Source organism: Lissotriton vulgaris, chromosome 12 (assembly GCF_964263255.1).
Source record: "Lissotriton vulgaris chromosome 12, aLisVul1.2, whole genome shotgun sequence".
NCBI classification, from domain to species: Eukaryota; Metazoa; Chordata; class Amphibia; order Caudata; family Salamandridae; genus Lissotriton; species Lissotriton vulgaris.
Window position 1 is genome coordinate 722,321,759 of NC_141700.1, and position 72,089 is coordinate 722,393,847.

Here is a 72,089-nt window from a genome sequence, read left to right on the forward strand (position 1 = left end):
ACACCCCCTCTGTAATGCAGGAATACGTACAACTATTTTCAGATTTAAAAAGAGACATTTTGCGTTCTTGGAGTCACGTACGCTTAACCCTTTGCCTAAACTGTGTTTTGGAAGCTGGTTCGTTTTCAGATTGAATTTCTAGCCAGGGCATCAAGGTGCAGAAATTCCTGTTTTCCGAGAGCTGAAAACACAGGTACTCAGATCTCCTTTTCTTATCTGGAAAACACGCATGGAATCTGTCTTTGACAACGGAAGCAGATTCTGTTTGTGTACTTTGCAGATGTTGCTCTTCTCCTTCCTTGGATAAGAGCCCATCCATTGCCTGTCCTCCTCGGCAGCCCTTCCCCCTAATGGGTGTGCAGGGTGGGGACCCTGCAAAGCAATTCAGCCTCTATTGTCATGCCTGTGGCCGAGGAAGAGGTGTGAAGAAGAGCTCACAGTAGACCTTGACTTTCCCAGCGCGTCAGGCCTTTTTCAACCTGTGCCCCGTGTCTGCACGGGAAAAGCCTTCCGTATATTTCTGAATCATTTAACTGCCATCTTTGCTGTATAATTCCTTTTTTGATACAATAAACTAGGGTTTTCATTTTGTGCTATTCAGACTTCCTCCTAGTAGCCCCCTTTCCCTCGCATTGTCTCTTCTAAAAGTCCAGTTTGCTCAGGTTGTTTGAATGGGGTCTAAGATCTTTGTCTCATATATAAACTTTACACTTAGAAAAGCATGGTTTTGTAAAATCCCTTATATTTTAAACTCAGGGAGTGCGCAAAGCAGCTCCTACCAGAAGCACATGGTACTAAAGCTGATTAAATCATTCTTAATAATGCTTGTGAGATGGCACAGACTGCGGGTCTCGCAAAAGCCTTTCTAAATACATACACCAGAATTGTATTTTCGTAAATACTTTATTTTCCCATCTATTTCTCGTAAGTACCACTCTTTCTTGCATGATATTGCTCTTGTTTGACATAGTTGATAATTGTCTCAGTAGATTTTACTGGTTTCAGAAAAAATACAACATAAACTGCTCCAACAGTTTTAAGTTAGATGTGATGGATGCATGCAAGGTGCACTTGGACACTGAACAACTTGTTCGCAAATATAGCATTCACTAATTGATCTTTTTGGCATTAGAAAAGGGATAACATTTTCCCTGCATGGGTTAAAAGGCCTGTTTTAGCTTCATATGTCTGTGGAGCAGGGGCTTTATCATCAGCAGGAACAAACATGTACATGTTTACGACAATTTAAAATACAAAGTACTCTATTTCGTTTTCAAAAAATGTTTTGGAAAGCCTTTTTACATAGTAACAGTTCTGGGTTCAACCACAATAAAGGCAATACGGTGCAAAATGTGCTAAATCATTCCTTCTCAGGCACAGATTAGTATTCGATTATAGTTTGTCTAATTTTCACATCAGTAACCCATGGACACCATACTGCCCACGTTATTTGCCCCAACCCTCTACATTTTTTCTGTGTGCTTGCTCATAGCTCCTCCCTCACATCCTTTTTAGGTTTTGACTGGAGTCCGCTGAGCAGCACTGTTCGCGCAGGCGAAATCTTTTGAGAAGCAGTATGGGGCTTTGTCCCGCCTCTCTGTTCCATTGGCTAGCTCCATAAATGGAGGCTAGCCATTGGAACAGAGATGCGTCAGTCATTGCCCGAGCAGATTCGTGGGCGTTCCGGCAATTTTTTTGCTCTCCGCCCCTTTGTGAACGTTATTGCGGCGGTGGACGGTGGTTTATTATTTTTTTTTTAAGTTTTTTTTGGGTCATTCCTTCAGGCCGACCGCCGCAGGAAGAAGTCCAGGTGAGTGCTCCCCTCCCCTCCCGCTGTCCGTGTGCCCGTTCCTGCCCCCCCTCCCATTGTCCATGTGCCCGTTCCCGCCCCCCCTCCCGCTGTCCGTGTGCCCGTTCCTGCCCCCCCCTCCCGCTGTCCGTGTCTCCGGCCCCACTTGTAAATGCTTGTTTTATGCTGCAAGCAGACTTGTCCTCGGCCTACCCGGGCTTTCATTGGGTCACGTGTTCTTGATGAGAAGGTGACATCCTCATAGACTTTTCAACCCTCGAGACCGTCCCTCTCCAGCTGGATGCGAAAGTGAGACCTGTCGTGCAATGGATAAAGAAGAAAAGTACAAAGCATATTTCGCAAAAGACACAGTCTACATTTTATTCATCAATGCTTTCTTAATTTTCTTCTTACACTGGCAGCACTAAGTTAAAGGTTGAAGTAGGTGTTTAATTGACATCACTACCTGCAGCATTGGGGTTTGTTTGTGTTTTTGTGCGCACCTTTCACTTGATCTGCTGTACATTCAAAGATTGCAAAAAACACAGTTGATGGACAGAATGCAGAACAATTTCTTACATTCACCCCAGTACAAAGATCTGGGCCTAAATCCATCATTTTTTTGCACTCCACACCACCCTAGGTCAGACAATGGCTATATGCAAATCAGCCTTGACCCTGTGCCTCATGGGAACAGTCCAGCCCGAACTACCAATCCATGTCTTTCCTAGACCAGAATCAAGCATCCAAGGACCGGTTTCCGGCTATCAGCCTTCTTCAGCCTGGATAGCTTGACTCCAGTGATGTGGAGAATCTGGGACTCACGTCTGAGCATACCCAGCCCACTCGGGTGAAAAATGCAAAAAATACAGTTGATGGACAGAATGCAGAACAATGTCTTACATTCACCCCAGTACAAAGATTTGGGTCTAAATCCATCATTTTTCTGCACTCCACACCACCCTAGGTCAGACAATGGCTATATGCACATCAGCCTTGACCCTGTGCCTCATGGGAACAGTCCATTCAAAGATGGCCGCTTGATTCACGTGGTCCGCTTTCTCTCTCTACCGTTTGACCAGTGGCACTGTTTATGCCTCGGTCACGTGACCAGCATCCGATGGGGTGGCGGAGCATTTCGAACCAAGCTTGGGGTACCGGAGCTCTGCGGGCGAGAGAGGCCGGTTAAGAGCCTGAGTCTGTGGGAGAGAAGGGCTGGACAGGCCGGTGAATAGGGTGGAGGGGGAGCGCAGTGATGCACCGGAGGAGTGTAGGGGCTTTAAATCCATCTGCGGCTGAGCCCTGTGAGCCTTTCTCGCAGGACAGGGCCCTGCCTGCCGGTACCGGGCTCTGCACCCACCGACCATGGCCGTCCGGGTTGAGTAGCAGCTGCCCTGGGCCGGTAATGTGACCCCCTCTCACTCCCAACCAGAGCGGCAGTGAGGCGAGAGTGCTGAGAACAGAGTTGCGGAATCATGCTTATTACACCTGCTTTGTAAATGTGGACTCCACCTGGTGGCTTACAGACCTCAGACCCACCCAACCCGCAAGCAAGAAACCTCATCTCATCATAGACAACACTCTGGACATGTACACCCGAGAGGCTTTCAGGCAGCACCAGGAAAATGGGCACCCAAGCCCTCCTCACCAGCAGACCAGACTATGAGGCAGTCTGTCCTCAGGAATAACCAACCATTTCATAAGACTTCAGACCATAAAGACCTCAGCTGCCAGACCAATCCTTAATCTCCAATGCCGAGTCGATAACGCACTCCACTTTAAGCAGCTCTACTGACTCCTAATACACTTTGTGTGCTTCACACTTTAATCTCCTCACCCATGCCTACAAAGTGCTCCAAAACATAGGCCTTACCTATTTGAACAACTACATCCAATTCCACCTATCTCTCATACATGTGCTCTACCCACTCTCACTAGCACACACCCCATCATACACAAATGCAGATCAGGCTTTTCCTTCCCATACATGGCTCCTAAAGCATGTAACAACCTGTCACAACACATCAGAGCCTCCTTCTACCTTTTTCAGTTCCAATATGACCGCAAAATTGGTTCTTCAAGGAAGCCTACCAGGGTCAGACTCACTCATCTGCTACAGTGCCAAGTACTTTTCAGGGTGATTAACGTGCATTAAAAATGCAGCTGACATAATATCTGTTTATCAATCTCTCCATCCTCTTTGCTGCTCTTCTGCCACCCATTCATGCCTCCTTCCATCCATTCTTGATTCCATCCACCCATGAAGCCTTCTTTCACCCTTTCGTTCTGTCTTTCTTTCTCTCCATCCCACTATCTCTCATCATTACATTCATCATCCTTCTCTCCAGCCTACATTCCATGTTTCCTTCTCTCCATCATTCCATACACCTTTCATCTTTCCTTTCATCCACCCATCCTTCTCCCCCTCCTTTCTTTCACGCCTTCTTTTCAAATTTTTCTCCTACACACAGCTCCACCCGCTGTGCTTGCTCCCCTGCCCCCTCGCTGTGCTTGCTTCCCTGCCCCCTCACTGTGCTTGCTTCCCTGCCCCCTCACTGTGCTTGCTTCCCTGCCCCCTCGCTGTGCTTGCTCCTCTGCCCCCTCGCTGTGCTTGCTCCGCTGCCCTCTCGCTGGGCTTCCTTCCCTGCCCCCTCGCTGTGCTTGCTCCCCTGTCCCATCGCTGTGCTTGCTCCCCTGCCCCCTCGCTGTGCTTGCTCCCCTGCCCCCCCGCTGTGCTTGCTCCCCTGCCCTCTCGCTGTGCTTGCTCCGCTGCCCCCTCGCTGTGCTTCCTTCTCTGCCCCCTCGCTGTGCTTCCTTCCCTGCCCCCTCTCTGTGCTTCCTTCCCTGCCCCCTCGCTGTGCTTGCTCCCCTGCCCCCTCGCTGTGCTTGCTCCGCTGCCCTCTCGCTGTGCTTGCTTCTCTGCCCCCTCGCTGTGCTTCCTTCTCTGCCCCCTCGCTGTGCTTCCTTCCCTGCCCCCTCGCTGTGCTTCCTTCCCTGCCCCCTCGCTGTGCTTCCTTCCCTGCCCCCTCGCTGTGCTTGCTCCCCTGCCCCCTCGCTGTGCTTGCTCCCCTGCCCCCTCGCTGTGCTTCCTTCCCTGCCCCCTCGCTGTGCTTCCTTCCCTGCCCCCTCGCTGTGCTTCCTTCCCTGCCCCCTCGCTGTGCTTGCTCCCCTGCCCCCTCGCTGTACTTCCTCCCCTGCCCCCTCGCTGTGCTTCCTCCCCTGCCCCCTCGCTGTGCTTGCTCCCCTGCCTCCTCGCTGTGCTTCCTTCCCTGCCCCCTCGCTGTGCTTCCTCCCCTGCCCCCTCGCTGTGCTTGCTCCCCTGCCCCCTCGCTGTGCTTGCTCCCCTGCCTCCTCGCTGTGCTTCCTTCCCTGCCCCCTCGCTGTGCTTGCTCCCCTGCCCCCTCGCTGTGCTTGCTCCCCTGCCTCCTCGCTGTGCTTCCTTCCCTGCCCCCTCGCTGTGCTTCCTTCCCTGCCCCCTCGCTGTGCTTCCTCCCCTGCCCCCTCGCTGTGCTTGCTCCCCTGCCTTCTCGCTGTGCTTGCTCCCCTGCCCCCTCGCTGTGCTTGCTCCCCTGCCCCCTCGCTGTGCTTGCTCCCCTGCCCCCTCGCTGTGCTTGCTCCCCTGCCCCCTCGCTGTGCTTCCTTCCCTGCTGTGCTTCCTTCCCTGCCCCCTCGCTGTGCTTGTTCTATGTTCTTGACTCTGTTCAGCATCTCCTCCTTACTGCTTTGTTTGTCTTATCTTTCTCTTTCCTGAACCCCCTTTGGTTTCCTTTTCTCCTGGCATCTCCTGGTTTATCTAGTGGGCAATTGTGTGTTAAATGTAAGTCTACTTTCTACTAGTGCAGGTTTCCTCGTTGTGTGTTCCTTTGTCTCCTAGCTGCCAGACTTGTAAGAAGTAGTTGTGGCTTTTCTTGACTGCTCAGCCCTCTTGAGCTGGCAGAAGAAAGGTGTCAGCATGTTGGAAATAGATTAATTGAAAGGACATTGGAACCCCGATTTCCGTGTAGTCAGCAGGAGCTCTAACCAACTGAGCTAACCAGACAGAGGAGGGAGTTTCCTACTCACTGCCTCTTGTAGGCTGTTATTAAAGCAGGAACTGAAGGTCGGCTGCTCTTTTTATCGATACACTTTTAAGGCAGCAACAGCTGCCCGTACCACTCCTGTTAGGCACTGTGACTAATTAAATAAAGTTCTTAGGTTCCTCGCTGCAGATACTTTGTTTTTCCTCCTCTGAGACTGAAGACGAGATGAACAGAGCCAGAGAATTCGGTGCAGATTTAATGTTGTTTTCGCACCAAGACAAGACATGTGGAAGACATAAAGGCGAGTTTGATGGAAAACTGAAAGAAAAGAGAAGAGGACGTCAGAGAGAAGGAGAACAAAGGAAAGGAGGGCGGGGGTAGAAGGGTGGGGTGAATCCATAAAGGAGGTAAGTGACTGCTGGGTCTAATGCGATGAAATAAGGTCTCAGAAGAAGAGTTTGAAAGGCCGATGAAAGGATGGAAGACGAGTCCTTGAGTTGGAGTAAAACAGTGGACTGAGGTATGAGAAAAGAGATCAAAGTCCTGAAGATGCTGAGCAACACCCGGAGAATGTGCCAAAAGTCACACGTAGTCGGCAGGATTCGAACCTGCGCGGGGAGACCCCAATGGATTTCTAGTCCATCGCCTTAACCGCTCGGCCACGACTACCTGGTGTGAGGAGACACAATGTGCCCTTTGAACCCTCTCGATTGTGACGTGCAGTCCTGACAGGTTTTATGAATGTGATTTGATGCATAACTCAACTCTCTGAACACTCGGCATTTCTCGCTGTGAATATGTTCTAATGCTCCCATTCTTTCACAGGGCTCCTGGTGACTGCATCGCCCGCTATGCCCCGGATGGGCTCGGGTGAACGGCTCGACTCCCTTCAAAGACAGCAGCGCATTTCACTGATTCTCTTTCATTTCTACAACTCTTAAATCCCATACTCTGGTGTTACATTAAGAGGCGTGGCCAGTGTAATTGAGGGCGTGGCTTAAAACACATAAGCAAAAAATGTGCTTAGCAGAGTGTGCCGCCCGACTGGTATTTTGCGGTTTCTGTCATTGCATCCAGATATATGATACAACAAGTAACATCATACCTTCAAAAAGTCAGGAATATTGGTTTTGCCAATGGTTGTTAGTTGCATAAGACAAAAAAGTAGCAACTGTGGCTTGTATATAATATTGAACAAGCATTTACAATGTAACGGTTTCGCCTTTGGAAAAGTTTGAGCTATTGGCATTGTAAATAACAACATTTGTATTTATGTGTTGGTTTTGAAAACAGATAAATAAATGGCATTGTCATTTACATTGCCAATAGCTCTAACTTTTCCAAAGTCTTTTTTTTTTAAAGAAGGGAGGCACGTGCTCTGAGACAGTTCTGTTCCGTTTTGAAAAGTCACCTCCGCGTGAACAATCAGCATGGATATCCTCGCAAAGATTAGGAAAATAAATATTGCATTTGCTTTCACAAAGGGGAGCTGCTAAATAGATCCTGAATTAATATGCATGCGAAATTAATTAGACGCAATTCGTGACATCGAAAGCAGTACCTGGGACGGAGGACACCTTCTGGGCATGTAGAGCATATGTTGGAATGCTACTTAATTGACTCATTACATAAATTAAGCATTCGTTTTTAGAGCACACACAGCCGAAAATATATCTGAATTAACAGAGTATAAATTACGGGGGTGGGGGAGGAGTTGAGGACGGCATTGCCCCCCACCGCACCTCCCCGTGAGCCAAAATGAGAGGACAGGAAAGGGAAAGAACCCAAATACGACATTTCTTATTAATTTTACATAATAATAGTAACCGTAATAATAACGCTATTATGGTTTACTATTGTTGTTATTTCCATTGTTATTGGCATCGTCGTCATCTATGCAATAAGTCACAAGAATTAGTGACCGCGGCGCTTTCTTCGGACTTGGTACTCCTTTTCTCTTCCTTGGTATATGAAAGAAACCCCCCCTTCCCCATATCTGCACGGAGAACTCGGTGAAGAAAATGTTGTTGCGGCAGAAACCTGTATTGCGTGCAGCCAGCGGGGCTGGGTGAGCTGACATCCTGCCGGCACTGCGGGCAGTGCACAGATTCAACCTGCATCTGCACGCTATGGAATAGTCTCTGCGCACCTCGAAGTGAAATACAGATGATCGGTTACAGATAATTAATCATGTGCTTCGTCTACCTCGCCCCTTCATTCCCATAGAAGGATAAATAATGAATCGCTCACCTTCCAGGTGGTGAAGTAGTGACAGGTAAATATCGCAAAAAAAACCCACAAAATATAAGAGCCCCTCCCCCAACCGCTTCCAGTCCACACACCTCTTAGTCTAATAATCTCATGTTGAAATGTACACAGGAACATTATAAGGTCGTTTTTACATCCCCTTTCTGTGTTTCGCCCTGTGCTCGTCGAACCCCTACAGTGAAATATTTTTTCCTGTGTTCGTTTTCATTCGTGATTTTGAACCTTTTATGCAAATCTGAGTTCCGTGCAGATTGTTCAGCTGCTGCCCGAAAACGAGCTCTTTTTTTGCTCCTGTGTGATCGCTTACCTAAATCGGTATTTAATCCTCTATTTATCTCTAATAACCCGTTCCGGCTGGCTTTTCGCGTGAGGTCTCTCTTCGCATCGATCATTGCGGGAGTTTACGCAGATTGTAGAATCGGCAGAGTGGAGTGCACGTGATGGACCTGAAACTGAAGGCTGATAGATGTTTTAAGTGAGAGTTCGATAGCGCTGTATTGCCACTCGCGACGCTTTGACGTCAGGCTACCTCCGACCTTTCCATCGCCGCATATGTCCGTTCGGTCCTTCTGAGTGTCGGAGCCCTAATCTTTGGAAGCAGAGGGAATCGGGTAAAAGGACGGCAGCGCGAGAGCCTCGGCTGGAGGGTTTTCTGCGACCACATGGCCTGGGAGGCTGCACTTCTGACAGGGCTACAGTGGGCACCAGTACCAGCCCCACAAGCATGTGGTGAGCGGCCTTCTGCACAAGAGTATAGACACGAAGGTTGGGGACCGCTTCGCGGGCACATTTCCCCTAAAATTGTAGAAGAATCCGCATAAGCGCATGGGTGCGCCTGTCACGGTACTGAAAGCGCCGCATTATGTTTTCCAGGGGGGACGGCTGCCTAGGTTATTGGAAAGTACCGCATTATTCCAAGGGTGCGCCTGCCACAATACCAGAGAGCACCGCTTTAGGCTCCGCCTGCCAGGCACCGGCAAGCACCGCATTATTCCAGGAATGTGCCCTTTCACCGTAGAGCATTGCATTAATGCAGGGGTGTCTCTGCCACGGTCCCAGAAAGCACCGGATTATTCCAGGGGTACCTCTGCCACGGTACCATGGCGCAGTGTGCCCCCCGGAGGAGCACGTGTGTGTGTGTGCTGGGCTGGCACACCCATCCCACTCTGCTCTCTGGCGGGAAGTGACCTGCCTTTGACTTCTGGACTCTATGCTGGTTGTTTCCGACTTGGAGTGAAAGCCGGACCCTTCGCGCACAACTGACAGGGTTACTCGCTATAGTTGGTTCATTTTTTACTGCTCCTTCATAGTGCTCTATGGCTCAAATATTCTTATACTTGCCTTAACTCTGAAATAGTGCCGCGGAGAAACGAGCACATTATTAGTGTTTCCGCTGAAGGACTTGGTTTAAAAAAGTATAAACAAAACAAGTCTTCATCAGAGATACGGACCGTCGCTTCACTGTCGTGGATTCCGTGGTCTGTCTCTTGCGGAAGAAGCCTTAGCGCCCCAGGCAGGCTCATGTACCAACACCGGGGAAGGAACTGTCGGCTGGAGAAGGCAAAGGGAGGAGGGACAGCTGGAAGACAAAGAACTGAGCGCTAGACGAACGGCAACAGACACGAAACATGGCAGTGGGGAACATAAAGTGGGCAAAACTAAAGAACAAAATCTAGCGAGAAAAACAAAGCAAAATCTGAAGGAAGGAAACGAAGAGCAGGCTCCTCCAGTCGAGCGGGCCAATCCAGACACGGCAGAACGGGCGAGCCTCCAAAGCACCCGGGAGTCAGCCTATGGCAGTGCGGCTCCCGGGTCAAGCCTGCGATGACGCTCCTCGCCCTAGCCAATCACCACATGGCAACAGTGGTGACGCTGCGCCGCACGGGCCAATCCCGTCGCGGCGTTTGTTGAGGGGGCTCGGCTCTCCCGTCCAATCGGAGAGCAGCGGGCTCGTTTTCGGTCGCGTTGGTACCAGCAAGGTACGGGGCCCTTCGTCGGGGGTTTACTGATCCCGGGTCGCGGTGGTGAAGCTGCACACAGGTTATTTTAGTGCGCTCTGCTCGGGGAAGAGGGAGGCGGGAAACGTGGGGACGGCGGGAGGAGGGACACAAGGCAGGACAGCAGCAAGCACGGCCCGGCCGGACCAGATTCGGGGGCGTTCCCGGCATCGCGTGACGTCGGCAAAAGCCAAAGAATCTCGGGAACGCCCCCGTGTCTGGTCCGGAATTGACGGACAGGCCCCTAGTCCAATGGCTAGGCTCCATTTATGGAGCTAGCCAATGAAACAGAGGGAGGGACTAAGAGTACACACTAAGAAACATAAGATTTCTCTGGAGGCGGAGCCTAACGGCTCCGTTCCCCAACGAAACCTAAAAAGCGTCCACTTAAAGACCTGGTGACATCAAGGCAATATTGCTGCTCCTGAGTTTCAAAAAGAGAAGGGAAATCCAGAGAGAAAATGACTCTTGAAAGGATTCCCCTTCCCCTACAACGCTCACCTGGCATGACGTCAAGCCGTCACTTCTCCACGAGTGAGAAGGGAGCAGTGTGAGCAAGCACACATGGATGTACCTGCTGTCACTGCAGTCCAGAAAAAAACAGACTGTCTTTGCCAGGGCACAAAACAGAGCCCGATGGAGACCCGTTTTGAGGCCCCCATATAAAACCTGCTGGTGCTCAGACCCGGTGAGACCCCGCCCACTTAAAGCCCTGATGTTAGGGGAGGTATGGGGGCCTCAACATGTAAGGAGGACGATTAAGAGAGACAAGGGGGTAACGATTTTCTATCCTACCCTGCTCCTGTTCTAATTAGTGTTAGGTTTCTCCTGGCTGTAGCACTGCGCAGCAGTGCTCGCGCAGGCGAAATCTTTTGATCTACAGTATGGGGCTTTGTCCCGCCTTTCTCTTCCATTGGCTAGCTCCATAAATGGAGGCTAGCCATTGGAAGAGATGGTTGTCAATTACTCTTTCCCCCATCACTACGCGATTCGGGGACGTTTCCGTGCCTTTTTTCAAGTCCTGCCCCTTTTGTAGTCATGCCTTTCTGGGCGTTTTTAGTTGCCGGATTGATTTTTTCTATTTGTATCTTTTATGTGATCCTAAGTACTTATGTATCGCAACTGGTTCTTTTGTAAAGCGCTCGGACACCTTCGGGTAATGTTCGCGCTATATAAAATCACATTAAATAAATAAAGTTAACTGGAGATCCTCTGTGAGGCGCTGTCCCGCCATCCCAACCCAGGGCCGCACTGCTATTGGCCGCAGCCGCGACCCCGGAAGTCAGGCAGGCTGGGGGCGGGATGACAAGACACCCGGAAGTGACCTCCCTTCCCCGGGGCAGACGAGAGGTGACCCCGGGGTGCAGTAGCAGAGTCCTCCAGCCGGCGTCTTCCATGGGGCTCCCAGGAGTGAGGGAGAGCCCCGCGCTGCAGAGAGGTGAGCCGGCGCCATTTCTGCTTCCCCCAGGAGGGAGGAAGCTGTCTCCAATCTCGCCGTCAGCCCTACCCGGCTCCAGTTCCAGGAGAGGACCGGACAAGAGGCCAGCACCAAGCGGCCAATCCCCCACCACCTTCCCTACCGCCACTGTATTTAGCTGCACATCATTGTATTGAATTTCTTGTGCCACATTGCCTGTGCTACCTTGATGAGCATTGCCATTTAAGTCATTCTGTTGCGTGGGTCAATGCAAAATCATAGCTCTGTGCCTGTGTTCAAAAGGTGCTATGTTTTTTGTTTAAAAAAACTGGTATCCATGAACACTCCAACCAGTCTTTATTATTTTTTGCATTCTCTGGCTTATATGTCCCATATATGCTGATGAAAATAATAAAGTTCCCAAATGCGCAGGATTAAAGTAGAATGAGATGTACTACTCTTTGAGAGCTCAATGTTTATGTACTAATATTCCCAATAATGACAAAGAAGACCCTTGCTAGAACTTACTGTGGAGACATCATGCAGCACGTAATGGAAAATTGTAAACAAAGTCAGATATTTTACCTATAAAGTCAAATAAGTGAACGCGCACCAGCAAAGACAAAGCATTTCACAGTCTGTGCCTTTAAAACACCCCCTCTGTAATGCAGGAATACGTACAACTATTTTCAGATTTAAAAAGAGACATTTTGCGTTCTTGGAGTCACGTACGCTTAACCCTTTGCCTAAACTGTGTTTTGGAAGCTGGTTCGTTTTCAGATTGAATTTCCAGCCAGGGCATCAAGGTGCAGAAATTCCTGTTTTCCGAGAGCTGAAAACACAGGTACTCAGATCTCCTTTTCTTATCTGGAAAACACGCATGGAATCTGTCTTTGACAACGGAAGCAGATTCTGTTTGTGTACTTAGCAGATGTTGCTCTTCTCCTTCCTTGGATAAGAGCCCATCCATTGCCTGTCCTCCTCGGCAGCCCTTCCCCCTAATGGGTGTGCAGGGTGGGGACCCTGCAAAGCAATTCAGCCTCTATTGTCATGCCTGTGGCCGAGGAAGAGGTGTGAAGAAGAGCTCACAGTAGACCTTGACTTTCCCAGCGCGTCAGGCCTTTTTCAACCTGTGCCCCGTGTCTGCACGGGAAAAGCCTTCCGTATATTTCTGAATCATTTAACTGCCATCTTTGCTGTATAATTCCTTTTTTGATACAATAAACTAGGGTTTTCATTTTGTGCTATTCAGACTTCCTCCTAGTAGCCCCCTTTCCCTCGCATTGTCTCTTCTAAAAGTCCAGTTTGCTCAGGTTGTTTGAATGGGGTCTAAGATCTTTGTCTCATATATAAACTTTACACTTAGAAAAGCATGGTTTTGTTAAATCCCTTATATTTTAAACTCAGGGAGTGCGCAAAGCAGCTCCTACCAGAAGCACATGGTACTAAAGCTGATTAAATCATTCTTAATAATGCTTGTGAGATGGCACAGACTGCGGGTCTCGCAAAAGCTTTTCTAAATACATACACCAGAATTGTATTTTCGTAAATACTTTATTTTCCCATCTATTTCTCGTAAGTACCACTCTTTCTTGCATGATATTGCTCTTGTTTGACATAGTTGATAATTGTCTCAGTAGATTTTACTGGTTTCAGAAAAAATACAACATAAACTGCTCCGACCATTTGAACCAAAAAACAGGACTGTTTGACTCAAACTAATAGTCAAACCTGTCCGTCAATTCTTTTTAACATCGTGCATGCTTCAACCTTTATTAAAATTGAGTTTAGGTTGGAATGCGCACTTTTTATTCTGACACTGCAAAATTCACTATCACTTTTTTGGCACTGTTTTAATTCTAGTAACCAGCTCCACTGCAGTTGCAGGTGTAGCAGCACACCAGGTATGCACTTGGCATACCTGGTGAACAACCCGATGATGAAGCATGTCACCCAATAGTTGGGTGAGTGAGGGTTTTATATAAAAATCACTGTGATTTATTTTCTTTTACACACCCACGTGCTTTTCCTACTTTTTATCCTGTTACTTGTAATTCTTGGAGTCACTCCTTTGTTGTTTAGATGATATTTTGACTGGGGTGTAGGAGTGTCCCTGAACCCTTCCTCTCCTGTTGTTTCAACATACATTCAGAAAAAATACAACATAAACTGCTCCAACAGTTTTAAGTTAGATGTGATGGATGCATGCAAGGTGCACTTGGACACTGAACAACTTGTTCGCAAATCTAGCATTCGCTAATTGATCTTTTTGGCATTACAAAAGGGGTAACATTTTCCCTGCATGGGTTAAAAGGCCTGTTTTAGCTTCATATGTCTGTGGAGCAGGGGCTTTATCATCAGCAGGAACAAACATGTACATGTTTACGACAATTTAAAATACAAAGTACTCTATTTCGTTTTCAAAAAATGTTTTGGAAAGCCTTTTTACATAGTAACAGTTCTGGGTTCAACCACAATAAAGGCAATACGGTGCAAAATGTGCTAAATCATTCCTTCTCAGGCACAGATTAGTATTCGATTATAGTTTGTCTAATTTTCACATCAGTAACCCATGGACACCATGCTGCCCACGTTATTTGCCCCAACCCTCTACATTTTTTCTGTGTGCTTACTCATAGCTCCTCCCTCACATCCTTTTTAGGTTTTGACTGGAGTCCGCTGAGCAGCACCGTTCGCGCAGGCGAAATCTTTTGAGAAGCAGTATGGGGCTTTGTCCCGCCTCTCTGTTCCATTGGCTAGCTCCATAAATGGAGGCTAGCCATTGGAACAGAGATGCGTCAGTCATTGCCCGAGCAGATTCGTGGGCGTTCCGGCAATTTTTTTGCTCTCCGCCCCTTTGTGAACGTCATTGCGGCGGTGGACGGTGGTTTATTATTTTTTTTTAAAGTTTTTTTTGGGTCATTCCTCCAGGCCGACCGCCGCAGGAAGAAGTCCAGGTGAGTGCTCCCCTCCCCTCCCGCTGTCCGTGTGCCCGTTCCTGCCCCCCCTCCCTTTGTCCGTGTGCCCGTTCCCGCCCCCCCTCCCGCTGTTCGTGTGCCCGTTCCTGCCCCCCCCCTCCCGCTGTCCGTGTCTCCGGCCCCACTTGTAAATGCTTGTTTTATGCTGCAAGCAGACTTGTCCTCGGCCTACCCGGGCTTTCATTGGGTCACGTGTTCTTGATGAGAAGGTGACATCCTCATAGACTTTTCAACCCTCGAGACCGTCCCTCTCCAGCTGGATGCGAAAGTGAGACCTGCCGTGCAATGGATAAAGAAGAAAAGTACAAAGCATATTTCGCAAAAGACACAGTCTACATTTTATTCATCAATGCTTTCTTAATTTTCTTCTTACACTGGCAGCACTAAGTTAAAGGTTGAAGTAGGTGTTTAATTGACATCACTACCTGCAGCATTGGGGGTTGTTTGTGTTTTTGTGCGCACCTTTCACTTGATCTGCTGTACATTCAAAGATTGCAAAAAACACAGTTGATGGACAGAATGCAGAACAATTTCTTACATTCACCCCAGTACAAAGATCTGGGCCTAAATCCATCATTTTTTTGCACTCCACACCACCCTAGGTCAGACAATGGCTATATGCAAATCAGCCTTGACCCTGTGCCTCATGGGAACAGTCCAGCCCGAACTACCAATCCATGTCTTTCCTAGACCAGAATCAAGCATCCAAGGACCAGTTTCCGGCTATCAGCCTTCTTCAGCCTGGATAGCTTGACTCCAGTGATGTGGAGAATCTGGGACTCACGTCTGAGCATACCCAGCCCACTCGGGGTGAAAAATGCAAAAAATACAGTTGATGGACAGAATGCAGAACAATGTCTTACATTCACCCCAGTACAAAGATTTGGGTCTAAATCCATCATTTTTCTGCACTCCACACCACCCTAGGTCAGACAATGGCTATATGCACATCAGCCTTGACCCTGTGCCTCATGGGAACAGTCCATTCAAAGATGGCCGCTTGATTCACGTGGTCCGCTTTCTCTCTCTACCGTTTGACCAGTGGCACTGTTTATGCCTCGGTCACGTGACCAGCATCCAATGGGGTGGCGGAGCGGAGCATTTCGAACCGAGCTTGGGGTACCGGAGCTCTGCGGGCGAGAGAGGCCGGTTAAGAGCCTGAGTCTGTGGGAGAGGAGGGCTGGACAGGCCGGTGAATAGGGTGGAGGGGGAGCGCAGTGATGCACCGGAGGAGTGTAGGGGCTTTAAATCCATCTGCGGCTGAGCCCTGTGAGCCTTTCTCGCAGGACAGGGCCCTGCCTGCTGGTACCGGGCTCTGCACCCACCGACCATGGCCGTCCGGGTTGAGTAGCAGCTGCCCTGGGCCGGTAATGTGACCCCCTCTCACTCCCAACCAGAGCGGCAGTGAGGCGAGAGTGCTGAGAACAGAGTTGCGGAATCATGCTTATTACACCTGCTTTGTAAATGTGGACTCCACCTGGTGGCTTACAGACCTCAGACTCACCCAACCCGCAAGCAAGAAACCTCATCTCATCATAGACAACACTCTGGACATGTACACCCGAGAGGCTTTCAGGCAGCACCAGGAAAATGGGCACCCAAGCCCTCCTCACCAGCAGACCAGACTATGAGGCAGTCAGTCCTCAGGAATAACCAACCATTTCATAAGACTTCAGACCATAAAGACCTCAGCTGCCAGACCAATCCTTAATCTCCAATGCCGAGTCGATAACGCACTCCACTTTAAGCAGCTCTACTGACTCCTAATACACTTTGTGTGCTTCACACTTTAATCTCCTCACCCATGCCTACAAAGTGCTCCAAAACATAGGCCTTACCTATTTGAACAACTACATCCAATTCCACCTATCTCTCATACATGTGCTCTACCCACTCTCACTAGCACACACCCCATCATACACAAATGCAGATCAGGCTTTTCCTTCCCATACATGGCTCCTAAAGCATGTAACAACCTGTCACAACACATCAGAGCCTCCTTCTACCTTTTTCAGTTCCAATATGAGCGCAAAATTGGTTCTTCAAGGAAGCCTACCAGGGTCAGACTCACTCATCTGCTACAGTGCCAGAGTACTTTTCAGGGTGATTAACATGCATTAAAAATGCAGCTGACATACTATCTGTTTATCAATCTCTCCATCCTCTTTGCTGCTCTTCTGCCACCCATTCATGCCTCCTTCCATCCATTCTTGATTCCATCCACCCATGAAGCCTTCTTTCACCCTTTCGTTCTGTCTTTCTTTCTCTCCATCCCACTATCTCTCATCATTACATTCATCATCCTTCTCTCAGCCTACATTCCATGTTTCCTTCTCTCCATCATTCCATACACCTTTCATCTTTCCTGTCATCCACCCATCCTTCTCCCCCTCCTTTCTTTCACGCCTTCTTTTCGAATTTTTCTCCTACACACAGCTCCACCCACTGTGCTTGCTTCCCTGCCCCCTCGCTGTGCTTGCTTCCCTGCCCCCTCACTGTGCTTGCTTCCCTGCCCCCTCACTGTGCTTGCTTCTCTGCCCCCTCGCTGTGCTTGCTCCTCTGCCCCCTCGCTGTGCTTGCTCCGCTGCCCTCTTGCTGGGCTTCCTTCCCTGCCCCCTCGCTGTGCTTGCTCCCCTGCCCCATCGCTGTGCTTGCTCCCCTGCCCCCTCGCTGTGCTTGCTCCCCTGCCCCCTCGTTGTGCTTGCTCCCCTGCCCCCTCGCTGTGCTTGCTCCCCTGCCCTCTCGCTGTGCTTGCTCCGCTGCCCCCTTGCTGTGCTTCCTTCTCTGCCCCCTCGCTGTGCTTCCTTCCCTGCCCCCTCGCTGTGCTTCCTTCCCTGCCCCCTCGCTGTGCTTCCTTCCCTGCCCCCTCACTGTGCTTGCTCCCCTGCCCCCTCGCTGTGCTTGCTCCCCTGCCCCCTCGCTGTGCTTGCTCCGCTGCCCTCTCGCTGTGCTTGCTTCTCTGCCCCCTCGCTGTGCTTCCTTCTCTGCCCCCTCGCTGTGCTTCCTTCCCTGCCCCCTCGCTGTGCTTGCTCCCCTGCCCCCTCGCTGTGCTTCCTTCTCTGCCCCCTCGCTGTGCTTCCTTCCCTGCCCCCTCGCTGTGCTTGCTCCCCTGCCCCCTCGCTGTGCTTGCTCCCCTGCCCCCTCGCTGTGCTTCCTTCCCTGCCCCCTCGCTGTGCTTGCTCCCCTGCCCCCTCGCTGTGCTTCCTCCCCTGCCCCCTCGCTGTGCTTGCTCCCCTGCCTCCTCGCTGTGCTTCCTTCCCTGCCCCCTCGCTGTGCTTCCTTCCCTGCCCCCTCGCTGTGTTTGCTCCCCTGCCCCCTTGCTGTGCTTGCTCCCCTGCCCCCTCGCTGTGCTTCCTTCCCTGCCCCCTCGCTGTGCTTGCTCCCCTGCCCCCTCGCTGTGCTTCCTTCCCTGCCCCCTCGCTGTGCTTGCTCCCCTGCCCCCTCGCTGTGCTTCCTCCCCTGCCCCCTCGCTGTGCTTCCTTCCCTGCCCCCTCGCTGTGCTTGCTCCCCTGCCCCCTCGCTGTGCTTCCTCCCCTGCCCCCTCGCTGTGCTTCCTTCCCTGCCCCCTCGCTGTGCTTCCTTCCCTGCCCCCTCGCTGTGCTTGTTCTATGTTCTTTACTCTGTTCAGCATCTCCTCCCTACTGCTTTGTTTGTCTTGTCTTTCTCTTTCCTGAACCCCCTTTTGTTTCCTTTTCTCCTGGCATCTCCTGGTTTATCTAGTGGGGAGTTGTGTGTTAAATGTAAGTCTACTTTCTACTAGTGCAGGTTTCCTCGTTGTGTGTTCCTCTTGTCTCCTAGCTGCCAGACTTGTAACAAGCATTAGAAATGCAATAGGTCTCGCAGCATTAGAGTTAGTGCTTTTAGAATTGTTAATGGTTTTTTTTGTAAATCTTTAGCATGAGGGTGAGGGTGAGTGAGGGTGAGTGAGGGTGAGGGTGAGTGAGGGTGGGTGAGTGTGAGTGAGGGTGAGTGGGGGTGAGTGTGGGTGAGTGTGGGTGAGTGTGAGGGATTGAGGGTGAGGGGTTGAGGGTGAGTGAGGGTGAGGGGTTGAGGGTGAGTGAGGGTGAGGGGTTGAGGGTGAGGGGTTGAGGGTGAGGGGTTGAGGGTGAGGGGTTGAGGGTGAGGGAGGGTGAGGGGTTGAGGGGTTGAGGGTGAGTGGGGGTGAGTGAGGGTGAGGGGTTGAAGGTGAGTGAGGGTGAAGGTGAGTGTGGGTGAGTGTGGGTGAGTGTGGGTGAGTGTGGGTGAGTGTGGGTGAGTGTGGGTGAGTGTGGGTGAGTGTGGGTGAGGGATTGAGGGTGAGGGGTTGAGGGTGAGGGGTTGAGGGGTTGAGGGTGAGTGAGGGTGAGTGAGGGTGAGGGGTTGAGGGTGAGGGGTTGAGGGTGAGTGGGGGTGAGTGAGGGTGAGGGGTTGAGGGTGAGTGAGGGTGAGGGGTTGAGGGTGAGTGAGGATGAGGGGTTGAGGGTGGGTGGGGGTGAGTGTGAGTGAGGGTGAGTGAGGGTGGGTGAGGGTGAGGGGTTGAGGGTGATTGAGGGTGAGGCGTTGAGGGTGAGTGAGGGTGAGGGGTTGAGGGTGAGTGAAGGTGAGGGTGAGGGGGAGTGAGGGTGAGGGGTTGAGGGTGAGTGAGGGTGAGGGGTTGAGGGTGAGTGAGGGGTTGAGGGTGAGTGAGGATGAGTGAGAGTGAGGGTGAGTGAGGGGTTGAGGGTGAGGGGTTGAGGGTGAGTGAGGGTGAGGGGTTGAGGGTGAGTGAGGGTGAGGTGTTGAGGGTGAGTGAGGGTGAGGGTGAGTGAGGGTGAGGATGAGGGGTTGAGGGTGAGTGAGGGTGAGGGTAGGTGAGGGGTTGAGGGTGAGTGAGGGTGAGTGAGGGGTTGAGGGTGAGTGAGGGTGAGGGTGAGTGTGGGTGAGGGTGAGTGTGGGTGAGGGTGAGTGTGGGTGAGGGTGAGTGAGGGTGAGGGTGAGTGAGGGTGAGTGAGGGTGAGGGTGAGGGATTGAGGGTGAGGGGTTGAGGGTGGGTGAGGGGTTGAGGGTGAGTGAGGGTGAGGGTGAGTGAGGGTGAGGGGTTGAGGGTGAGGGGGTAGGTATTTTGGGATGCGAGGTGACACCGCCACGAGACCTTGTCATAAATGCATAAAAACATATCCCTATAAAAAGAAAACAAAACACGAGATAAACAACATCCCTTAAGGAAAGTTACGTGCTGTGAGCCGCGGGGAGGGCTGTCGGAAACACCTACGGAACTGACATTTTAGAAACGCGTGGGCTGCAGGATTAGTGCCTAGCACCTCTGATCACGTCCCCTGAGCAAAGGCTCATACGTACACGCTCAGCCGAATCTGGCTAAATGGATTTAATTTAACCATGCCTGCCAACTAAGTCTTAAAAAAACCAACAACAAAAACACACACTTCATCACCACCTGCCCAAGATGCCCATTTGCTACAAATACGAGGATGCTTCAAGGCTTCGGGGGAAGTTTACTTCACTAGAACCAAGGATGAATGAGCAGTTACAGATCAAAACCATTAGCTCTTAACAACGATGGCCGAAGTACTGACCTGTAGGCCCTGGTCCAACGTTGCACGTAAAGGTCCTATTTGTTTACTTACTGAAACACCGGGAAGGACCAAACTGCCAACATGCAGCAGATACTCTATTAGAAAACAAGTAAACGAAATGACAAGGTAATTGTAGAAAAAGACACTCCAGATGTGTGGGTAAACAAAATAATGTTGAATCTGAAAGGGAGATCAATCAAAGGGATGAGAATACATTCAGCTGTATAAAACGTGAAAAGTCAATAGGGCTATGTGTGATATCACTAGTAGCGAAAGCTGATGTGCCGGGACGTGCTAAGATTGTTAAAGAAAAAGAATTATTGCGTGTAGTGCGCGCAAAATATTATGCCAAAACATTATTAATCTTACCAGTTGCCTCCACGGAGAAACGGTATAGACGGAGGGTCAGTAGTGATCAGGAAGACAACGTCCTAGGAACATAAAAAGGGGTCGAACGTCTAAGACACATACAATAACTTAATGGAGGCGGCATAAACAAAGGATGCAGAGTTACGGGTGGGCAAGGACTCCAACTTACTTAGAAAACAAGACGGACGGACGGAAGACAGGGGAGGGGGGAGGAGAAATGCGACACGGAGGGAAGGGGAGGGGGCGGAGCGGGGAGGGGGCGGAGAGGGGAGAGGTTATGCCAAAACATTATTAATCTTACCAGTTGCCAACGTGAGCAAATAAATCGTGAAATATGACGTAAGTGGAGTAAAGTGCGTGATAAAGTGTTGACTGCTCACATGTCTAAAAATGCAATAACATCCGGCAACGAAAATATAGCGCCTAATGTCTATTTGTTAATCAGAAAGAGTAGTTGTGCGTAAATCTGGGTGGAACGAAGGCCGGAGCGGTGATATGCCGTCAAAGTTGGCTAGGCGTGAGTGACACGTTCCAAAAGGTTCAATGGAGGTGAATCATGAAATATAATTTCAGGGGCACGTACTTACTCAAGGTAGAATAATTGCCTCCACGGAGAAACGGTATAGACGGAGGGTCAGTAGTGATCAGGAAGAAAACGTCCTAGGAACATAAAAAGGGGTCGAACGTCTAAGACACATACAATAACTTAATGGAGGCGGCATAAACAAAGGCTGCAGAGTTACGGGTGGGCAAGGACTCCAACTTACTTAGAAAACAAGACGGACGGACGGAAGACAGGGGAGGGGGGAGGAGAAATGCGACACGGAGGGAAGGGGAGGGGGCGGAGCGGGGAGGGGGCGGAGAGGGGAGAGGTTATGCCAAAACATTATTAATCTTACCAGTTGCCAACGTGAGCAAATAAATCGTGAAATATGACGTAAGTGGAGTAAAGTGCGTGATAAAGTGTTGACTGCTCACATGTCTAAAAATGCAATAACATCCGGCAACGAAAATATAGCGCCTAATGTCTATTTGTTAATCAGAAAGAGTAGTTGTGCGTAAATCTGGGTGGAACGAAGGCCGGAGCGGTGATATGCCGTCAAAGTTGGCTAGGCGTGAGTGACACGTTCCAAAAGGTTCAATGGAGGTGAATCATGAAATATAATTTCAGGGGCACGTACTTACTCAAGGTAGAATAATTGCCTCCACGGAGAAACGGTATAGACAGAGGGTCAGTAGTGATCAGGAAGAAAACGTCCTAGGAACATAAAAAGGGGTCGAACGTCTAAGACACATACAATAACTTAATGGAGGCGGCATAAACAAAGGCTGCAGAGTTACGGGTGGGCAAGGACTCCAACTTACTTAGAAAACAAGACGGACGGACGGAAGACAGGGGAGGGGGGAGGAGAAATGCGACACGGAGGGAAGGGGAGGGGGCGGAGCGGGGAGGGGGCGGAGACGGGAGAGGTGCGACACGGAAGAGAGGGGAGGGGGAGGAGAAATGCGACACGGCGGGAGGGGGCGGAGCGGGTAAACAAAGAAGGACGTGCTCGCGCACGCGCTTTTAAGGTCAATGCGCATGCGCATAAGCTCAATGCGCATGCGCATTGACCTTAAAAGTCACGGGCACTGCAAGGAATCGCCACGATTCCTTGCAGTGTAGATAAAGAGTGGATAACTCGCAATAGTCTCGCTTGCTCGATGCGCATGCGCATCGACAGGCGAGACCTAAAAAGTAGTTGTGGCTTTTCTTGAGTGCTCAGCCCTCTTGAGCTGGCAGAAGAAAGGTGTCAGCATGTTGGAAATAGATTCATTGAAAGGACATTGGAACCCCGATTTCCGTGTAGTCAGCAGGAGCTTTAACCAACTGAGCTAACCAGACAGAGGAGTGAGTTTCCTACTCACTGCCTCTTGTAGGCTGTTATTAAAGCAGTAACTGAAGGTCGGCTGCTCTTTTTATCGATACACTTTTAAGGCAGCAACAGCTGCCCGAACCTCTCCTGTTAGGCACTGTGACTAATTCAATAAAGTTCTTAGGTTCCTCGCTGCAGATACTTTGTTTTTCCTCCTCTGAGACTGAAGACGAGATGAACAGAGCCAGAGAATTCGGTGCAGATTTAATGTTGTTTTCGCACCAAGACGTGTGGGAGACATAAAGGCGAGTTTGATGGAAAACTGAAAGAAAAGAGAAGAGCGCGTCAGAGAGAAGGAGAACAAAGGAAAGGAGGGCGGGGGTAGAAGGGTGGGTGTGAATCCATAAAGGAGGTCTAATGCGATGAAATAAGGTCTTAGAAGAAGAGTTTGAAAGGCCGATGAAAGGATGGAAGACGAGTCCTAGGAGTTGGAGCAAGACAATGGACTGAGGAAAGAGATCAAAGTCCTAAAGATGCTGAGCAACGCCCGGAGAATGTGCCAAAAATCAAACGTAGTCGGCAGGATTCGAACCTGCGCGGGGAGACCCCAATGGATTTCTAGTCCATCGCCTTAACCGCTCGGCCACGACTACCTGGTGTGAAGAGACACACTGTGCCCTTTGAACCCTCTCTACGGTGACGTGCAGTCCTGACGGGTTTTATGAATGTGATTTGATGCATAACTCTCTGAACACTCTGCATTTCTCGCTGTGAATATGTTCTAATTCACCAATTCTTTCACAGGGCTCCTGGTGACTGCACCGCCCACCTTGCCCCGGATGGGCTCAGGGGAACTGCTCGACTCCCTTCAAAGACCGCGGCGCATTTCACTGATTGTCCTTCATTTATACAACTCTTAAACCCCATCCTCTGGTGTTACTTGAAGGGGCGTGTTAATGTCATCAGGTGGCGTCTGAGGAAGTCCGGCTCGCGGTAGCCACCGGTAATTCTCGCAAAGGGGCGTGGCCAATGTAATTGAGGGCGTGGCTCAAATAACTTGAGCTAAAAGTCTGCCTTTAGCATAGTGTGCCGCCCGACTTGTATTTTGCTGTCCCTGTCATTGCATCCAGATATATGATACAAGTAACATCATGCCTACAACAAGCCAGGACTAGTTGCTTTGTCAATGGTTGTTATTTGCATAAGACAAATAAGCAGCAACTATGACTTGTACATAATATTGAAAAAGCTGCCACTTAAACCCATGGGGGCACCATGACAATGTTGTTGCTCCTGAATTTCAGAGAGACAGGATATCCGGAGAGAAAATGTCTCTCTTTACATGATTTCCCTTCCCCTTCAACGCCCACCTGGCATGACGTCATGCTGTAACTTCTCCACCTGTGAGAAGTGAGCAGTGTGAGCAGCGCACCTCGATGTGCCCGCTGTCACTGCAGTCCGGAAAAAATGGCCAGTGCACACAACAGAGCCCGATAGAGACCCGTTCGGAGGCCTCATTTACAAAACTGCCGGTGCTCAGCACAAGTGAGACCCGGCCCACTTAAAGCCCTGGTGATGGTGAAGCACCAGAAACAGGAGAACAATAAAGACACCGTTGGAATAGCGCCACCTTGTGCCAGGGATGCGTTAAAACCTGTATTAATGTGGGGATCAAAAAGAAGTTTGGAAACATTTCTTAAAAGTCTAAGTTTAGGACTCACTGTATTGAGCGGTCACTTCAATGCAGTCCCCACACCAACTCGTGATTGTACCTGCCCTGCTGCTTCCATTCTTCTCAGCCTGGGATGCTTCCCCTCAGCACCTAGACCCATGTGGCACGTCAACGCTTGATTTATCCAATATTCACCTAATTGTGTGGCAAAAGAGATATGCAGAGCTATAATAATAGTCTACTTACTCAAATGCAAACAGGTATAAAGAAAAACACCACATTTTGTCAGTCAGGGTTTGAAACCTTATCTCAAAACTTGCTTTAGTGATAGTAGAGCTTGTGCCTTTCAGAAAGACATGAAGTCAGTGTTACTGGCAAATCCTGTTAAGAGAAAACAGGAGGGAAACAGTGGGAGGGAAGACTTCTCTGACATCCCGGCATCCTCATAGAAAACTGTGTGAATAAGCACAACTCAGCCTTAAAGTCATTGAAGGCGCCAATTCAACATCAATTCCAACCTAAACTTTGGCAAAAAAGCGGTATATCACCTACAGACGAATATATGTTTCCATTCGGCAAACAAAAATCCCGCATACCATCACTCCGCATTTTTTAGTCCGCAAAAACCATTACTCCTCAAGCCATAATTCCGCAAATTTTTACAACGCATATGACTTTACTACGCATGCAATTACAACGCAAATGCATGTGTGGTGAAGTCATATACTTTGTAAAAGTACTTTATTTTTAAAAATATATATATAAATATTTATATATAAATATATATATATATATATATATATATATATATATATATATATATATATATATATACACATATATATTTTTAATTAAAATTAAACTTTATTTCTTTAAAATTACATTATATTTAGAACTATATTAATATTACACACACACACACACGTATATATATATATATATATATATATATATATATATATATATATATATATATATATATATATAATATAAAAATATATATTTAATTTTTTTTAATTAATAATTACCCTATACACCCTAAAAACGAATCCCACCCTACTCCCTTTAAATACCCCAGCACCCTTAAACACTAACCCATCCTGACCCTAAAGATACCCCTGTACCCCAAAACCCAAACCTACCCCTGAACCCTAAAAATACCCCTGTACCCCAATGCCCAAACCTACCCCTGTGCAGCTGATGAGGCAAAGAAAGACTGGATGGTCGGATGCGCTGTGGGTAGCCCTCCTGAAGCGCTTGGCGCATTGCTTTTTCATTTTTTTCCGGTCTGCCATGACCGTGGGAGGGGCTCCACCTCGTCGGATGCTCAAGCCTCTGAAGTCGGGGACTGGAGCGAGGAAACCCTTCCTTGCTCATTCAGCACAGCACATCGTTTTTAATGATCGTCAGCTTCACAACCCACCTCCGACCCACAAACCACAGGGTAGTGAAACAAGATGACTTACCGGACAATAATGCACAGCCTACTCAAGGTAACACTACAACACTCGCCATATAGACTACAGCTACCAGCATGCTGTGTAGCATGATGTGAAGAGCAACGCCCACTTAGGGCTGCCGGATTTAAATAAACCGCATTTAAATCAACATGGTGGGTGGAGTGTGCTTATTGCAGCAGTCCATGAGGAAGGGGCGTGTCTGCCCCGAAACGCGTCGGACTTCCTTGTTAACTCTCTGGAGGAGAGCTGTGCAGCTGATGGGGCAAAGAAAGACTGGATGGTCGGATGCGCTGTGGGTAGCCCTCCTGAAGCGCTTGGCGCATTGCTTTTTCATATATATATATATATATATAAATATAAAAATATATATTTAATTTTTTTAAATTAATAATTACCCTATACACCCTAAAAACGAATCCCACCCTAGTCCCTTTAAATACCCCAGCACCCTTAAACACTAACCCATCCTGACCCTAAAGATACCCCTGTACCCCAAAACCCAAACCTACCCCTGAACCCCAAAAATACCCCTGTACCCCAATGCCCAAACCTACCCCTGAACCCTAAAAATACCCCTGTAACCTAAAACCCAAACCTACCCCTGAACCCTAAAAATACCCCTGTACCCCAAAACCCAAACATACCCCTGAACCCTAAAAATACCCCTGTACCCCAAAACCCAAACATACCCCTGAACCCTAAAAATACCCCTTTACCCCAAAACCTAAACCTACCCCTTATCCCTAAAAATACCCCTGGGATGAATGATAAAGTTATACCCCAGACCTCCAGTGGTAACTGCCTCTGCTTCTCACAATCTGGGCCCAGTAACACATGCCTACCCTGGGACTCCTGGAAAAGTTACCAAAGTCCTAACCCTCCCACTCAGCGGTACTCTATAATATTGACGTGGGAAAGGAATGCACATGCAGAGACATGGGCAATCTCATACAAAGTGTTCAACCATTTCAGGTTACCACATACATGGAGCCCAAATTTGACTCCACCATGCTCTCTGATAGACATGCACACAGTCCTCACACTTACAAACAGGTCCAATGTTATAGAAGAATGACGGAACCTTTGCATGGGGCAGTTCAGCAAGCAACTCCCCCTGAAGGGAGCAAGTAAAAAGGTTGGTCCCCCGGCTGTAGGGAGAAGTAGCGGCACTCATGACAGATGCACAGTGGGAGCACCTTCGACAGCCGAGCAGTGCTTTGGGTAGAACGCTGGTTGTCAGGCTCAAAGGGGTGGGAATGAAAACCTGCAAATCTGAAGGAAAACCTCGAAATGCATGGCAGTTAAAAAAAAAAAACTGCACTCTCATCTGGAAAGATGTGACCCCCTTTAAAAATGTTTTGATTTTCATAGGTGCTGAAAGAAGCTAATATAAAACTAAGTCACTCAGTGTTAAACTGCTGAATTTAGAATTGCATAATAACCATGTTAGACCTGTTAGCCTTAGGGTGGTCTTCCCTCAAACTTTTTGTCTGTTTACATCCTCTTTTTGCTGTTTCTTTTAGTTGGCCTTAAGACTCTGAGCACTTTACTACTGCTGACCAGTAGTAAAGTGCATTTACTTCTCCCCTAAATGTGGTAACATTTGTGTATACACAACTGCCATATTTAATTTACTTGTAAGTTTCTTGTCAAGTGGTATACCATAAACCCAGAGCCTGTATATGAAATGCTACTAGTGGGCCTGCAACACTGATTGTGCCACCCACAGAAGCAGCCCTTTAAACACGTCTCCGGCCTGCCACTGCAGAGCCTTTGTGTGCAGTTTTACTGCCACATCTCTGTGGCATTAAAAACACGTTGCCAAGCCCTAAACACTCCTTTTATGGCACATAAGCAACTCCTAAGGTCGGCCCTGGGTGGCCAATAGCGCAGGGTGCGGGGTAAGTCAAAGGTAGGACATGTACTTTTAAGTTTGTCATGTCCTAATAATGAAAAACACCTAAATGCTTTGTTCACTTCTGTCAGGCCTATACCTCTCATAGGTTAACACTGGGAATTTTTTTATACACTTTTAAGCTATGATTCCTGACAAGAAAGGAGTAGCTCTATCATGTTTTATATCTTTGGAATGATAATGATAAATCCTCTTTACTGGTAAAGTTGGATTTAACATTACTATCTTAGAAATTCCACTTTTTAGAAATCTGGCATTTCTCTGCTCCTAAAGCTCTGAGTGACTGCAGCATGTCTCCTTTACATATCTGGGTGGGTGACAGCTACATTTTCTGCATTCCCCCTAGACAGCAACAAACACAGGAAGGTTATGTGTGTGAGTGGCCATCTGCATTCTGATGGCCCTTTCTTGGCAGGAACGGAGGGAAAGGCTGATACTCACACCTGAATAGCCAAAGCACTGTCCCCACACAAAGGACTGAATAACCCCCACAGGTAGTCTGGAGCCAGGGCTGGGAAGAAAGAGCTTCTGTTCACTTCAAATACCATCCTTTGAAGTCACCCCCACTTCAATGGCACAAATGTCTATAAGAACTGGGTCTTGGACCCCCTCAAATCAGACATCTCTGGACCTATGAGGAACCTCAATCAGGAGAACTGGTGTGCTGCTACAAGGACTGTCACTCTGCTGGACAGCTGCTCTGGAAGAACTGCTTTTCTGCTGTGCTGCCCTGCTATTTACTGCTCGCTAACCCTGCCGAGGGAGAGCTGGACTGTGTCTTGAACCCAGAGTGATCTCAAAGGGCTTGTTGGCTTAATGCCTGTTGTTGGAGATTCCCGAGTATCAAAGTCTCTTTCTCAGCTCCTATGCCATGCTCACTGGAAGTGGGCCCAGATACTTGCACCAGAAAAAGCGAATCATCTCCATTCTGCATGTAGCAGAACTGAGGCATCTACCCTGTTGAGGGAGTAGAATCGGCACATCGCTCTCGGAACCAACGCATCACCTTGAGAGCACAATGCAGCTCTGTACCAGTGTGGAGAGGTTTACACATCCCCGTACCTGTATAAAGAAATACGGCGCATTGCACATTGGAACCAATGCAACTCGGCTCAGCGCTTTGTATATGGAACTGACATATCACCACCTCTGCCTGTAGAAAATGGACAAGTCACTCACCTGCTGGCTTGAAATCAATGCATCACTCGACTTCACCCTGCATCTCGCAGTTGTGAGGAGGATAAGATATTTCGTTCAATGAGGCCTGCATGTGTTCTGTAACTGGCCTGTGCTCCTTCACGAACAATTGACTTTGGCCTGGTCCAGTGCGACTAGATAACCCCATGGGCGCTTATTGCATCTAAGGGCTAGAACTCTTTTTATTCTCTAAAAGTTCATATCTCAACTTCTACTTATTGGATTTTTGTCACTTAAGTCTTGTTTTATTTAAACAATGATAATCTATTTGCCTAACATGGTGTGGAGTCTTTTTGTGGTGTTTTCATTGTGTTACTGTGTGTTGTGTTGCACAGATACTTCACACATTGACTCTTAAGTTCAGCCTCACTGTTCTGTGCCAAGCTACTAGAGGTGGGGTAAAGGATAACTTTTGGTGTGTATCTTACTTACCCTGACCAGGATTGTGGTTTCTGCTTAGACAAGATACCTCTGCCAACCAGAAAACCAATTTCTAGCAAACCAAAAGTACTGTGATAAACAAGGAGGGAGGTAAAGGGTCTTTCCATCTTCTGCATATCTCCCTTCTTGCAAGCAGTACTGCGTAGAACACCAAACTTCTAGCTGAAATCTGAAGTCCATCTAAAAGCCCAAATATCAACAAAGGCAAGTTTATAGTTATCTAGAACTCCAACAATGTTGTAAGAGTGTCGCCAATGGCTACCCAAAAAGTGCCTAATCAGGGACACTCGAAAAACATATGGGCGTCTGATGTAGCGATAAGCCCACACTTAGCGCATGAAACTGATTTTCCCTCTGTGAATTAAAGATAACCTAAGTGGAGAATAATAAGCCCTGTGAAGGGTATAAAGATGATTTCTATGCAGCCAAGACGGCTTCACAATATTCCATAAAAGCTCAAAAGAGGAAGCCCACAGTTCTTGCAAGTCGTGACCGGTGATTAAAGAGCCCCATAACAAGTCTGGTAAGCTAAAGTCTCCATCCATTTCCTCGAGTATAAGTTTATACCATTGAGAGACCTCTTTTTTTGCTGGCTCTCTGTTCACTAAATTGGTAATAAGGAGGCTATAGCCACCAAGAACAAGTTTATTCTCTCTATGGGATGATGGTGTATGTGCTTTAGTCCAGCTGGCCATTTGCAGGTATTTAAATCATGAGAGATTGGGGCCGATCTCAGTTCAAAGTTGTTCCCATGAGAGTAGGTAACCATCAAAAAATAGGTCTCCCCAAACTTCCATACCTGCATCTCTCAAGGGTGCCGCTAAGGTACCTCCTAGCCAAGCCGGACTTTCAGGCAACCCCCATAATGGTGCTTTATCACAAAAATACCCCTGTTTTATGGATTTTGTTACATCTGCCCACATTTTTGCAAGCCCTTGCAAGACCTTCAATTTGATTTTTTTAAAGAACTTCGAATTACCAAATTTAAAAAGAAAACCAGATTGACCAAGACCTTCACCATCCAACATAGCAGAAAACATTAAGCCCAACCCGTGATCAGTGGGGATTTTGAACAGCATTCGGGTATGGGAGAGCTGGAAAGCCCAAGCGTATAGTTTTAAATCAGGGGCCGCCAAGCCCCCCTTGTCCCTTCGCCTCCTGAGTTTCTTCCACGCTATTCTTGGTAAGTGATTGTTCCAAATAAACAATGAAATGTCTGACTGAAATTTAACTAAGCAAGATTGATCAAAATATAAGGGAATAGTGTTAAATAAAAAGAAAATGTTGGGTAAAATCGACATTTTAATCAATTTGATCCTCCCAATCAAAGAAAGAGGGAGGAGAGACCATGATTGTAAAAGCTTACGGCACCCATTACTACAGCTAAAAGATTGACTTGGGAAATTTTGTTGATATCTTTTACGATATTCAATCCCAAATACCGCATTGACGAGGCTGCCTGTACACCGATGACGCTCTCCTCGTCCTTCCAAACAATCATATCAGTCTTAGCTGTATTTATCTCATACGCAGATACTTGACCGAAAATGGAGGCTAGTCTTAGAATTGCTGGAAGTGCAGAGCTAACCTCCGAGGTGAAAATAAGCACATCATCGGCATATAGGGCAACTTTTTTCTCCCACCCTTTATATGAAAAAGACTTAATAGTACCCTCATCCCTCAGTTGTTGCGCGAAGGGTTCAATGTAGATATCAACAAGTAAGGGTGAGAGCGGGCAGCCCTGGCGTGTCCCCCTTGAGATGTTAAATGGGTCTGAGAGCTCTCCGTTTACTAATAAACGCACAGTTGGGTTACGGTACAGTAGGCTGACTGTCCGGCGGAACCCCGCTCACACGCCGATCACTTTTGCTCAGATTTGGTCCTTCCAGGAAGGACATAAAACTTGAGTACCAAAAGGTGATTCTGTTCACTGTGTGGCAGTTTACAAAACATAAATTAAGGGAAGTGGGTGAGTACTCTCAGGGTTCACGCACAAAGGGACATGACCCAATTCTTGGAGTGGCATGAACCTATCAGGTGGTTTCACCCAAGGATCACCGAGTTCAAGGCAAAGTGTTTAGTACGTAGGTGCGTTTAGTGCCTTAGCTAAATCTATTGGTTCCTGGGAGAAAAAAAACGAAATCCCGAAGTCTGATGTTGCATTTTAAATATCCGTTTGTAAGTATTTCTTTTTCATAAATACAAAAAGGGCAAAGGAACCATGAACAGCCGACACGTGTTTCGCCCCTATGGTTGGGAGGCCAAAGGATTTTTTAAGGCAATTATTGTTTATGGATAGAATTGCAGTTTCGAAGTAGATGGTTCAGATGAAGAAATGCTTTGTCCGTGTAAAGGCAAACTATCAGAGGATGGATAGGGAAATTCAGGACTCTGCGGTCAGAAAATATATTTTAATACTTTTTTTTAACTGGCTTCTATTTTCAGTTTTTATTGTATTTTGCTGATGAGATGTACTTCACTGTGAACGTGGAGGGAAGCTGATTGCTCCATGTAAAAAGAGTCATTGTAATTTGTTGGAGGAGGAGGGGTCAGTACAAAAATGTATCAGTCAAAATATGATGCCAATTTAAAATTGTGCATACTTTCACAATCTGTTAAGCTATTTGTCCAAAACATATATTCTGTTTACATTCTGTTTGTGCATAGTGTGTGTGAGCGAGTTCATCGACAGTGGTGCGAGCGTTGGGTGAAAAATTTGCCGGTGTGAGTGTCGGTTGAGCTGCATGAATGCAATGTGAAAGCAGGGCCCATGTAATTGTCGAATGAGAGGAGTGTGTGGAGAATGAGTGGAGTGAATGGAGGTGGTGTAAATGCAGGGTGAGTGGTGTTCCTGTGTGTGGCGCAGGGTGAGTGGTGAGAGGGAAGGGTGATCTGTGAGAGAGACTGCTGAATACATTGTGAGAGGAGTTAGTGCAAGTTGATAATGTGTCTCTATGAGTTCCGGCACTCTGTTGTCCCTATGTGCAGGCAAGGTACACAGAGTGCCTGTATGAATGCAAGCTGAGAGATTTGTTTGTGGGAGTGCAGGGTGAGAGGAGGGAGTGCAGAGCCAGTGATGTGACTCGGGTGAGTGAAATGCTTGTTTGTGTGAGTGCTGTGCTCATGTGAGTGAAGAGTGAGCTGTGTGAGTGACAGGAGTGCCTTCGTGAGTGCAGAGTGAGCATGCAACAGTGTGAGAGTATTGAGAGCATGGTGAGTGAAGTGACCATGTTTAATGAATTTGAGTGTGGGTGAAAGTGCAGAGTAGGGTGAATGAATGCATGTTTAGTGATTTGCTTGTTTGAGTGAGTTTCTAGAATGAGCAGTGAGAGTTACAGGTGAGTGAAGAGTCACATGAGTGCAGGGTGGGTAGTGTATTCGTGTGGGAAACATCCTTTACGACGCAACTTTTACCACACAGTAACTTTACAACGCAGGTTTTTCAACGCAAGTCATTACAACGACTTGCGCTAGGGGGCGCTCTAGGATAGGTAACAGTTTAATTTACTATCCAACACCTTCCCTACTATCCACGGGGACTGGAGTTGGAATAGTAAATTAAACTATTCACTATCCAGTACCCCCCAACGCAAGTCGTTGTAACGACCTGCGTTGAAAAACCTGCGTTGTAAAGGCATGCTGGTAAAAGCATGCGTTGTAACAACGTACATCCATTCGTGTGACTGCAGGGCGAGTACAGTGTGATCAGCGCAAGTGCATGGTGAGTGGTGTGAGCGTTAGCCCGATGGGCATGGCGCGGCTGCTATACAGAAACCACTTTCTCACAGTAACAATACGTCTCTCAATTCCCTCTACTCTTCTAATCCTATCAATGCTCACTCTACCGCCTCCCTCTTCCATAAACCAACTGCCCTTTAAATCGCCGACTCCCCACCCCAAGCCAACCCCCCCACCCTGTTTAATGTGAATCTCAAAAACAAGAGAAGTGTGGAGTAACTCATTTTACGTGTTAAAATATTTCTTGAGCTAGCTGAACAGAGGTACCGTAGTGTCGGCATGAAATGTGTCTTTCTGTACCCAAACAACAGTGTGTAAAACAGACGGTAAAAGTCCACAGCTTGATCTCTGATATTAACCTGAATACCCCTTTTACAATACTCCCACCTTCCCTCTTGATATTTCTGTATTTTTAGTTCTAGCTTTTTCCAGTCTCATTGAGCAAGGTCACACATCTAACTCTCTTTGGCTGTACCGCTGCGCTCAGTCACTTTCTGCTCCAAACGTGCATAAGAGAGTGGGGTAACACACAGCGTGGCGAGGAAACTCCGTCTGTGTGCTTAGTATGGATGTAAAGACTTTGCCTTGTCTTCTGGCCTACAAAGGAAGATCATAGGGTACTGTCGACGTATCAGAACCAGTCCTCTCACTATTACAGACCTTCACAGCAGCGGACGGCTGACAGCCATCAAAGCTACAACCGGCGATCAGCACAGAGCCCAAGTAGCTCGCCGTGATCGTATAGTGGTTAGTACTCTGCGTTGTGGCCGCAGCAACCCCGGTTCGAATCCGGGTCACGGCATTGCGGGTGGCAATGTCACGGCAGTTGGGCGCTAAATTTTTAATATTTACTTTACTTTCTAAATGATTCCTATATTATATAGAGAAATTATAGCAAACACATCTTCCCTATAATCTTATTAACTACAACCATTTCCCCAACTGTATATATGGCTTTCTCGGTTCGAATCCGAGTCACGGCATTTTGGGTGGCAATGTGACGGCAGTTGGGTACTCACTTTTTTTTGGGATTAAATATCCACTTTATGTGTAAATGATTATTATATTGTGTAAAGAAATGATGTAAAGGAATTATAGCAAACACATCTTCACAGTTATCTTATTACCAGCATCGGTTTTCACAAATGTAAAACAAATTAAAACAAATGAGAAGCCTTGGTCGATACACATTTAACTGTTTTATTAAAATGTTTCACAATCGAAAATATAAGCGACAAACTTTTAAATATACGTTTGTCGTACATAAGTTCCCGCTTTGGAGATGGAGAGGGGTAAAGCAAAGATTTGACTTAAAATTCGGAATGGAAGCACAGAGGTCATGTGCACAGACAGAAGGCAAGGGCCCGGGTCAACAGAAACGGATCGGGGGCTGTATGGCTAATGCAGAAGACGAGACTCCCCAGCTGCAGGGGTCTGCATGTCATAATTTTGTTGAAATGTGTTAATAGTCACATTTTTGTGGGGTGAGTGTCCTGTAGTAAGGTGCATTTCTTTAGCTCAGAATAAAGTCCTCATTTTTAGCAATGTATGGGGGCATAGCTTAGCCTTGATATCTATAATATGTGAAGATGGTGCAGTGGTACCGGGATGCTGAGCTGACCACGGAGTCCCAATTATGTCTGTTTATTGATACCCAACCATGGATGAAACGAGGGCATTTTCTTTGCTTGCTTTAGGGCCCATGCCACCTTGGCTACGTCACTGGCAGTGCAATAGCCAACCCTGTCTTCGTGAGAGGCGGAAGTGATGATAAAGGAAACGTTCTCCATCGATTTCCCTCCATTTTATCTGTGAGTCTGACTGCCACAGCTTACAGATTTTTGAAATTTCGTTTCTATGACCTATGACCTGCAAGGCGGACCTTATTCATACATTGCCCCTGATCCCTCGTCCCCCAGAGGCCTGCATGCCTCTCTGCTGGGATACAGGTTTACATAAAGGGACCCCACAAAGGCCCAGAGGCCTGAAAGCCTCCATCCGCCCCTGTGCACTGACTGCCACTCATGGCCTTTCCCAGTGCCCTCTAAAGGACAGGCTGGACCACTGTTGACAGATGGCGCATGTCATCTATTGTGTCACACATGGCAGACGGTGTCCTCCAAGGGACACACTTTACTACTGCAAAAATAACCCCCATTGAGTCACGTGGGAGCAGCCATCAGGATCAGCTGAGTCTTATGCACAGAGTCCAGACCTTGGGTCACAGTCAGATTCATCTTAAGCTAAAGAACAGGAGCTTCCATGAAGCCTCCGTAAAAGCACAATATCTAGTGGTAGAGTCAAGCCAGTAAGTAGGCTCCTCTTCTGAGAGGGTGCTGGATCCACACACGAACTTAGCCCTTCAGTGACATCCCCCAAACAAGTCTCTGGCAGCAAATGACAACAGAGTCTGGTCTACTTGTGAACAATCATGTGATGGACGAAAGCTTTGTACGTACGCTGGATCACTCTACCTGGAAAGTAGGTCTTGGCTGGCATTGAAAGCAAGTGGACCCAATTGGGCTTTAAGATGAATACTTGTTTAAAACACGGCTTATGAGATTCTTTGAGGACAAGAGAAAATTGAGAATAATTTTGCCTCATACTAACTGTAAGAGATTGTCAAGAGATACAAGGCTTGGCACATGATGCAGTTTGACAAAGAACCTTAAGCAGAGTCTCCTTTTACTGGGAACATATGAAAGGGTTCAGCCATATATGTGCTAGGTTATCCATTGCGCAATTCATGACAAATATCTGACAGAACATCCAGAGGTGGTTCTTAGACTGCAAACTAGGAAGTGGACAGTGAACTTCCTTGTTTTTGATCCATCAAAAGGATGATCCATTGAAGCACCAAACCTCCAGTGCCAAGGTCCTGCTGTCTGAATAGGAAGATGATGTAGCCCAGACGTACCAGGGCCAACATCCTATGTATCAAGCAATCCGTGTACGCTAATCAGAAGCGAACAAGGGCAGGTCAGTTTTATCGCTAGGTCAAGAGCCCATCTGGAAGAGTCAAGGAGTCTGTGGACATTGAAGAGATACTTAGCCGACAGATCAAGATCACTGCTCTCTCTGGTGCAATAGTCAATGATTCAACATGGATATGAGGTAAGGCAGGGCTTCTATAGTGCCATGTCCACAACAGATTTTCTTACCTCTTACCTTACCTCAGACTGGCCACATGGCCGGCCGCTGCCTCTCTGTCCGCTCGCTGCTGCCACTCGATCCTCGATTGCAGGAACCAGCGTTATGCTTAGTCTGAGCGTGGGATTCGGTGCTCAGATGGGGAATGGGGGCCTGGGCATGTTCTGCACCAAGACTGTAATGCAGGCTGAGTGAAAAACATGCAAAGTGTGCATGATTGTTATGTTCGGGCCAAGAGGGTCGGCCAAATAGTTATGAGCACTTTAGAGCGGAGCAACCACTCCTCCTCCTGGCCCCTGCTCTGGCCGTCCAGCCCACCCCGCATCAGAAACCAGAAAAATAAAATGATAAAAACAATGGCTATTATCATTTTTAGTTTTCATTTTTTTTTACACTGCATAAAGCAGTGGGGCGACGCTCCTCTACCTTAGCGGAGGAGCCACCACTGATCCTTCCCCCAATCCCCGCCCATCAAAGAGAAAAGTTGTAGCAGACAATAGTGCGATGCCCAGGGGCCTGCACAGACTATCAACCACATACCCCTGGACAACAACCCCGGCCCGTGCTACCAGCGAACCCTGCGTGACTCCACTCCACCCCAACCACAAACGATCCAGAACAAAGCCATGGAACATCAATCACACCACCCACTTAGAGCCCAGGGGGTCAATAGCAGAAGAGGTGGTATCAGAGGGTACCCATGCTCTTCCTTACTGCCAATAAAACAGTTCACACTGAAGGTTTCCCGCTACCCAGACTGACAATGGCTGATCTAGAATTCATGTGATAAATACAAGGTCTGCAACTAAAAAGATGACAGGAGAAAACATCTAAAAAGCGTCTAGAAATTATAACGAACAAACTTTACCTCTGTTGGACACAGACATGGTAGATAATGAGTGAGCAACTCGCTGACCAGCATTCAAATGGTTTCGGTAGTGTAGTGGTTATCACGTTCGCCTAACACGCAACAGGTCCCCGGTTCGAGACCGGGCGGAAACATTCTTTTTTTTCTCAGCCTTGCCAAACAGCCACTGCACTTAAGGAAATATACTGCAGTATATAAACAACATCCTATTTACAAACACAGAAATTATTTTACCAAGTGTTAATACAAATATACTGTCACTTACAAACAGACGTACTGCCACATGTAGGCATTAATGTACTGCCACTAAGAGGCCAGAAAGTGCTCTACACTAACACGGAACAATATTCTCACATGGACAGATCTCAAGGATATATATGGATATGGATATTTTCCCACGTGCAGTATGGTGGCGCATTGCCACATGCATACGTGAGCGTGTAAATACAAACAGACGTACAGGTGGCTCTAATTAAAAGCATGTAAGATTTATTGCGCTCAGGCATGTTTGTGCGGTTGCACACAGATTGCTTGCAGTGTGCGAGCTCCATAGACATAAGGGGTTCAGTGCTTGGTGTACGTGAGATCTGTGCACATTTAATGTGATTTTTGTGCTTTGCTTTATCACTGCAGCAGAGGGGGTTCGGTGCCTGCTGTATATGAGCTCTGTGTCTCTTTATCACTATAGCAACGGCGGGTATGTGTCTCCTAAAAGGGCTGATTTCATCACTAAATGCAGCTCTTCCGTTGTGGAACTTAGTGCTTCACTTTTTAATGGAATTCTCTCTATGAGGTCGTGACCCTCTACGCCGGAACCACAGCCAAATTACAGAAAAAACTCCAACGCATCCAAAATGCATCGGCCAGACTCATATTGGACATCCCTCGCCAAGCTCACATTACCGGCCACCTGAAAGACCTCCACTGGCTCCCCGTCAACAAGAGAATAACGTTCCGTCTCCTCACCCACACTCACAAGGCCCTCCACAAACTAGGGCCCGAATGCCTCAACACACGACTGTCCTTCTACACACCCACCCGCCAACTAAGATCCTCCAACCAAGCGCTTGCCGCAGTTCCGCGCATCCACAAATCCACCATGGGAGGAAGATCCTTCTACCTGGCGGCCAAGACCTGGAACTCTCTCCCCACTCACCTCCGCCTCACACTGAACCACATTTCCTTCAGAAAGGAACTTAAAACCTGGCTATTCGATAAATAATGCTCCCCCTCCCACAAGCGCCTTGAGACCCTATGGGTGAGTAGTGCGCTATACAAATCTCCGAACTTGAACTTAATGAATTATCTCAGCACTATGCAGTACTGCTAGGAATATTATCAAGTCACGCTGACATATTTAGAGCAGATGTTTCTAAACTGGTTTGAATAAACATCTGTCAGAGAGTTGTGTGTTTTACGATAATTGCTGGAGTCTCGATTGGCTGGAGAATGCTTCTGCTGTGTGTGAGTAATACAGATTTAATCTTCAGTACGCATTGCTCATCAGGCACCCGCCCTCTTCTCTCCGGTGAGACATTTCTATTGCTCCCCTTCAATTTTTATATCTGACTCTCACAGTTGTTTAATCGTTTTGTATTTGTTTTTAAAAAGCAACGTTTTTCGCTATGTATCATATGCGTCTGGCATCAAAGGTGACTTACCTTTGACTGAGGTGTGTAGGTGACATCGCGTGGTCGAGCGGTCCAAGGCCTTGAACTAATGCTCTAGTGTCTCTGGTGGTGTGGGTTCGAATAACCACTGCCAGTTTATTATTCAATAAATATAAATATTCCTTTCAGCACCGGGCCGATTGTTCGCTCCTCCAGATATTACACATTTAGTGGCTCTGAAACATATCCATAATTTAAGGGTTACACTCTATCCTTTTACGAACTTTCTTGCCATAAATTACTCAATTATTTTCAATGTGGAGTACAGGACATATTTAACAACAAAAGGAGAGGTAGGGAGAATGAGGCACTCTCTTAGTCCCCGGTTAGTTATGCAAAAACAAGAAAAGAGAGGTCAGATCAAACACTTGATCAATCTAAGCGTAAACTATATAGACCACAGTTCAAGGAGTCAACACAAGATTAGATTATCACATCCGACTTGGGTGATAAAGAAAGCCCTCACACACTGACCTAGTCAGTGTCATGCTTCATCATCGGGCCCCACCGACAGAGGCCGAATGCCTCTGTGGTGTGCTACGACGCCAGGAAGACTGCGGAGCAGGTTTTGTGTGTGGAGGGCGTGCTCTTGTTTACAGTGAAATATTAAAAGTGCCTGGAAAAGGGTATCGAAAAAAATATTTTATAAATGATCCCTGGGGCACAAAGTAAAGAGTATTACGTGTCTGTATTTACATGCCAAGGTTCAGCACCATGGGTCTCGGGAGGGGGTCGGAGCGACCTGGCACATCGCCCTCAGCGCTCTCGACCCGCTGATAAACCTGGTTGTGGCCTCAAATCCGGACCCATGGTGCTAGTAGCGCCCCTTTTGAAAGTGCAGTGACACTCCTAATTTACGGAGTATTTTTTGGAATCGAGTATCTTACTCTTCCAATATTTTTATGCACTTTTTTCACTCTTTATTTTCACTTTCACGTCCCCAGGTCAGGGTGGGTGATTAGAGAGCCCATACCGCCGGGGTATAGTCCTGAAGAATGCCACGGTAATATACCACCCTTATGGCTGAAACATGTTGACTGAAAGAAATTGAGTATATTCTGTATTTTACCAACCTTGAACCTTGGCATGTAAATACAGACACGTAATACTCTTTACTTTGTGATAATCTAATCTTGTGTTGACTCCTTGAACTGTGGTCTGTATAGTTTACGCTTAGATTGATCAAGTGTTTGATCTGACCTCTCTTTTCTTGTTTTTTCATGAGTACAGGACATAGTCAGTTCTCCAGTTTCTGGTACCTACTGTGCTTAGAATCCTGTCACTTACACGTACGCCTTCATAAACATTCATATTTCAACTCCTTATGGAGCATCTTGACTGTAATGTTTTGGGGCCCCGGGCCCCCATACACATGGAATAATGACACAGACTCGGTTCAATAGTGATGACAGGTCAAATCCATCTTATTTTTGCCGCCTCCTCCCCAAAAAAGCATACTAGCCCCTTACAAATCTGTTTACCAATCACACATTCGTATACTATGTACACTTTACTGAAGCTCTTGCTATACAAGGTGATGAATACTGGAAAGGAAACATGAATGTGAAAATAATTTGGGGTTCCAAGTTTTGGAAAATTAAAGATACAGAAGCTGTATTTATAGCATGCATGATAACCAGGGAAATGATGTTCTTAAACAAAACAGTCCAGCAGATGCTCTTCAGGGGTCCTTTTCCAGTAAAGATGTAGAAACACCATCCACTCAGAATGGGACCGGTTTGCCTGCATTTTCTTGAGATCGAGATGCCCTATGGCCCGGACATACTGATGTGTGCAAGAACAGGGTTATTTCCAAGGCTCCGGGTCCCTTAGCAAGCAGACTAGACTGTAGACATAAATGAATACAAGGTCTTCAACTAAAAAGATGACGGGAGAAAACATGTAAAAGGCGTCCACAAAGTGAAGTGAAAAAACTGTACTGTTGCCAAACACACATGTGGTAAATAATGATTAAGCATCTGAAACAACACTGGTGCAACCGTTTCCGTAGTGTAGTGGTTATCTCGTTCGCCTAACACGCGAAAGGTCCCCGGTTTGGGACCGGGCGGAAACACTTTTTAGGTTTCGCTGGGGGGCGGAGCCGTTAGGCTCCTCCTCCAGAGAAATCTGTAGTTTCTAGTATGGGTGACTTGAACACGCCTCTCTGCTTCATTGGCTAGCTCCATAAATGGAGGCTAGCCATTGGAACAGAGAGGCGTCCGTCAATGCCGGACCAGACACGGGGGCGTTCCCGAGAATCTTTGGCTTTTGGCTACGTCATGATACGTCAGCCAAAAGCCGGGAACGCCCCCGAGAAGAGCTGGCCCGATCGCTGTGCTCATCGGCACAGATTCAGGGGTGAGGGGAGACCCGTGGTGTTTCCCTGTGCCTTATAATCCCCCGTGTCGATCTGCTGGCGAGGAAGCAGGCTGACCGCGATCTGCGGCCCGAAAATCTCTGGCCGCTAAATCACCGTCGCGGCCCGGGGCCAGAAACACCCTCTGCAAGCTGTGTTCGTGACCGGGAGCTGCGGTAGCTGAGTTCGAAGCCGCCGCGCTCCCATTGGCCACAGGAGTCGAGCCCCCTCACTGACGCCGCGACGGGATTGGCCCGTGCGCCGTCGCGTCACTACTGAAGCTGTGCAGGGATTGGCCGCTCAAGGTTCGTCATCGTGGGTTGCCCCGGGAGCCGCACTGCCGTTGGCTGACTCCCGGGTGGTTATGAGGGCTCGCCTGCAAAGCAGCGACCTGATTGGGCCATCGGCGGAGGAGCTGCACCTGAAGCACGACGAAGAGCCTCCCGGAGGAGACCCATCCCCGCCGAGGAGACCATGAGTGCCCCTGTGCCCCCGGCCTGCCGTCCCAACTGCCGAGTGCCTGCATAACTCCCCCGCCGCTCGTAGGATTGTCGAGAGCGGGCGGGAGAGCAACCGGGACCGACAGGTGAGTAGTAGGGGGGCCCCTGGGCCTTCCTGGATGCAAGCCAAATGACTATCCCCCCATCCCCTGGTTTCGCGCTATAAACAAGATGTAAAAGGGATGCATTGGCACCTCAGACCGCTGGTACCACTGCACCCTTGATGGCTACACGAGGAATGCTTTAGTGTTATTGCCTATTTAAATGTACTTATATCAAGAAAGAGGGGTGCAATTATCGCTGGCCAGCAGCTATCCCCTCCCCTCAGCTCTTAGAGCGTCTTACCTGCGCAGACACCGCGGGCTCTTGCATTTCTACGTGCAGTCACCCCCGCCTCCCCCCTCGGGGTGTCTATTCTGACCCGAGCTCCTCCTGGCCGCGGTGTGCCATGTGGTAGCCCTCGACTCCAGACACTGTTTGTTTTTCAGACCTTTCCCTCTCCCGCCCGGGCCCTGGGGTGCCATGTGGCGGCTCCTTTCTAGCACAAAGCGGGTCAGTGTGTGTCCGACCGGTGTTGACTTTGCGGAGCCGGGGCTGAGGAGAGCCTTCATGAAGGGCCGGATGCCATCGCCGCTGCCCCAGTGATTTAATTAAACGGGGCGAGGAGTGGGGAGCGGGCGCCCCGGCGCTGGCGGGGCAGAGCCGCGTCTGGGGCTGCGGTGGGGATGCGGGGTTAACCCTCTGTGGTCTGACCCCAGGTCAAGCTCTGAAGGGGGCTTGTCAGGGCGGGTTACCCCGCAGATGGAGACATCTCGCAGCCGTGCAGTGACAGGCCAGGTGAGGGCCTTGCATTCCGGCACCCCTGGGCCTCTCTGCCCCAAAACGCCAGCAGGCACCCCTTCTACCCAGCAAGCGTCATCTGAGTTCAAGGGTTCCCTCTCAGTCGAGCACGGACCATCTCTGCCAAGGAGGGGGGTGGGGGTGGGGAAGGGGGGGGGCTGTGCCCTGAAAAGAACCTTCAGATCTGGAAGCTCCCATGCCAGACGGGAGGGGTGCAGGGGCTGTGTCAGGTGGGACCCTCTCTAGCCAGGAAGGGTCTTCTGTAGCCATCGGCAGCTCTTTCCATGGGAGCCCCCATCCCTTATTTTATCCAGGAAGGAGAGGGCCAAGCAGGAACCCCCTCCCCATTCTGGCAACTGCACAGTCTGATTTCTAATATGGATAATTGGGGAAGCTGGAACACCCTCCCCCCCTTCCAACAACACACAAATTGCTCTGAACAATTTCAAAGCACTAATAACAGTAATTCTGGCGATTAGCCTGGGGGCGGGCGAGCGGCAGGGGGAGGGGGCTGCTGCACAGAGGGCGCCTGTTCGCGGGATGCAAGGTCCTGCCTGGCCCCCGGAGTGGCAGGAGAGGAGTCCCGGGGGGCGGGGTGTCTGAGGCTGAGATACCTCGGCAAGTGGCGGCTCGCCTGGAATCCTGCACCTTCTGCATCTTCCAGGCGGGCACGGTGGGAGCTCAAGAGAGGTGCTCTGTGCTCGGGGGGGGGGGGCTCGGAGAGGACGAGGGGATCGCCAACACCTGGAATCGCACCGTGCAGATGCTTCCAATTGTCAGAATGCACGAATTCTTCTGAAGTACCAGCCCCGAGGAGACGCTGCTTCCTGGCCCCGCATGGACGTGCAGGGGATGGGGAGCATCTTCCGGTTCTGTCCTGTGGACGCGTTCCTTCAGGAGACAAGGGCATATTGTTCTAAGAGGGCGGCTTCAACATCCTTTTTCAAGTGTGGGCATTAGGAGCCAAGTGTCATCAACTGTTATGCAGTTGCAAAGCCTGAGATCTGCAAAAACATCAAATTACAATATACAAACGTACTATCGTGTCGGAAATGTCTCTCTGGCTTGTGTAGAACACCTGGTGGCTTACTGCAAATTGGACCGGGGGGGGGGGGGCATGAAAGGGACGCCCCCACTTCCATCCAGTCCATCGTGCAATGTACAGATGCTTTACAGCTATAACTGGGTTTGTAAACTGTTGACAATTTAGCAATCTTTGAAGCAGGTATTACTGATTTGCACAGTGGACAACCTCCACTCTTCAAATTACACCTGGGAGCTGGGGGGGGGGGGTGGAGGGGGGACAGGGAACAATCATGGACTGGTATCTTTCTGGTGCTATTTGCCGGACAAAAAAAGTAGTAGACATTCTGAGTGTGCAGGGACTGTGGCTTGGCAGTCTGCTGTCCCTCACAGGCCTACATCCCTGCATTTGCAAAGAATCGCGAGAAGAATCCTGCCTCGTGTATATTAGAGAGGAGCAACTTTTTGTGTCTTCTTGCGAAGGGTGGTTGTGGGCTATGACTGATTTGTCATTGACAATTTCACATGGAATATTACAACCTTATCTGAGTGTCATTTAAGATCTCTTTAACCTAAATAAGCAGTGTTTGGCAGCTGTGTAATATTCTACTTGGGTGAGGATCTCCCACCAAAAACCTTTCAGTGAGAAAAGCAATTGTTGTAGAAACGATTAAATTAGCTCCTCTTTACAAACTGATAATGCCAAGAAACATCCCTTAACTAAGATGTGGGCTGTGAGAGCTGTGAGAGCTGTGTGGGCTGTGAGAGCTGTGTGGGCTGTGAGAGCTGTGTGGGCTGTGTGGGCTGTGAGAGCTGTGTGGGCTGTGAGAGCTGGGTGGGCTGTGAGAGCTGTGTGGGCTGCGAGAGCTGTGTGGGCTGTGAGAGCTGTGTGGGCTGTGAGAGCTGTGTGGGCAGTGTGGGCTGTGTGGGCTGTGAAAGCTGTGTGAGCTGTGAGAGCTGTGTGGGCTGAGAGAGCTGTTGGCAATGTAAATAACAATGCCATTTATTTATAAGTAAAAAAAAAAAAAGAAATGTCATGAGCAATGCCAATAGCTCTAACTTTTCCAAAGGCGAAACCGTTGCATTGTAAATGCTTGTTTATTCTGAGACTCGCAAATCTAAAGTCACTGCAAATAACGAAATATACTGCAGTATACAGACATACTACCACGTGCAGTATGGGAGCGCATTGCCGCATGCATAAATGAGTGTGTAACTACACACAGACGTACATGCAGTTGTAATTAAAATTCAGTGTCTCCTGTGGGTGACCTCCGTCTGCTTTACGCCGTGTCTGCTGTCGTCATCACTATATAAGAGGCTGTGCAGTGCCTGCTGTAGGTGAGCTGTGTCTGGTGCGTATGTGCTTCCTGTTACAATACCTTCGGAAGTGCTGTGTCTCTTGTTAATAAGCTCGTTGTCTTTGTTTATCCTGTGTATGCTCCAGGAGTGTACATAATGGTGTTGAGGTGTCCATACCCCCCCCCCACCACCCCCCCCCCGCCCCCTCACACTAGTGAACAATGGGGCCGAGTCCCTGAGTTTTGTGTTGGTGGCAGCAACATTTTCTTGTGTGTTGCAACCAGCGAAATAGGTCATGATTCCCCTGTACTGAAATGGATGATGGGAGAGAAATGTCCCTGTCAATCAAATGACCCTATTAAAAAAAAATGTTTGTACCAAACTCTCACTGAATCATATACCTTAGAATTTAGCCCCTTGAAGCTCAATCTGAGCACCTCTTTAAATTGTTATTTCTCAAAAATGGCCGAAAGGATTTAAATTTACTCACAAAAAACACGATTCCCAAGAAAAACTTTAGCTTTTTGCACAATGTGGTGCAGTTCCATTCAGCCATCTTGCTGTGTTGCAGAGCAAAGATTAATATGGGAATAAACATGGGAAATCAACGTCCACATCTCTGCCTCCTTCACCCTACCTATGATGTGTGAGTATCCCACGAAATGGTCCAACTTGGATAATATTTGTGCAATGCTGACAAATAGGACCTCCATATATCTGCTGGGCCATTGTTCTTGAGCGAGGTCTTCCCCAAAGGAGGACTCTCCACTGTGCCCAGCCCTCTGTGCGGAGAGGTCTAGCCTGCAGTCTAGTTCTAGATTAAGGCCTCCCCTATTATATATTTCTGAGCCTGTTTCCCATCCCCAAGTCAGTCAGCCGTCCTCATTCTGCTTGAGCTGGGACAGTACTCCCTCCTTTCTGATGTTGCAATCTCTGACAAGGGGCCTTCATCCTGTTCTTCTAATGTTAAACTCTCCCCCACATGTATGTTCTCGAGTCTCTGCAATTGCTGCTGAATGCTGCAGACACCGGTGAGTGATATTTGTTTGTTAGTTTCATGGGTTTATCCAATCCCAAAATATGCTGGACGTCACTGAGGGATCTCAGCGGATATCAGGCACCTTTTCAAGTAGAGGTGATCCTGAAAGGATGCCCCTACCAATATTGGATTTCCTTGTGTAAAACACGTCTGTCGCTGGTTGCAACTCTTGGAATCCTGCTGCTTCTGGAGTGTGATGGAGAATATCTCTGCATATATGCTAATGGCGTAGCCATCAAACGTATTCTGAGTTGTCATTCTAGCTGACTTATTGATGGACCCCTCTTGCTGGAAGTTGTGGACACAGGTCAGGATATCCAGTGCCCATTTTAACGTGCTTCTAAGCTCACTTTGTGTGTTCCGTCGAGACTGATGTTATTCTCTTCAATATCAGGCTTTATAAGCTCAAACAGTCTCTTGATGTGGACCTCTATATCTCCCCCCTCTGCATCCCTTGGTACCTCTCTAATTCTAATAATCTGTCACCTTGAGTGATTCTTCAAGTCTTCTAGGTGTGCCTGTAAATCCAGATTTTGTTCTTTTAGAGTGATGAATTCTTGACTTAAAGTCTCAGGCTCATCAGGTCTTGCCTCTTGAGCACCCTCCAAGGATTCAGCAGTGTATCTTAAGGCAGGCATATCTTTTTAGGTCTCGCCTGTCGATGCGCATGCGCATCGAGCAAGCGAGACTATGGGTGCTTATCCACTCTTTATCCAACTTGCAAGGAATCGTGGCGATTCCTTGCAGTGCCCGTGACATTTAAGCTCAATGCGCATGCGCATTGAGCTTAAAAGCGCGTGCACATGCCCCCAGCCGCCTGCCTTGCCTACTCTCCCGCCCCCTCACTTCTTGATTGCACGGCCGCTAGGCCGTGCCTCCCCTACTCTCCTCCTCCTACTCTCCTCCCCTCGCCGTCTGTTCCCGCACTCCTCCCACACCCCCGCTCCGCCCCCTCCCCTGCCTGCCATGTCGCGTCGCATTTCTCCTCCCCCCTCCCCCCAGCCGCCTGCCTTGCCTACTCTCCCGCCCCCTCACTTCTTGATTGCACGGCCGCTAGGCCGTGCCTCCCCTACTCTCCTCCTCCTACTCTCCTCCCCTCGCCGTCTGTTCCCGCACTCCTCCCACACCCCCGCTCCGCCCCCTCCCCTGCCTGCACTTTAGACTGCCACGTATTTTTCTCCGTGTAAAATCCGAGGCAGTAAACTAGAAGTCCTTTCACATAAAATGTTCTGGAATCAAAAGAAAGGGCGGGTTGAACGTGAGATGGGCTGCCATGATAGCTGCAATCTCTCCCCACCACGGTGGGCAGCAGGGTTCTCACCTGAAGGAGTGGCAGTACCCGCTGGTTCAAACGTCTCCTCTCAAGCAGGGGTGCAAGGCCCGACCGGCTCATCTCGCTAAGAAGTACCAGTACGGAGATCTTATACGGGGTCACCCAGTCCTTGATGCCGAACACATTGGCGTGCACCACCCCGTTGGTCATCATGGGGTTGAAGTAGAGGCTCTCGTGCACGCTGGCCATGGCAGGGGATCCTGCGGCTCCCGGGGGCCAGATTATCACCTTAATATGAGCTCTATACAGGTTCCTGGACTCGGACACCCAGACTCGCGCCTCTACCTTTCACCAGCACCAGCAATAGAATACAACCAATCAGAGAACTTGCTGTCACGTGACGTCACAAAACAGAGTTGGTCATAAACACTAGCCCGGAAGCATACCATCAGATCTGCGTGTAACGTCGGTGGCCATACTGGAAGGAGTTTGCATGTCTCTGCTTATGTATCAAAATGTCTACTGTCTCCGAAAAGGCAAAGTTTACATACGCTCTTTCCCAAGAAAGTAAGAATTACTTAATCAAACCATTGATTGTTCCAAAACGAAAACAACCAATTCACGATATAACTTTCAATATTGTTATGTCATTAAGTATACATTTTGTAAAAATATGCAATTAACCACGTTCTAATTTAATAACGCTATATTAAAGATACTGTATCTTATATGTGTAAGTGAAGTCATATTAAATAAGTCCAAAACTTGTTGTTCCTAGCTGGCTGTTTCTTGTCAACATGGAGCAAAACTGAGGCCCTTCTCCTCATCCAACTAAAATTTCTTCAGCCTCACCCTCACTCACCCTCATCCTCACTCACCCTCAATGCCTCACCCTCACCCTCACTCACCCTCACACACCCTCAACCCCTCACCCTCACTCTCACTCACCCTCAACCCCTCACTCACCCTCACTCACCCTCACTCACCCTCACTCACCCTCACTCACCCTCACCCACCCTCACTCACCCTCAACCCCTCACCCACCCTCACTCACCCTCAACCCCTCACCCTCACTCACCCTCAACCCCTCACTCACCCTCACTCACCCTCACTCAGCGCAACCACAGCATCTTCACTAAATATATTTAATAAACTTTAAGCTATTGGCAATATAAAATAAAATCCATTTTATTTACGTATTAATTATTAATTGTTTTTTAAAGCCATTGATTTTTTTTATATCAATACATATAAGTCACATATAAGTCCCGTTAATACAAAACATGTTGCTTTACAAATGCTAGAGGTGTCACATTTACAAAAATTATAACTATTGGCTTTGTAAAGAAGAAAGCTATTAAAAACAACACATAAATAAAAAACAAAAAAATAAATAACACCTATAGCTCAAACTTTACTACTGCGAGACCTATTGCATTTCCAATGCTTGTTGATATCCTGTAGGTCTGTCAAGACTTCATCTTTGCCATTATATTTGTTCACAGAAGCCTTGAAATAGCTCTTCCATGAACGTGCATGTTCCAGGATGTTCAGCTTCCAATGCTGTTTCCTTTTGCTCTCAGTCATCCAGATGAAGTGAAGGATTGGATCTGGTCTGACAGTCTGTTTTCTGGCCTCCAGTTCTTGTTAGCATTCCCTTCAGTGAAACTTTTTTTCTTGCTTTTACTTGAGGCAATGATTTTCAACAGTAAGTCTAATTTTCTAGATGCCACCTCGTGCATAGATGTCTTTGATGCCACCTTGTGCATAGATGGCTTTATTACCACCTCATGCATAGATGTATTTGATGCCACCTCATGCATAGATGTCTTTGATGCCACCTCATGCATAGATGTCTTTGATGCCACCTCGTGCATAGATGGCTTTATTAATCATCAACAAAAGAGTGACTGTTGGTGTAAAAACAAATAAAGTAACCAAAAAAGGAAGAGGGGCTGGTGTGATGGAAAAAAACTCTATTTTTTAAAAGAACCCTCACTCACCAACCTAGTTGGTGACATGCTTCATCACCGAGTCTCCCTGTTGTGCTTCAACGCCTGAGTTACAGCGGAGCTGTTTTTTTTTTTGACAGTGTGCTAGTGCAAAAAAAGGGGGGGTGCAATTCTAAAAGATGGCAAGCTGCACACAGAAATAATTTTAATACCAGGGCAGCTTGCAATTGTTAAATACAGGTGAAGCGGACACGTGCTGACCTTAACAATGAGCCAACTGTATCCTCGATTTTAAAGTGAAAGAGTGGTCGACATGTTTCTGCTTGTGACTGCTATTTTAGCTATTTTTATGTTACAAAGGTCCTAGCTTTTTAAGATATCTAGAGGATTGATTTTCACAGGCTAAAAATAAAGGCTGTGTTTTTGCTTCAGTGTCCAGCCGGACCTAGAAGTATTTATTTCAAAATTTAGTAAGAATAGGTAGAATAAAGCGAAAACAATTCACACATAAATAACTGGGCACAAGCCTGTACCAAGTCAAAGGAAAACAATACAAAGAAAAGACAAAGAATTCACAGGCAAACAAGGAGAACAGGGTGGCTTATAATACAATGCAAGAAATTCTTGAATAAGCACAAACCCACAGTAACTGCCGAGAAAGTTAAAAATCATACAACAAGCAGTACTGCAAAACTGACTGTTTTGCAGTACTGCTTGTTGTATGATTTTTAACTTTCTCGGCAGTTACTGTGGGTTTGTGCTTATTCAAGAATTTCTTGCATTGTATTATAAGCCACCCTGTTCTCCTTGTTTGCCTGTGAATTCTTTGTCTTTTCTTTGTATTGTTTTCCTTTGACTTGGTACAGGCTTGTGCCCAGTTATTTATGTGCGAATTGTTTTCGCTTTATTCTACCTATTCTTACTAAATTTTGAAATAAATACTTCTAGGTCCGGCTGGACACTGAAGCAAAAACACAGCCTTTATTTTTAGCCTGTGAAAATCAATCCTCTAGATATCTTAAAAAGCTAGGACCTTTGTAACATAAAAATAAGTAGTCTAACCCATGGTCCTTGGCCATTAACTTGGGTTCCCTTGTATACTAAACCTACTGCTATTTTAGCTAAGCTTTCATCAGGACCAAAAAACTCTCTGGCGGTATACGCACGCTAAGGCGTACCCTAACCTGAGGAGTGTGTGTGTGCGGTGGTAAAACTCACGGTTTTACCATAACTGGAGCTCCCGGGATTTCCAAGGGCCCTAATCTGAAAGAGAAATAGCCAAGAAACAAAACATAAGCGCATCCATAGGTGTACACTTATTTCTCTTATGGTTTGCCGAGGTGCGTTTCAATCCATGACCTCGTATTTTATGGATCACGTCATGCCCTCACCAGTGCTCATATTTGTTTGTGACACTAGTGAAAACCTCTGTTACCTGGTCATGCCAGAGGTTAAATGAAAAATGTCGTATTGTACAATTTATCTGTTTATGAAACATTGTATCTTTTAGTGAGCGTACTCAAGTGGTACACAAGTGAAAACTATCAGTGTACCCCGCACAGAGTACGTGCTTAGTTCGTGCTATCCACTCGAAAGTATTTAAAAATGAATGATCAAGTTTTCAAGCTACACACATTACCGCTAAAATGGTTGCACCGTAGCATGGAAGAATATCGGAAAGATTGGGCGGTTTACGTGAAGACAGAAATGGCTTCACGTCACGTCAAGCTGCCCTGTTATTAAAAATATTTCTGTGTGCAGCTTGCCATCTTTTAAAACTGCACCCCCCCTTTTTTGCACTAGCACACTGTAAAAAAAAAGCTCAGCTGCAAGTCAGGCATTGAAGCACACCAGGGAGACACTCGGTCTCCCTGGTGGGAACCCGATGATAAAGCATGTCACCAACTAGGTTGGTGAGTGAGGGTTTGTTTAAAAAATAGAGTTTTTTTCCATCACACCAGCCCTTCTTCCTTTTTTGTTATGTCTCGCTAAACCAATGCGTAACCATTGTTTGGCGAGATTATAGTAAGAGGCTTTCAAATGTCTACCCAAACTGCGGATTAGGTGCAGTTCATGTGAGCCAGGTGCATGCACATCACCAGCCACATCGCACATCGCACATCATACAACATTTGTCTGCGCCTCGGCATCAGACTTCAAAGGAAGCTGCTCCCAAGCTGCTACTCTGCCCCCCTCATCAGACTTCAAAGGAATGTGCTCCCCCGCCCCTGCCACAGTAATGCAGAGAGCTTGCTAACTTATACCCACACGCCCCCCATCCTCTTGTTTTTTTTTATCATTGCACTCTGCACGTCATCTTACTGGGGTCATTTATTGCATGGTTTAAGGCTAAAACCACTCTTCCACGGCCTCGAGAAAAACTTTGCACTTCACCATGGGTGAGAACCCGACGCAGTGTATTTTCATGGGTTACGCATTCCTAACTGAATGAAGAGCATGGTCTTGTGGCTTGCTTCTAACTGGCTATGTTCACTTGCTGGAAAACAGAGTCTTCTTTACAGTGTTAGAAGGTGACCGGGCAGGAAACTATTCACACTTGCCCATTCCTTCTTTATTTGCTGCATGCCTTTGTATTCCTTACTTGGCAAGCTACGTGTGAGAAATATGTGAAACCATTCCTCCCACATATTTGAATTCAGGTATTTTAAGAGGCTGATTAGATTCAGCATTTACCAGATGAATGCATTTATGGCCATAACACAGAAAATAATTGAGAGACGTTAAATCAGGCTGTGCGGTGGGTCACTGAACTTCTTGAAAATCAGAACATTCAAATTTAAAACATAGCAATGCTTAATAAAAAGTAAGAGCCCCTGCAAACTCATAATTTAACATGCCTGCAATGTGAGAGTTTAAGAGTCCTGCACTCCTAGAGTGGTTTAGACATGTGTTTAAAGGAATAACTGCAGAATGATTAGTTAATAAAATTCCCTCTTCATACAAGCGAGGTGCCCTGCCTGAGAGCTATTTTCGTCATGATATTGCACGTGCTACACTAATGCATTACAGGATCTGCCTTGACAACGCTGAATGCACAATTGGTTTAGTAAATGATGTGGGAGTAACTGTACAGTGATTTATGCCACTGCTTTTGTGTTGCTGTCTTTCGTTGCATGATTGTCGGTGTCTTCTACTATAGGCCTTCTGCCATGAAGACAATATGCTCTGTTGGAGTCTTCATACTATATGGGGAAGGTGTCTCGCCCTCATTCTACCACCCTCACTCTACCACTCTACCGCCCTCACTCTACCACTCTACCACCACAAATGCCATCACCAATACCAATATGACCACCACCAATACCACCTCTGAGTATACCACCATCACTACCAAATCAACCAATACCACCACCACCAATACCACCACCCCCACCAATACCACCACCACAAATACCACCACCACCAATACCACCACCTATACCACCACCAATATCACCACAATACAAATACCATCACCAATACCACCAACACGAATACCACCACCACCAATACCACCAACACCACCACCAATACCACCGCCACCAATACAACCAATACCAATACCCCCACTAATACCACCATCAGCAATGCCACCACCACTACCACCACCAAAATACCAATTCCAACCAATACCACCAACACCACCACCAACACCAGTACAACCAATATTACCACCACCAATACCATCACCACCAATACCATCACCACCACCACCAACACCACCACTATCAATATCACTACTACCACCAATACCACAGCCACCAATACCATCACCACCACCAAAACCACTCCCAATAATACCACCACAAATGTGATCACCACCACCAATGCCACCACCAACAATACCACCTCTGAGAATACTACCACCACTACCAATACCACCAATACCACCACAACCAATACCACCACCACAACCAAAACCAATACCACCTCCACCAATACCACCACCAATACCACCACCACAAATACCAACAACACCACCAATACTCCCACCAATACTCCCACCAATACCACCACCAATACCTCCAACAATACCACCAATATCACCAATACCTCCAACAATACCACCAATATCACCAATACCTCCAACACCATACCACCACCACCAATACCAAATTCACCACCACCAATACCACCACCAATACCACCACCACCAATACCACCACCAATACCGCTAATACCAATACCACCACCACCACCAATATATTTGTTTGAACTTCATCAGTGAGAAACAGATGTTTTGGGACTCTGGCAGGACTTTGCCACTTACCAAAAATATTGTTACCAGCACAAGATGTATTTTGCCCTGAAGATGCTTTTGTTTATGGAGAAATGCATTGGATTCATCTGCTAGTGATACTCTCAAGATTGAAAATGAAGCAATTAAAAAAACATACAAGTAATATTGGACTCTTCATACACTTTTTGAAAGAACTCTGTTAGTTGATGTTATGTTAAATTGCTCTTTTTGCTTATGTGTTGCCTCTCATTCATTGTGTAACATAAGGAAGCATCATATAAACTTTATGAAATTACATAGAAAATAAGCCACTTTCGATTAATGCAGTTGTTCCCCTTAATGTTTTCTGCTAATTACATTCACTTTCTGTGTTAAATCTCCATGCTACTTTCCAATAGTCTACACACATCACATTTTAGATTAATGCATTTCAAAATTCTTGCACTTCATTGTAATGCACCAAGAGATTATATGTGGGTGCACTCTACACCTGTGATTATAATGCACCCCTACACATTAAATGTGATTACCGCTGCATCAGAGGGAAGAAGAAAAGGGAGGCCAGTCTGGCTTCTCTTTTCACCTTTGAGCTAAAGAATTATTTAGTCCTAACTAAACCAGTCTTGTATTGCTCTTCTCTTCCACAGAGATTATGGGTCCTGCCCAGGATGCTCTTGCTTTGCTATTCTTATTTCCTATAGAGATTGTTAATGGAGTCCAGGCCAGGTCTTGTTCATTCTTCTCTTCCAAAGACCTGCCTAGGTCAGTCCTGTTCTCTCTTCTCTCCTTCCATTTAGTTTATCAGCCCTGTCTGGACCAATCCCTTGCTCTGCTCTCCATCCTCATATTCCTCAGTTTATTTCTGTCTACGGTCTTTCTGCACTTGTCTCCCCTTCTAAATGTTTTACCAGTAATGCTCAGGCGAGCCTGACAATCATTTGTATAAGTGTGAGATTGTTACATTATGGACGCAAAAAAAGCGTGCACAACAGAAGCATCACTATAAAGACTTATATGTCAGTACTTAGCTAATCACTTTTGCTCAGATTTGGTCCTTCCACGAAGGACATACAACTTGAGTACCAAAAGGAGATTCTGTTCACTGTGTGGCAGTTTACAAAACATAAATTAAGGGGAGTGGGTGAGTACTCTCAGGGTTCACGCACAAAGGGACATGACCCAATTCTTGGAGTGGCATGAACCTATCAGGTGGTTTCAGCCAAGGATCACCGAGTTCAAGGCAAAGTGTTTAGTACGTAGGTGCGTTTAGTGCCTTAGCTAAATCTATTGGTTCCTGGGAGAAAAAAACGAAATCCCGAAGTCTGATGTCGCATTTTAAATATCCGTTTGTAAGTATTTCTTTTTCATAAATACAAAAAGGGCAAAGGAACCATGAACAGCCGACACGTGTTTCGCCCCTATGGTTGGGAGGCCAAAGGATTTTTTAAGGCAATTATTGTTTATGGATAGAATTGCAGTTTCGAAGTAGATGGTTGAGATGAAGAAATGCTTTGTCCGTGTAAAGGCAAACCATCCGAGGATGGATAAGGAAATTCAGGATTCTGCGGTCTGAAAATATATTTTAATACTTTTTTAACTGGCCTCTATTTTCAGTTTTTATTGTATTTTGCTGATGAGATGGACTTCACTGTGAATGTGGAGGGAGGCTGATTGCTCCATGTAAAAAGAGTCATTGTAATTTGTTGGAGGAGGGGTCAGTACAAAAATGTATCAGTCAAAATGTGATGCCAATTTAAAATTGTGCATACTTTTACAATCTGTTAAGCTATTTGTCCAAAACATATATTCTGTTTACATTCTGTTTGTGCATAGTGTGTGTGAGCGAGTTCATCGAGAGTGGTGCGAGCGTAGGGTGAAAAATTTGCCGGTGTGAGTGTCGGGTGAGCTGCATGAATGCAATGTGAAAGCGGGGCCCATATATTTTTTGAATGAGTGGAGTGTGTGCAGAATGAGTGGAGTGAATGCAGGGTGGTGTAAATGCAGGGTGAGTGGTGTGCCTGTGTGTGGCGCAGGGTGAGTGGTGAGAGGGAAGGGTGATCTGTGAGAGAGACTGTTGAATACATTGTGAGAGGAGTTAGTGCAAGTTAATAATGTGTCCCTATGAGTTTGGCACTCTATTGTCCCTATGTGCAGGCAAGGTAAACAGAGTGCCTGTATGAATGCAAGCTGAGAGATTTGTCTGTGTGAGTGCAGGGTGAAAAGAGGGAGTGCAGTCAGTGGTGAGACTAGGGTGAGTGATATGCTTGTTTCCGTGGTGTGAGTGCTGTGGTCATGTGAGTGTCGGTGAGCTGCATGAATGCAATGTGAAAGCAGGGCCCATATAATTGTCGAATGAGAGCAGTGTGTGCAGAATGAGTGGAGTGAATGCAGGGTGGTGTGAATGCAGGGTGAGTGGTGTTCCTGTGTGTGGCACAGTGTGAGTGGTGAGAGGGAAGGGTGATCTGTGAGAGAGACTGTTGAGTACATTGTGAAAGGAGTTAGTGCAAGTTGATAATGTGTCCCTATGAGTTCCGGCACTCTGTAGTCCCTATGTGATGGCAAGGTGAACAGAGTGCATGTGTGAATGCAGGCTGAGAGATTTGTCTGTGGGAGGGCAGGGTGAGAGGAGTGTGCAGGGCCAGTGATGTGACTCGGGTGAGTGAAATGTTTGTTTCCGTGGTGTGAGTGCTGTGCTCATGTGAATGAAGAGTGAGCTGTGTGAGTGACAGGAGTGCCTTTGTGAGTGCAGAGTGAGCATGCAACAGTGTGAGAGTATTGAGAGCATGGTGAGTGAAGTGACCATGTATAATGAATTTGAGTGTGGGTGAAAGTGCAGAGTAGGGTGAATGAATGCATGCTTAGTGATTTGCTTGTTTGAGTGAGTTTCTAGAATGAGCAGTGAGAGTGACAGGTAAGTGAAGAGTCACATGAGTGCAGGGTGAGTAGTGTATTCGTGTGGGAAACATTCTTTACGACGCAACTTTTACCACGCAGTACCTTTACAATGCAGGTTTTTCAACGCAAGTCATTACAACAACTTGCGCTGGGGATGCTCTAGGACAGGTAATAGTTTAATTTACTATCCATCACCTTCCCTACTATCCACGGGGACTGGAGTTGGAATAGTAAATTAAACTATTCACTATCCAGCACCCCCCAACTCAAGGCGTTGTAACGACCTGCGTAGAAAAACCTGCGTTGTAAAGGCATGCGTGGTAAAAGCATGCGTTGTAACAACGTACATCCATTTGTGTGACTGCAGGGCGAGTACAGGGTGATCAGCGCAAGTGCATGGTGAGTGGTGTGAGCGTTAGCCCTATGGGCATGGCGCGGCTGCTATACAGAAACCACTCTCTCACAGTAACAATACGTCTCTCAATTCCCTCCACTCTTCTAATCCTATCAATGCTCACTCTACCGCCTCCCTCTTCCATAAACCAACTGCCCTTTAAATCGCCGACCCCCCACCCCAAGCCAAACCCCCACCCTGTTTAATGTGAATCTCAAAAACAAGAGAAGTGTGGAGTAACTCATTTTACGTGTTAAAATATTTCTTGGGCTAGCTGAACAGAGCTACCCGTAGTGTCGGCATGAAACGTGTCTTCTGTACCCAAACAACAGTGTGTAAAACAGACGGTAAAAGTCCACAGCTTCATCTCTGATATTAACCTGAATACCCCTTTTACAATGCTCCCACCTTACCTCTTGCTATTTCTGTATTTTTAGTTCTAGCTTTTTCCACTCTCATTGAGCAAGGTCACACATCATCTAACTCTCTTTGGCTGTACCGCTGCGCTCAGTCACTTTCTGCTCCAAACGTGCATAAGAGAGTGGGCTAACACACAGCGTGGCGAGGAAACTCCGTCTGTGTGCTTAGTATGGATGTAAAGACTTTGCCTTGTCTTCTGGCCTACAAAGGAAGATCGATAGGGTACTGTGGACATTTCAGAACCAGTCCTCACACTGTCACAGACCTTCACAGCAGCACACAGCTGACAGCCATCAAAGCTACAACCGAAGATCAGCACAGAGCCCAAGTAGCTCGCCGTGATCGTATAGTGGTTAGTACTCTGCGTTGTGGCCGCAGCAACCCCGGTTCGAATCCGGGTCACGGCATTGCGGGTGGCAATGTCACGGCAGTTGGGCGATGTATTTTTTATATTTACTTTACTTTGTAAATTATTCCTATATTACATAAAGACATTATAGCAAACACATCTTCCCTAAAATCTTATTAACTACAACCATTTCCCCAACTGTATATATGGCTTTCTCGGTTCGAATCCGGGTCACGGCATTGCGGGTGGCAATGTCACGGCAGTTGGGCGATGTATTTTTAATATTTACTTTTCTTTGTAAATGATTCCTATATTATATAGAGAAATTATAGCAAACACATCTTCCCTATAATCTTATTAACTACAACCATTTCCACATCTGTGTATATGGCTTTCTCGGTTCGAATCCGAGTCACGGCATTGTGGGTGGCAATGGCAGTTGGGTACTCACGTTTTTTGGGGATTAAATATCCACTTTATTTGTAAATGATTATTGTATTGTGGAAAGAAATGATGTAAAGGAATTATAGCAAACACGTCTTCACTGTTATCTTATTAACAGCATCGGTTTTCACAAATGTAAAACAAATTAAAACAACTGAGAAGCCATGGTCGATACACATTTAACTGTTTTATTAAAATGTTTCATAATCGAAAATATAAGCGACAGACTTTTAAATATACGTTTGTCGTACATAAGTTCCCGCTTTGGAGATGGAGGGGGTTAAAGCAAAGATTTGACTTAAAATTCTGGATAGAAGCACAGGGGTCATGTGCACAGACAAAGGCAAGGGCCCGGGTCAACAGAAACGGATCAGGGGCTGTCTGGCTAATGCAGAAGAAGAGACTCCCCAGCTGCAGGGGTCTGCATGTCATAATTTGGTTGAAATGTGTTAATAGTCACATTTTTGTGGGGTGAGAGTCCTGTAGTGAGGTGCATTTCTTTAGCACAGAATAAAGTCCTCATTTTTTGCAATGTGTGGGGGCATAGCTTAGCCTTGATATCTATAATATGTGAAGATGGTGCAGTGGTACCGTGATGCTGAGCTGACCACGGAGTCCCAATTATGTCTGTTAATTGATACCCAACCATGGATGAAACGAGGGCATTTTCGTTGCTTGCTTTAGGGCCCATGCCACCTTGGCTACGTCACTGGCAGTGCAATAGGCAACCCTGTCTTCCTGAGAGGCGGAAGTGATGATAAAGGAAACGTTCTCCATCGATTTCCCTCCATTTTATCTGTGAGTCTGACTGCCACAGCTTACAGATTTTTGAAATTTCGTTTCTATGACCTATGACCTGCAAGGCGGACCTTAATCATACATTGCCTCTGATCCCTCGTCCCCCAGAGGCCTGCACGCCTCTCTGCTGGGATCCAGGTTTACATAAAGGGACCCCACAAAGGCCCAGAGGCCTGAAAGCTTCCCTCCGCCCCTGTGCACTGACTGCCACTCATGGCCTTTCCCCGTGCCCTCTAAAGGACAGGCTGGACCACTGTTGACAGATGGCGCATGCCATCTATTGTGTCACACATGGCAGACGGTGTCCTCCAAGGGACACACTTTACTATTGCAAAAATAACCCCCACTGAGTCACGTGAGAGCAGCCATCGGGATCAGCTGAGTCTTCTGCACAGAGTCCAGACCTTGGGTCACAGTCAGATTCATCGTAATCTAAAGAACAGGCACTTCCATGAAGCCTCCGTAAAAGCACAACTTCTAGTGGTAGAGCCAAGCCAATAAGTAGACTCCCTGCTGAGAGGGTGCTGGATCCACACACAAACGTAGCCCTTCAGTCACATCCCCCAAACAAGTCTCTGGCTGCAAATGACAACAGAGTCTGGTCTACTTGTGAACAATCATGTGACGGACGAAAGCTTTGTAGGCACGCTGGATCACTCTAACTGGAAGGTAGGTCTTGGATGGCATTGAAAGCAAGTGGACCCAATTGGGCTTTAAGATGAATACTTGTTTAAAACACGGCTTATGAGATTCTTTGAGGACAAGAGAAAATTGAGAATCATTTTTCCTCATACAAACTGTGGTGTGTTTAAGAGACTGTCAAGAGATACAAGGCTTGGCACATGATGCAGTTTGACAAAGAACCTTAAGCAGAGTCTCCTTTTACTGGGACCATATGAAAGAGTTCAGCCATATATGTGATAGGTTCTCCATTGCGCAATTCATGACATATATCTGACAGAACATCCAGAGGTAGTTCTTAGACTACAAACTAGGAAGTTGACAGTGAACTTCCTTGTTTTTGATCCATCAAAAGGATGATCCATTGAAGCACCAAACCTCTAGTGCCAAGGTCCTGCTGTCTGAATAGGAAGATGATGTTGCCCAGACGTTTCAGGGCCAGCATCGTATGTATCAAGTAATCTGCGTATGCTAATCAGAACCGAACAAGGGCAAATCAGTTTTATCGCCAGGTCAAGGGCCCTTCTGGAAGAGTCAAGGAGTCTGTGGATATTGAGGAGATACTTAGCCGACAGATCAAGATCACTGCTCTCTCTGGTGCAATAGTCAATGATTCAACATGGATATGAGGCAAGGCAGGGCTTCTATAGTGCCATGTCCACAACAGATTTTGGTACCTCTTACCTCACCTCAGACCAGCCACATGGCCGGCCGCTGCCTCTCCGTCCGCTCGACGCTGCCACTCGATCCTCGAATGCAGGAACCAGCGTTATGCTTAGTCTGAGCGCGTGATTCGGTGCTCAGATGGGGAATGGGGACCAGGGCATGTTCTGCACCAAGACTGTAATGCAGGCTGGGTGAAAAACATGCAAAGTGTGCCTGATTGTTATGTTCGGGCCAAGAGGGTCGGCCAAATAGTTATGAGCACTTTAGAGCGGAGCAACCACTCCTCCTCCTGGCCCCTGCTCTGGCCGTCCAGCCCACCCGCATCAGAAACCAGAAAAAGAAAGTGATAAAAACAATGGCTATTATCATTTTTAGTTATCATTGTTTTTTACACTGCATAAAGCAGTTGGGCGACGCTCCTCCTTAGCGAAGAAACCACCACTGATCCTTCCACCAATCCCCGCCCGTCAAAGAGCAAAGTTGTAGCAGTCAATAGTGCGATGCCCAGGGGCCTGCACAGACTATCAACCACATACCTGGACAACAACCCTGGCCCGTGCTACCAGCGAACCCTGCGTGACTCCACTCCACCCCAACCACAAACGATCCAGAACAAAGCCATGGGACATCACACCACCCACTTAGAGCCCAGGGGGGTCAGTAGCAGAAGATGTGGTATCAGAGGGTACCCATGCCCCCCTGGGCACCGTGCAGGCGACATCTTCCTTCCTGCAAATGGAAACAGTCCTCACTGAAGGTTTCCCGCTACCCAGACGGACAATGGCTGATCTAGAATTCATCTGATAAATACAAGGTCTGCAACTAAAAAGATGACAGGAGAAAACATGTAAAAGGCTCTAGAAATTACAACGAACAAACTTTTGGACACAGACATGGTAGATGATGAGTCAGCAACTCAGTGACTATGCACTACTGCTAGGAATATTATCAAGTCACGTTGACATATTAGAGCAGATGTTTCTAAACTGGTTTGAATAAACCTCTGTCCGAGAGTTGTGTATTTTACGATAATTGCTGGAGACTCGATTGGCCGGAGAATGCTTGGGCGGTGTGTGAGTTATACAGATTTCATCTTCAGTAAGCATTGCTCACCAGGCAGCCGCCCTCTTCTCTCCGGTGAGACATTTCTATTGCTCCCCGTCAATTTTTATATCTGACTCTCACAGTTGTTCAATCGTTTTGTATTTGTTTTAAAAAGCAACGTTTTCCGCTATGTGTCACATGTTTTCGGCAGCAAAAGTAACTCACCCCTGACAACATGGTGTACGTGAGATCTCGTGGTCGAGCGGTCTAAGGCCTCTTGGAGTAATGCTCTAGTGCAGGGTCTTCAAAGTGTGGGGCGCGACCCCCAGGGGGGCCACGGAGTGATTGAAAGGGGGTCGCGCATTCCCGATCACACTTCTTCCCCAGGCCCATCTGACTACATAGATTCAGGCCCCCTCCTCCCCCATAGTGTGTCTCAGCTCGAGCTGCTGTGAGCTGCGCTGGGCTGTGTCTGCAGTCTTATCTCCAGCACAGCCCGGCACCCCTGAGTTTTTCACAGGTCGTTAACGGCCATTTACATATTTACATAGCTTTTGAAAACTGGTCGCTGAGGCTTAGTTTTTTTTTTATAGTTCCAGTACCCCCTGGGCCCCAACTCAGCCTTTCCGTTACATTTGTATTTTATATTTACTGCAATAGTGTGAGAATAGGAACAGTAATGTTACATGAGGAGAAAATTACAAGTGAACAAAGTACAAAAGCAAACGTTAAGTTACATGAGGCAAAAGTGACAATAGTGAGCAACCAAAATACAAGAGGTAGCAAACGGTACATTACAGGAGGAAAAAGTGATAGGTTACAAAAGCGTACAAAGTAAAAGTAGAGGTATAATACTGCAATAAATGGCACACTCAAACACAAGAACAATCGTTACGTAGGCAATGGTGGCACTTGTGCAAGTATCGAAAGCAAACAAAATGTGAGAGGTAGCAAACAGTGTGTTACAAGAGAAATGGCTGGTATTTTTTTCTTTTGGCAACTCTACTTTTTATTATTTCTTTTCATGAAATACATTGTGAAGCACTCTGACACCTTCGGGTAAAGTCCGCGCTATATAAAAACGCATAAATAAATACATTCGTAATGTGACTTTTCGGTCTCTGTTCCCTTTATCAGTCATGGATCATTGAGGCAGCCCTAGAACACAATTAAAAGTGCTTTCTATTTATATTTGCTGTTCCAAGTATGCACAGATGAGTGGTGAAATATACAGCTTTACGTGACTGCTTATTTTTGTACCGTCTGGGACATCAAAATATTGAGCAGGCAACCCTAATCATAGGACTGGAAGTATGTTGCAAGATCAGAATATTTATTTCCTCCACCCTCCACCCTCGATCCCTGATTAATGTCATAATAGCAATAGTTTAACCTATATCTTAAACCCTACGCCGCAGTCAATAATATGTTGAGTTACTTCAAGTGTCTGGAAATGCACCCTGCATTCAGAGAGCTCACTCCTCATTCTAGCACTTCACTTTCATGCTCACCCTGCATTCACAGCGATCACAATGCACTCACACTGATCACCATGCACTCACATCATTCACCCTCTCACCCTGCACTCACAGTGATCACTCTGCAATCACAATGCACTTGCAATGTTCTCCCTGCACCTCAACCTGCAGTCACGCTACTCATCTGCACTCATCCTGCACTCATGTGACACCTCATTCACCTGCCCCCTCACTGCTCAATTTGCAACTCGCTCAAACAAGCCCATCATTAACCATGCATTCTTTCATCCCACTCTGCACTTATATCCACACTCAAATTCATATGGCCACCGCACTCACCCTGCAGTCACTCCTCTTTCACTACTCTCATACTGTTGCATCGCTCACCGTGCACTCACATGGGCACTCTTCTCATCCACAGAGGGCAGGGTTTTAGGGACCCCTGCTGCTCCCGGACAGGGCCAGGTGAGCTTCTAATGTGGCAGCACGTATTCCTGCGGACTAGACATCTTTCTGATGTTAATTGCTGTATTTTGGTTATAAACTGGTACGGTTTTATTGTGAGCAAAAAAATGTCAAAATAATTAAGCAATTCTATCCCAAAATAACGTGGCATCACATAACATTTACATTTTCCTCTCACACAATTTAGTCAAGCCTTCCGTGTAATTTGGTCCTCACCTGCCTCGTAATTCCAGAAGCCCTGCCTACAGGTTTAGAAATGTTTGTCAGGAGGGGGTCCTTATGACTGAAAATGTTGACAGGGGGGTCTCGGCACCCAAAAGTTTGAAGACCTCTGCTCTAGTGTCTCTGGTGGTGTGGTTTCGAAAACCAGCATTGCACCGGGCCGATTGTTCGCTCATCTAGATATTACATATATCGTGGCTCTGACAGCATATCCATGTTTTAAGAGCTACACTCTATCCTTTTACGAACTTTCTCGCCATAAATTGCTCCATTCTTTTCAATGTGGAGTACTGGACATAGTCAGTTCTCCAGTTTCTGGTACCTACTGTGCTTAGAATCCTGTCACTTACATGTACGCCTTAATAAACATTCATATTTCAACTCATTACGGAGCATCTTGACTGGAATGGGTTGGGGCCCCGGGCCCCCATACACATGGAATAGTGACACAGACTCATTTTATAGCGATGACAGGTCAAATCCATCTTATTTTTGCCGCCCCCAAAAAACAGAGAACCCTTACAAATCTGTTTACCAATCACACATTCGTAAACTATGTACACTTTATTGAAGCTCTTGCTATACAAGGCGATGAATACTGGAAAGAAAACATGAATGTGAAAAGAATTTGGGGTTCCAAGTTTTGGCAAATTAAAGGTACAGAAGCTGTATTTATAGCATGCCTGATACCCAGGGAAATGATGTTCTTAAACAAAACGGTCCACCAGATGCTCTTCAGGGGTCCTCTTCCAGTAAAGATGTAGAAACACCATTTACTCAGAATGGGACCTATGGTTTGACTGCATTTTCTTGAGATGGAGATGCCCTATGGCCCGGACATACTGATGTGTGCATGAACAGGGTTATTTCCAAGGCTCCTGGTCCCTTAGCAAGCAGACTAGACTGTAGATACAAAGAAATACAAGGTCTGCAACTAAAAAGATGACGGGAGAAAACATGTAAAAGGCGTCCATAAAGGAAAGTGAAAAAACCGTACTGTTGCCAAACACACATGTGGTAAATAATGATCAAGCATCTGAATGGACACATTTTGCACTTCCTAATTGGCGAAAAATAAGGAATCGCAAATTAAGAAGTGCAAAATGCTATGCATCATTGTTTTCGGTATTCATTTGGGATTCAGTAAAAATCGCAATTTTTACCGAATCCCAAATGAATACCGAATTCTTAAGTGCATTTTCGCAATTCCTATTGCTTCCTATGGGCCAAAAGGCCCATAGGAGTCAATGGGAAGGCATCAGCAAATTGTGAGTGGCACTCTGAAAATTTCATGGGTGCAGGGGGGGGTCCAAAGGACCCCCCCATGCACCCCTGAAATGTATTTTTCACATCATGTTTCACACACACATGTCCTAAGGACATGTGTGTGTGAAACATGAATGTAAAAAAAAAACATTTGCAGCATTTTAAACACTTTTTGCAAATTTACTGAGTGGTTCAACCACTCGGTAAATTTGGCACCCTAATTGCGACTTTGCACTTGTGAAAGTAATGATGCATTGCTTTTAAGAAATCGCACATCTGCGACTTCTTAAAAGCACCTGCAATTTTAGAACTCGCAACAATGTTACGAATTCTAAAATTGCTTCATGCATCCCAAAAAGCACTTTTGCATTCGCAAACGGCCGATTTTAAGTAATCGCACCGTTTGCGACTACAAAAATGCTTGATGCATGTGGGCCACTGCCACGTGCAGTATGGGGGCGCATTGCCACATGCATAAATGAGTGTGTAAATACACACAGACGTACACAGGCGCGCAACACCCATTGGGCTCACCGGGCTTCAGCCCCCCCCCCCCCCCCCCCCCCCCGTCGCCTCCTCTGCCCGGGCTAAGATGACACGCACTGAAACGATGCAAGAAGGCTGCGCATCCGATCCGAGAATGATATTTATTATGGCTTCTGAGAGGCCCAGCAGCCCGAGCCAGACAGCCAGCCGCTAACTGTTTCAGTGAGTGAACCCCCAGGGGGGTAATTTTAGGGATCAGGGCGGGTATGGGTTTTGGGGTGCCAGGGGGTAATTATAGGGTTCAGCGTGGGTATGTGTTTTGGTATGCCAGGGGTAATTTTAGGGTTCAAGGCAGGTATAGGTTTTGGTGTGTCAGGGGGCAATTTTAGGGTTCAGGGTGGGTATGGGTTATGGGGTGCCAGGGGAGAATTTATGGTTTAGGATGGGTATGGGTTATGGGGTGCCAGGGGGGAATTTATGATTCAGCATGGGTATGGGTTTTGGGGTGCCAGGGGTAATTTTAAGGTTCAGGGTGGGTATGGGTTTTGGGGTGCCATGAGGTTAATTTTAGGGTTCAGCGTGGGTATGGGTTTTGGGGTGCCAGGGGCAATTTTAAGGTTCCAGGGTGGTGATTTTAGGGTTCAGGGTGGTAATGGGTTTTGGGATGCCAGGGGGTAATTTTAGGGTTTGGGGTGGGTATGGGTTTTGGGGTGCCGGTGGATAATTTTAGGGAACAGAATGGGTATGGGTTTTCAGGTGCCAGGGGTAACTTTAGGGTTCAGGGAGGGCATGGTTTTTGGAGTTCCAGGGGTAATTTTAGGGTTTGGGGTCGGTATGGGATTTGGGGTGCTAGGGGGTAACTTTAGGGTTCAGGGAAATAATGGGTTTTGGGGTGCCATGGGGTTAATTTTAGGGTTCAGGGCGGGTATGGGTTTTAGGGTGTGAGGGGGTTAATTTTAGGGTTCAGCGTGGGTATGTGTTTTGGTGTGCCAGGGGTAATTTTTGGGTTCAGGGCAGGTGTGGGTTTTGGGGTGTCGGGGGGTAATTTTAGGGTTTAGGGTGGTAATGGGTTTTGGGGTGCCATGGGGTTAATTTTAGGATTCAGTGCGGGTATGGGGTTTAGGGTGGGAGAGGGAGCATTTTAGGTTTCAGGGTGGGTTTGGGTTTTCAGGTGTCAGGGGGGCAATTTTAGGGTTCAGGGTGGGTATGGGTTTTGGGGTAGCGGGGGGTAATTTTAGGGTTCAGGGTGGTAATGGGTTTTGGTTGCCAGGGGGTAATTTTAGGGTTCAGCGTAGGTATGTGTTTTGGTGTGCCAGGGGTAATTTTAGGGTTCAGGGTGGGTATGGGTTTTGGGGTGGCAGGGGGGAATTAAATGTTCAGTATGGGTATGTGTTTTGGGGTGCCAGGGGTAATTTTAAGGTTCAGGGTGTGTATGGGTTTTGGGGGGCAAGGGTGTAATTTTAGGGATCAGCGCAGGTATGAGTTTTGGGGCTCCAGGGGGTGATTTTAGGGTTCAGGGTGGGCACGGGTTTTGCGGTGCTAGGGGGTAATTTTGTGGTTCAGGGTGGTAATGGATTTGAGGGGGCAATGTTGTAATTTTAAGGATCAGTACAGGTATAGGTTTTGGGGTGCCAGAGGTAAATTTAGGGTTCAGGGTGGGTATGGTTTTGGGGGCAAGGGTGTAATTTCAGGGATCAGCATGGGTATGGGGGTTGGGTTCTAGGGGGATGATTTCAGGGTTCAGGGTGGTAATGGGTTTTGGGGTGCGAGGGGGTAGTTTTAGGGTTCGGTGGTTATGGGTTTTGGGGTGCCAGGGGTGTAATTTGGAGGTTCGGGTGGTAATGGATTTTAGGGGCAAGCGGTAATATGAGGGTTTAGCGTGGGTATGGGTTTTGGGGTGCCAGGGGTAATTTTAGCGTTCAGGGTGGGTATGAGTTTTTGGGTACCTGGGGTAATTTTAGGGTTCAGGGCGCGTATGGGTTTTGGTGTGCCAAGGGGGTAACTTTGGGGTTCAGGTGGGTATGGGTTTTGGGGTACCAGGGGTAATTTTAGGGTTCAGGGTGGGTATGGGTTTTGGACTTGCAATGATAAACATTTCACGAGCACATTGTCCTCCTATAGAAGCAATTGTTGACGAACTGGCGAAAAAAGGGTCGTCGCCTTGAAATGGCATTGTGAAAATTGGTTATATTGTGTTCCTAAAGTACTTTGTAGAAAAATATATTAAATTGGTCTTTTAATTCAGTACATTCTGTTCCTTTTTCATAAGACAATAGGACATAAATGCATCAAATTAACAAAAATGTGTGCTCTAATTGTTGTCCAGTTTCAAATGCAGAATTCATCACGTTTTCTCCACTTGACCTGAGCATTAATCGATCCTGATTATCTACCATTTTAGCCCCGCCCCATTTTTTTAACATTAGCCACGCCCCTTCATTTGCCATGTTAGCCCCCCCGAAATTAAGACCTAGTTGCGCCCCTGGACGTACATGCAGTTGTAATTAAAATTCAGTGTCTCCTGTGGGTGAACTCCGTCTGCTTTACACCGTGTCTGCTGTCGTCATCACTATATAAGAGGCTGTGCAATGACTGCTGTAGGTGAGCTGTGTCTGGTGCGTATGTGCTTCCTGATACAATACCCTAGGAAGTGCTGTGTCTCTTGTTAACAAGCTCGTTGTCTTCGTTTATCCTGTGTATGCTCCAGGAGTGTACACAATGGTGTCGAGATGTCCATACCCTGCCCCCTCACCCTAGTGAACACTGGGGCCGAGTCCCTGAGTTTGGTGTTGGTGGCAGCAACATTTTCTTGTGTGTTGCAACTGGCAAAATAGGTCTTGATTCCACTGTACTGAAATGGATGATGGGAGAGAAATCTCCCTGTCAATCAAATGACCCTATTTAAAAAAATGTTTGTACCAAACAACTCTCACTGAATCATATTCCTAAGAATTTAGCTCCTTCAAGCCCAATCTGAGCACCTCTTTAAATGGTTATTTCTCAAAAATGGCTGAAAGGATTTACATTTACTCACAAAAAACACGATTTCCTAAAAAACCTGTAACTTTTTGCACAATGTGGTGCAGTTCCATTCAGCCATCTTGCTGTGTTGCCGAGCAAAGATCAATATGGGAATAAACATGGGAAATCAACGTCCACATCTCTGCCTCCTTCACTCTACCCATGATGTGTGAGGATCCCACGAAATGGTCCAACCTGGATAATATGTGTGCAATGCGGACAAACAGGACCTCCATATATCTGCTGGGCCATTCTTCTTGAGCGAGGTCTGCCCCAAAGGAGGACTCTCCACTGTGCCCAGCCCTCTGTGCGGAGAGGTCTAGCCTGCTGTCTAGTTCTAGATTAAGACCTCCCCGTATTATACATTTCTGAGCCTGTTTCCCATCCCCAAGTCAGTCAGCCGCCCTCATTCTGCTTGAGCTGGGACAGTACTGCCCTTCTTTCTGATGTCTCAATCTCTGACAAGGGCCTTCACCCTGTTCTTCTAATGTTTAACTCCCCCCATCTGTATGTTCCTGAGTCTCTGCAATTGATGCTGAATGCTGCAGACACCGGTGAGTGATATTTGTTTGTTAATTTCATGGGTTTATCCAATCCCAAAATATGCTGGACGTCACTGAGGGATCTCAGCGGATATCAGGCACCTTTTAAAGTAGAGGTGATCCTGAAAGGATACCCCTACTAATATTGGATTTCCTTGTGTAAAATACGTCTGTCGCTGGTTGCAACTCTTGAACTCCTGCTGCTTCTGGAGTGTGATGGAGAATATCTCTTCATCAAAGCAGATGGCGTAGCCATCAAACGTATCCTGAGTTGTCATTCTAGCTGACTTATTGATGGACCCCTCTTGCTGGAAGTTGTGGACACAGATCAGGATATCCAGTGACTATTTTAACGTGCTTCTAAGCCCACTCTGTGTGTTCGGTCGAGACTGATGTTATTCTCTTCAATATCTGATTTTATAACCTCAAACAGTCTCTTGATGTAGGCCTCTATATCTCCCCTCTCTGCATCCCTTGGTACCTCTCTAATTCTAATAATCTGTCACCTTGAGTGATTCTCCAAGTCTTCTAGGTGTGCCTGTAAATCCAGATTTTGTTCTTTTACAGTGATGAATTATTGACTTAAAGTCTCAGGCTCATCAGATCTTGCCTCTTGAGCACCCTCCAAGGATTCAGCAGTGTATCCTAAGGCAGGCATATCTTTTTGATATCCTGTAGGTCAGTCAAGACTTCATCTTTGCCATTATATTTGTTGACAGACGCCTTGAAATAGCTCTTCCATGAACGTGCATGTTCCAGGATTTTCAGCTTCCAATGCTGTTTCCTTTTGCTCTCAGTCATCCAGATGAAGTGAAGGATTGGATCTGGTCCGACAGTCTGTTTCCTGGCCTCCAGTTCTTGTAAGCATCTCCTTCAGTGAAACTTTTTTACTTGAGGCAATGAGTGTCGACAGTAAGTCTAATTTTCTAGATGCCACCTTGTGCATAGATGCCTTTATTGCCACCTCATGCATAGATGTCTTTGATGCCACCTCGTGCATAGATGCCTTTATTACCACCTCATGCATAGATGTCTTTGATGCCACCTCATGCATAGATGTCTTTGATGCCACCTCATGCATAGATGTCTTTGATGCCACCTCGTGCATAGATGTCTATGATGCCACCTCATGCATAGACGTATTTGATGTCACCTCATGCATGGATGTCTTTGCTGTCACCTCGTGCATAGATGTCTTTGATGCCACCTCGTGCATAGATGTCTATGATGCCACCTCATGCATAGATGTATTTGATGTCCCTCGTGCATAGATGTCTTTGCTGTCACCTCGTGCATAGATGTCTTTGATGCCACCTCGTGCATAGATGTCTTTGATGCCACCTCGTGCATAGATGTCTTTGATGCCACCTCGTGTATAGATGGCTTTATTAATCATCAACAAAAGAGTGACTGTTGGTGTAAAAACAAATAAAGTAACCAAAAAAGGAAGAGGGGCTGGTGTGGTGGAAAAAACTCAATTTTTTAAAAGAACCCTCACTCACCAACCTAGTTGGTGACATGCTTCATCATCGGGCTCCCACAAGGGAGACCGAGTGTCTCCCTGTTGTGCTTCAACGCCTGAGTTACAGCGGAGCTGGTTTTTTTTTTTGACAGTGTGCTAGTGCAAAAAAAGTGGGGGTGCAGTTCTAAAAGATGGCAAGCTGCACACAGAAATAATTTTAATAACAGGGCAGCTTGCAATTGCTAAATACAGGTGAAGCAGACACGTGCTGACCTTAACAATGAGCCAACTGTATTCTCGATTTTAAAGTGAAAGAGTGGTCGACATGTTTCTGCTTGTGACTGCTATTTTAGCTAAGCTTTCATCAGGCCCAAAAAACTCCCTGGCGGTTTTAGCACGCTAAGGCATACCCTAACCTGAGGAGTGTGTGTGTGTGGTGGTAAAACTCAAGGTTATATCAGAAAGGGCGCTCCCGGTATTTCCAAGGGCCCTAATCTGAAAGAGAAATAGCCAAGAAACAAAACATAAGCGCATCCATAGGTGTACACTTATTTCTCCTATGGTTTGCCGAGGTGCGTTTCCATCTGTGACCTCGTATTTTATGGATCACGTCATGCCCTCACCAGTGCTCATATTTGTTTGTGACACTAGTGAAAACCTCTGTTACCTGGTCATGCCAGAGGTTAAATGAAAATTGTCGTAGTGTACAATTTATCTTTTTATGAAACATTGCATCTTTTAGTGAGCGTACTCAAGTGGTACACGAGTGAAAACTATCAGTGTACCCCGCACAGAGTACGTGCTTAGTTCATGCTATCCACTCGAAAGTATTTAAAAATGGATGAGCAGGCTTTCAAGCTACAGTGGCTCCGACAACATATCCATGTTTTAAGAGTTACACTCTATCTTTTTACGAACTTTCTCGCCATAAACTACTCAATTCTTTTCAATGTGGAGTAGAGTCAGTTCTCCAGTTTCTGGTACCTACTGGGCTTAGAATCCTGTCACTTACATGTACGCCTTAATAAACATTCATATTTCAACTCCTTACGGAGCATCTTGACTGGAATGGGTTGGGGCCCCGGGCCCCCATACACTTGGAATAATGACACAAACTCGGTTCAATAGTGATGACAGGTCAAATACATCTTATTTTTGCCGCCCCCTCCCCAAAAAAACATACAAACCCCTTATAAATCTGTTTACCAATCACACATTCGTATACTTTGTACACTTTATTGAAGCTCTTGCTATGCAAGGTTATGAATATTGGAAAGAAAACATGAATGTGAAAATAATTTTGGGTTCCAAGTTTTGGAAAATTAAACGTACAGAAGCTGTATTTATAGCATGCATGATACCCAGGGAAATGATGTTCTTAAACAAAACAGTCCAGCAGATGCTCTTCAGGGGTCCTCTTCCAGTAAAGATGTAGAAACACCATCTACTCAGAATGGGACCTATGGTTTGACTGCATTTTCTTGAGATGGAGATGCCCTATGGCCCTTACATACTGATGTGTGCATGAACAGGGTTATTTCCAAGGCTCTGGGTCCCTTAGCAAGCAGACTAGACTGTAGATATAAATGAATACAAGGCCTGCAACTAAAAAGATGACAGAAGAAAACATGTTAAAGGCGCCCACAAAGTGAAGTGAAAAAACTGTACTGTTGCCAAACACACATGTGGTAAATAATGATTAAGCATTTGAATGGACACTGGTGCAACAGTTTCCGTAGTGTAGTGGTTATCACGTTCGCCTAACACGCATGACGTGATCCATAAAATACGAGGTCATGGATTGAAACGCACCTCGGCAAACCATAAGAGAAATAAGTGTACACCTATGAATGCGTTTATGTTTTGTTTATTGTCTATTTCTCTTTCAGATTAGGGCCCTTGGAAATCCCGGGAGCTCCAGTTATGGTAAAACCGTGAGTTTTACCACCGCACACACACACTCCTCAGGTTAGGGTACGCCTTAGCGTGCGCATACCGCCGGGGAGTTTTTTGGTCCTGATGAAAGCTTAGCTAAAATAGCAGTCAAAGCAGAAACATGTCGACCACTCTTTCACTTTAAAATCTAGGATACAGTTGGCTCATTGTTAGGGCCAGCACGTGTCCGCTTCACCTGTTTTTAACGATTGCAAGCTGCCCTGCTATTAAAATGATTTCTGTGTGCTGCGTGCCATCTTTTAAAACTGCACCCCCCCCCTTTGTTTGCCTAGCACACTGTAAAAAAATAAAGCCCCGCTGCAACTCAGGCGTTAAAGCACACCAGGGAGACACTCGGTCTCCCTGGTGGTGAAGCATGTCACCAACTAGGTTGGTGAGTGACGGTTCTTTTAAAAAATAGTTTTTTTCCATCACACCAGCCCCTCTTCTTTTTTTGTTAGGTCTCGCTAAACCAATGCGTAAGCATTGTTCGGAGAGATTATAGTAAGAGGCTTTCAGAAGTCTACCCAAACTGTGGATTAGGTGCAGTTCATGTGAGCCAGGCATGTGCACATCACCAGCCACATCGCACATTGCACACCATACACCATTTGTCTGAGCCTCGGAATCAGACTTCAAA

At 46.9% G+C, this 72,089-nt stretch overlaps 6 non-coding genes across 6 annotated transcripts; 4 read left to right on the forward strand and 2 right to left on the reverse strand.

Annotated features, from left to right (window-relative positions):
• Positions 1–6,395: 6,395 nt before the first annotated feature.
• TRNAS-AGA (transfer RNA serine (anticodon AGA)) lies at positions 6,396–6,477 on the reverse strand. Its single transcript has one exon. It is a non-coding gene; the product is annotated as a tRNA-Ser (tRNA).
• Positions 6,478–22,816: 16,339 nt separating this feature from the next.
• Positions 22,817–22,898, reverse strand: TRNAS-AGA (transfer RNA serine (anticodon AGA)). Its single transcript has one exon. It is a non-coding gene; the product is annotated as a tRNA-Ser (tRNA).
• A 10,500-nt stretch (positions 22,899–33,398) lies between these two features.
• TRNAH-GUG (transfer RNA histidin (anticodon GUG)) lies at positions 33,399–33,470 on the forward strand. The gene has a single exon. It is a non-coding gene; the product is annotated as a tRNA-His (tRNA).
• Positions 33,471–36,747: 3,277 nt separating this feature from the next.
• TRNAV-AAC (transfer RNA valine (anticodon AAC)) lies at positions 36,748–36,820 on the forward strand. The gene has a single exon. It is a non-coding gene; the product is annotated as a tRNA-Val (tRNA).
• A 3,537-nt stretch (positions 36,821–40,357) lies between these two features.
• TRNAV-AAC (transfer RNA valine (anticodon AAC)) lies at positions 40,358–40,430 on the forward strand. The gene has a single exon. It is a non-coding gene; the product is annotated as a tRNA-Val (tRNA).
• A 16,495-nt stretch (positions 40,431–56,925) lies between these two features.
• On the forward strand, positions 56,926–56,997 carry TRNAH-GUG (transfer RNA histidin (anticodon GUG)). Its single transcript has one exon. It is a non-coding gene; the product is annotated as a tRNA-His (tRNA).
• Positions 56,998–72,089: the final 15,092 nt, after the last annotated feature.